The sequence below is a fragment of the Talpa europaea genome (genome assembly GCF_964194135.1).
Source record: "Talpa europaea genome assembly, chromosome: 8".
Classification (NCBI taxonomy): domain Eukaryota; kingdom Metazoa; phylum Chordata; class Mammalia; order Eulipotyphla; family Talpidae; genus Talpa; species Talpa europaea.
Window position 1 is genome coordinate 73,509,811 of NC_140075.1, and position 62,122 is coordinate 73,571,932.

At 39.4% G+C, this 62,122-nt stretch overlaps 2 protein-coding genes across 2 annotated transcripts; one reads left to right on the forward strand and one right to left on the reverse strand.

Moving 5' to 3' along the window:
* Positions 1-11,583: 11,583 nt before the first annotated feature.
* Positions 11,584-12,552, forward strand: LOC311175383 (uncharacterized protein; the record flags this gene model as incomplete). Its single annotated transcript, XM_084240262.1, has 1 exon — positions 11,584-12,552. The coding sequence occupies one exon, from the start codon at positions 11,584-11,586 to the stop codon at positions 12,550-12,552; it is 969 nt and encodes a 322-aa protein (XP_084096388.1).
* Positions 12,553-40,202: 27,650 nt separating this feature from the next.
* Positions 40,203-41,326, reverse strand: LOC311176050 (heterogeneous nuclear ribonucleoprotein A/B-like). The gene is given in 3 exon segments (XM_084241360.1): positions 40,203-40,648; positions 40,651-41,095; positions 41,099-41,326. Coding segments are annotated over 3 exon segments (780 nt in total). The 5' UTR covers positions 41,297-41,326; the 3' UTR covers positions 40,203-40,511.
* Positions 41,327-62,122: the final 20,796 nt, after the last annotated feature.

Sequence of the window (62,122 nt, forward strand, 5' to 3'; positions counted from 1 at the left end):
TGAAAAGTATTAATGAACTATATTTATTTGCCATTTAAATTGTTTCCTAACCATATGATATATACATTTTAATATTACATCTATTTTCCAGGGTTTTTTTAAATTTAAATTTTATTTTTATATTCCCCATACAATTACAACCCCCTTGTTTTGACCCCAAGCCCTCCTTTCCCTGTCCCCCACTCCCCACAGAGTGTCTCTGGTTCATAGTTGTTTGTTGATTTTGATATTTTCTTTCTTATAGTTATTCTTTTTCCTGGTCCCTTATTTAAGTTTTCTAGATTCCTGCTATGAGTGAGACCATCCGGTATTTTTCTTTTTCTTTCTGGCTTATTTCGCTGAGCATGATCCCTTCCAGCGCCATCCATGTTGCAGCAAATTGCATGTGTTTATCTTTTTTGAATGCTGAGTAATATTCCATGGTGTATATGTACCACATCTTCTTGATCCAGTCATCTATTTTTGGTATTTTCAGATTTTAAAAAAAATATGTTTTTTAATTTATTCTGTAGAAGAACTGGGGTGTAGGCCAGAGGTGCTGGGGGGTGGGGTGAGAGGCTCCACCAGAGACAGAGTGGATTTACTGAACAGAACAGGCAGACTTACTGAAACACACTGCTAAGGGAAGCAGTGGGCAAGACAGTAGAGGTCTGCCAAGCAATGTGGGTTAGCTCTCTGGCCCTTGGTGGTGATTGTGCTGAGACTTAACCCCTAGACCACCAACGAGACTCAAATTTTTTCAGTTTTGGAACATGGTCTGTATGTTATTTTTGCTGAGCCTCCAGGATGGTGCCATGAACAATAAGTCACTCATAAGTACTTTGGTTATTTGCTTACTATTTCAATTAGCACAGAAAAGTAATTTACTCTTGGTCTGGAAGTTTTCCTCCCAAGCTTACAGAGCTCTTTTAGAGCACCCTCAGGATTGGGGGGTGTGATGTAGGTGCAATGAAACCTCACAAATGGCAGTTCCTTCTCTGCAGAATGCTTCTCATCTTGTGGGCATTCAGCAACCATTGTTGAACTCTCTGTGTTAGGGAGGAAAGCATGAATCCTTTTTTTTTTTTTTTTTTAAGATTTATTTATTTATTTATACAAGCACTGGGTACAGTCAGGAGTGTGGGAGGGTGAGAGAATTCATCAGAGCCAGAGGGAAAAGCAGAGCAGGCAGACTGATGAAATACACTGCTGAGGGGAGCAGTGGGCGGCAGGAGAGGTCTGCGTGCCATGTGGGACCCTCGCCCGGCAGCTAGGATTCAAACCAGCGCTGCAGAGGCTGCGGGCAGCTTCGCAGCCCTGGGCTCAACCACTGCGCCACCAGGGGAGGCCCGAAAGCATGAATCCTTTGAGGTAAATTAATGTCTACATTTTACATATGAGACTGAAGAAACCCAGAGAGAAAAGCAACTTGCCCAAGTGCAAAGCTAGCCATCCTGATCTGGGATCTGGCTTTGTGTGCCTGTGGAGAGCTCCACTTGGGGAGGGCTTAGGATGTGTGAGCACATCCATTTCCACATTTGGCCATTCTAAGGTCTCCAGCCCCAGAGAATGAGTGCCACAGAGTCTTTTTTCATCTTGAACTTCTAGGAAGCATGTTATCCCTTTGAGCATCTGGAGTCTCATGGAGCACTTCCAAAAGATTTATTTACCATTTTCTTGATCTTATTTATTAGTTGCCTGAATACTTGGGGAGAGAGGTTGGTAGAAGGATATAAAATAAACATTTGAGAGCCTGCTAAGTACCGGGTTTTGAGCAAACCACTTTCATCTGTATTATTGCATTCTAATTGTTTTTTCTTTTCTTTTGATCCTTTTAACCAGTAATGAAATATAATAGAGGAAAATGAACAAAACAGAAACCAATGGCTTATCCCAAAGAGAAAAGTCAAGTAGCAATCATCACTGTTAAAAAGTAGAACATTATTGGCGCTCCAGGGCTCCTACTTGTATTGTTCATCCTGCTCCCCATTTTCATCCCCTCCCAAGGTGAGTACTGTAGACGCCTTTTTTTTCTTTTAAAGATTTATTTATTTATGCATACATGAACTGGGGTACAGGCCAGAGGTGGAAGGAGGTGAGAGGATTCACTAGAGACAGAGTGGGGAACAGAACAGGTGATTGACTGAAATACACTGCTGAGGGGAGCAGTGGGCGAGACAGGAGAAGCTGGCTGTGTCATGTACATCACCTCCCTGGCCAGCGATTGAGCTTGTGCTGCAGTAGCTGTGGACAGCTTTATAGTGCTGTGTCTTAACCCCTTGGGCCACCAGGGAGGCCCATGTCTTAACTCGTATGGCCAATACTTTCTTGCATTTATTTCTGATACATCAACTGAGCATGTGTCCATAAGCACTATAGTCTGTGCTGGCTTGGGCTACAGTGTTTACTGTGTTGTCTCTGTTTACTGTTGACTCAACATTACATTTGGAAAACATTCATCTGTGTTGTTTCCAAAAGCTGAGCATTGTTCATGCCTTCATGTATAATATTACCTTTTATAAATATATGCAATTAATTTAGGCATCCTACTTTTAATGCATATTTGGGTTGTTATCAATATTTAACTATTACCTATGAAGCTGCTATGAGGTTGGTGTACATACTTCTTGGGGCACATGTGCATGCATTTCTATCAGGGGTGGAATTGTTGGGTTAGAAAGTATGTGTATATTCAACTTTCATAGGTAATGCCAATTATTGCTTCTTCTAACTTTTCTTATCTTGGAAATCAGAAATTCTGAATATGGCCTAATCCTGGATTTTAATAGGAATTCTCCAGAAGTCTGAATTCATGCCCTAAGTTTCAAGTGTTGTCTTTTTTTAAATATTTATTTATGTATACAAGAGCTGGGTACAGGCCAGAGATGTGGGAGGGTGAGAGGATTCACCAGAGACAGAGCAGGGAACAGAACAGGCAGACTGACCGAAATACACTGCTGAGGGGAGCAGCGGGTGAGACAGGAGAGGTCTGCTTCTCCAAAAAATATGGAACTCTTCAAGAATTTGTGTGTCATCCTTGTACAGGGGCCATGCTAATCTTATCTGTATCATTCCAATTTTAGCATATGTGCTGCCGAAGCCAGCACTGTTTTTTTTTTTTTTTCAAGAGAAAGAAAAAGTTTATTTTTTTAAATTTTTTTTATAGAGGCATGTTTTATTCATTTGTTTATTTTTTGTTTATACATGCACTGGGTACAGTCAGAAGTGTGGGAGGGTGAGAGAATTCACCAGAGCCAGAGCAGGGAGCAGAGCAGGCAGAAGGACCGAAGTACACTGCTGAGGGGAGCAGCGGGCGGCAGGAGAGGTCTGCGCGCCATGTGGGACCCTCCTCAGGTGGCCGGGGAGCAGCCGGGGATCAAACCTGCGCCGCAGAGGCCGCGGGCAGCTTCGCAACCCAGCACTCAACGGCTGCGCCGCCGGGGAGGCCCAAGAAAAAGTTTATTAAGGAGAAAAGGAACAGAAATAAAGGCCATGGAAAATACCCCCTGGAAGGTATCCTTAACTGGTATGTAATGCAGACATGAACTTTACAACCATATGTGGGGTGTGTGGGTAAAGGGCACCTTAAGTCTCGGGGTCCAGCTTTATCACTTGAACAGCAGAAAGAACCAGGGTGCTAAAGATACAGTGGGTTAAATTGGCAAAAGTAGGCAGTCACGTCGACGAGGCTCTTTGCGATCAGCGTTTTCACCACTCAGGAGGTGAGGCCTCTCGGCCTTGGTTTGGGATCCGGGTAGGAAGCAGCCCTGGAGCTGGGTGGGCCAGGCAGACACACGTGGCGCGTGGGCGCCCACACTGTTGGGGGACCAGGAGGTTAGGGGCACCGGGGTGGGAGCAGTGGAGGGCGCTCTGCTTGTTGCCTGGCAACAGAACGTGTCCTACCGGCCAGTAAGCGGGTGGGTGCGGCTGGGCTGCCCAGCCCCGGGAAGGCGGGTTGGATACACTGCCTGGGGCAGCAGCACCAACCTCCCCGCGCCGCCACCACCGGACTGAAAGTAGAGTTGTCCCCACCGCCAGGTGAGAGCAGGATTTCAACAGGGGCGCTAGTGAGTCTGGGAGACTCTGGGAAGGAGAGGCCCTAAGCACAATGGGCTGGTGCTGCAGAAGGGACTGGAATTGGAGAAGGGGCTGGGCTACTGTGGAGGTGGAGCTGGAGGCCATGGGTTGAGGAGAAACTGGAGTGAAATGCCTGGTGGAAGGAAAATATAGGCAGATTGTGTCGACTAGGTGTGGCGAAATTTGATAAAGGAGTTAGGAAGGCAAGACTGGGAGAAGTTATCTGAGGGCAGCGCGGAGGATGAAAGGTCACAGGGGAGGAAATTCAGTTTCTAACGCCTTGATCATTTCTGCTATTCCTTAAGAGGCGCTGGTTGTTTGGGGCAAAACTTAAACACCACTGAGGTCTCCCCCACTGATGTCAGTGTGTCTGACTTCGGGACTGGAGAGCTGTTTCCTGAGTTTAGCTCTAGTGTAGACTGAACTCTGGCGCGCTGTAGGGCACTGTAGGCTTAATTGAAGGCACAGATCCACAGTGAAACTGTGGTAGGAGCTCGAAGGAGTTCGGTAGCTCATTTTTTTTTATTTTTGACATGCAAATAAAAGTTTATAACTTCATAGAGTCATAATTTATATTCAATGAACTGCACAGAATGTACAGTGTGTATAATGTATGTGCAGGCCACAATTTGATGAGTTTTGACAGATATATACACCTTTGGCATTATTTCTGCAATCAAGATAACAACCTTTACATTCTTCTGCCCCTTTTGCTGCACACCCCTACTCTCACACCCCTCCTCCCACTCCAAACCAACTGTTGCTCTGCTGTGTCATAGTATTGAATAAATTGCATCTTCTAGAATTTTATATAAATGGAAGCAATCAATATATACTCTTTTGTGTCTGGCCAGGAACTTTGCCTTGATTACTGTAGCTCTATCGTAACTTTTGAAATTGGGTAGTGTAAATCCTTCAACTCCATTTGTCTTTCTACAGTCGTGTTAGCTACTTTAAGTCATTCTGCTTTATATATACATCTTAGAATCAACAGATCTCCTATAGAAAGCCTTCTGGAATTTTGACTGGGGTTGCATCAAATCTATTGATGTGTTGGAGAGAATTGTCATTTTAACAATGTAGAGCCATCCAGTTTATGAACATGGTGTATGTCTCCATTTATGTTGGTCTTTAACTTCTCTCAGCAAAGTTCTGTAATTTCCAATGTACAGATTTTGGGTAAATTTTGCTAGATTAATTCCTAAATACTTTTATTTTTTGGCATTAGTGTATTAGTGTAAGAGGAATAAAAAATTACTTTCCCATTGTTTTATGCTAATTTATACAATAGAAATACAACTGACTTTATGATAACCTTATATTTACATACAACCTTGATACTCAGTAGCACTAGTAATTCCCTTGTATATTCCTTGAGATTTTAACTTATGAAATGTCATCTTCATCTGCAAATGGGGGCAGTTTTACCTTTTTTACTTTCAATTTTTACCCCTTTTATTTCACTTCCTCACCACATTGCAATGGTTAGGATCTCCGGTACAATGCTGAATAAACATGGTAAGACTTTAGTCATTTTTTTCTAGTTTTCAATTTCAATGGGAAAGCATCATTATAATGTTATCTGCATTTTTTTTTGTAAATTCTCTTAATCAAATTGATGGTGGTCCCTGTGATTCATAGTTTGCCCAAAGTTATTTAATTATTTTTGTCTTACATGGGTATTGGATTTTTTCAAATATTTCCCACTATCCATTGAAAAGATCATTTTTTTCCCTCATATTCTGTTAATATTGTCAAGTATATTGATTTTCAAATGTTAAATAACTTTTTCAAATCTGGGATAAACTTTATTTGGTCGAGATGTACTATCTTTTGAAAATATATTTTTGAGTTGATATACTAATACTTTATTAAAGATTTTTACATTTATGTTCATGAAGGATATCAGTATGTACGTAATTTTAAAAAAAGCCTTTGTTAGATTGTTGGGGGGAAAGGATGTCCTGAACAAACTTCAGAAACAGGTTTTATGGACCCCACCCCCACCCCAGACCAAAGAGATTCAAGACACCAAGGACTACAAATCCCTAATGACATCACCACCAAAGGGGGGATTGCTGGAAACTGAGGGTGGAGTTAAGCAACCAGGTTAGGTATATATCCAGGTTAAGTATATATATGCGGGCCTTGGGGGTGCTTGATTTTTCACAGAACTGGTAGAAAACATTCACCAATATACATCTCTCCATTTTTCTCCCTAAGTTATTCCTTTCTTCATTTCCCCCTTTTTGTAAATAAACCCTTTATTAAACTTTTTGTTAGTGCCTGCAGTTGAGTTTCAATATAAGTCCATGCTGGTGAGGACCCAGAGTCAGTCCGACCCGTTTCACATTGGGGTTGCCCTGTAAGGAGGTCTGTTGTTAGTGTTATACAGGTCTCAGAAAACAGTGGTTCCTTTTTCTCTCCCCTGTTTTCTGAAAACATTTGTGTGAGATTGGTATTATTTCTTTCTTGACTATTTCAAAGCACCATCTAGGCCTGGAAGATTGTGGTAAGGTTTCTGATAGCAAATAAATTTATTTGAAGTAGTATTATTCAGATTTTCTGGTTCTTGTGTTAATTTTGTAAAGGTGTGATTTTCAGAGAGTTGCCCATTTCATCAGTTGAATTTGTTGGCACCAAGTTGTTTATCATGTTTTCTTATTATTCTTTAATATCTTTAGGATCTATAGTGAAAATCCCTCTTTTATTTCTGATATTGGTGTCTCTTGTCTTCACTCTTGTTCTTGAATAGCCTAGCCAGGATTTAAATTTTTTTATTGATATTTTTGAAAGAACTAGCTATTGGCTTTATGAGTTTTCTCAATTATTTTTGTTTTCTATTTGATGGATTTTTAGCTGCCTTAAAGATTCTTATTTAATATTTTCACATCTGGGTCATTTCCAGACTCTCTTTTAATTATATTTTTCCTTGAGAATAAGTTGTTTTTTTCCTGAATCATTTTATGCTAAGTATTTCTTTTTGTTATCGCCTAGACATTGTTAATGTTTTATTGTATAGACTCTGTGTTCTATATTATTGAAGAATGTTGATGTTTTTGATGGAGAGGGCAATTAAACAGATTGGATCTACTTTGTAAGCTTTATCTGTGGTTAGAGTTTGAGTAGAGGTTAAATTCAGCTAAATTTCAGTTCAGCTCCCTAAACCTTTCCTGTGTTGCTTTGAGTTTGGCCCCCATATGTATGTATGGGTCAGAGGACAGCCTAGTCTTGTATGAGTTTAGACATGATCTGGGGCATTGCCTTCTTCGCCTCTTTTTTCCTCTGGGATTTCTCTCTCCTCGGTGATGGATGTTACCTGGACTCTTCCCCGTGACTTTGTACCCAGAATGTTGAAGGGCTTTCTATCAGAGCTTTTGCCACTTACTCTGGGTCATTCTGCAGTATGGTCAATATGGCCAGCATTTAGGCAAAAACCATAGTAACATTGGAAACTCACCTCCAGGGAAATGTTTCCACAAATTTTGACTGTTCTCTACAATCTGCTTGTTTTTGTTTACTCCTGAGAATATGCAGGCAGTTGATTTTTATATTTTGTCCAGAGATTATAAGTTGTAAGTAGGGGAATGGTCTGTAAGATGTAGATGTGGAACACATCTACATTGAAATTGAGAGCAGGCAACATTTAACACATCAAAAGCATGATGACAATAACAATAATAAATATGCTCCTACTGCTATTTAAGCATTTAGATGAAGAATCCAAGAAGGAAAAGTAGAAGTAGATCACGCCTATTGAAAATACACAGGGGGATGCTTTGTTGTTCCATTACTTGCTGTGTATTTACTTATGTCTGTATTTTACATATAAACTTATGTATATATGTTTATTCACCAAGGACATGAACATACTTTGAGTACTGGTTATAAAGAATTGAATAATTTTTTTACAGTCATCGAAATGTCTGTGGAGTTCTGAATAGTTTAGAAAAAAATCTTTTCTGTGCTTGAAAAAAGCTATTCTCTATGTTCTATAGAGTTTTGACCAGCACAATATGTTAGATATTATTTTATTGCTATTAATAGGATTAAAGGTAGTAAAGCAAGTATAACAGAAACTGTGGGAAAATAGTTAGAAATTACTATTATCTTATTCCTTTAGCAAAATTGTTAAAATGTATATTTCCTATTTTACGCTTTTTCATAAATTATAATCAGTGCACAAACAGATCTTGTTTCTACCACCTGTACTGGTAAAAAATAAAGAAAATATTATTTTCAGAATATTTTTGTCATCCTATTGCTGAAGATTTTACCGAATGAGATAGATTCCCTTTGGACTTTAAAACTTCTCATGAAACTTGAGTGCTGTGAATTGGAAGCTAATATTAGTGTGAAATTTAGGAAGTGAACTGAGATGGTCTTTGGTCATAGACCCCAAAAAAGCTAAGTCTTGTCCTTATGGGTCACCCCTCCCACTGAAGTGCTTGTGAGCAAAACAGAAGAAATTGGGGCCAGGTAATCCATACGATGGAGCTTCGCTCCAGTGTAATACTGTAACACTGACAGCGTGAGGCCTGTCGTATGAAGGGCTCCATTCCCTGTGTGAGTGGCTTCATGGAGCTTGAAACCAAGTCATCAAGTAGTTTGTTTCCTTTCCACTTTAAAGTCTAGAGCAGAATTTTGGATCTTCTGTGCCAACAAGAGGAGAGACACGCTTGTAAGAATAGAAAGCGACCTGCCTCAGAATCTAGAGAAGTATAAACTTAATCAAAGTATAAACTTAATCAACCTGGATTGTGAGCAGCAGGCTTGGCACCTTATGTGGATCAATACTTTCTCCTTTCAGTACAGTAACATTTTTCCTTGAGTAACTCCAAATTGGAGCTAGTATCTTTCTTTTTGTAAATTGTTGCCAATAAAAGGGAACATGTCACTTTGCCATGATACCAGATGTTGAAAAACCATTTTATATATTTTGTAGTATGAAGGGATGGGGGGTGGTGGGAGATGACGGCTCCAAGCTCTGATGGACTGGCCCATTTAGTATTGGAATAACACCTACCTTGAAAACACAATGAAGTTCTCATCAAATTTAGAGTTCTGTTTCCTCGTGGTTTATTTTTTATATATAAAGAGCAACTTTCCTATGGAGAACTCAAGGGAATGTACTGAGAAATGTTCAACAATGAACACTTGTTAAACTCCAATAGCAAAGAAAGGGCCTGGGAGAAGTTGAGAAGAGAATGCCAAGCAGGAACTAAGGAACAAAAGGGAAGTGCAGTGGAAGAGTAAAGTCAGGTTCTCATCAGGTATTAATGAGCTTCTGGCCTGTGCTTTGTTCCAGATACCACCTTTCACTCTTTTGTAGGAAGAAATGTAGATGGTGTCAGTGTGAACGTATTACCACCTGTGTAAATAAGAACAGCCAGAACACTATGAGTAGGATTACACAGTGTTTTTAAAATAAAGAAACTTCCTTAAGAGTTCTAGAAATCATTTGTAAATGATTCTAAATGCTCATATACTGTGGCCATGAAGAGAATCAGCAGATTATTATTTTCACTTTTTAGTATGAAATCTTGTATATATTATTGATGGTCCAAGGTCTAGTCATTGGTGGAACTGGGTAGAGAATGAAAGGCTGTTGCTGATTCCCAGTTAACTCTGTCATAAATAAAGACTGGTTTTTGTTGCACAAGTGTGTCCTCCTTGTTGATTATTATTATTATTGCTGTTGTGGTTACTGTTACTACTTCCCTTTTTGAAACTGAGTTATCTATCCTGTTTATGTTTCAAAGAAATAGTTACTTTTTGAAATTCAAAATATCATTTTTACTATGATTTTGACTATGATGACATTAAACTAATACAGTATTTTGGGAAAGCCTAATATAAGTAAAATATTTGGCCTTTGCACTGAGAGACATTAACAGTCTATTTAACGGAGTCTTTCTTTTGTTTCTTTCAGTAAAAATAATTATTTTTCATGTAGCTTCATTACATTCTTATGCTTATTCCAAGCTAATTCTAAATAAAATAAAATTGGAATTTTACTATGTTTTGAGTGGATAGTTTTGGTATAAGGGAAGTTTTGGTATAAGGTTTTCTCGGTAATCAGATTTGCAAATAGTGATGATATTCCAAAGGTGTTTCTGCTTTATTATTTTCAAAGAAACTTGACCTTGGGTTTTTGAAAAATGAGCAAGATTTTTTTCTTAATTCATTGGTTTATTTTTATTTTCACCTTACCTTTATTTCTTGAAACTCTCTTCTCCTTGGCTTCTGTGGACTTGGTTCTCCTCATTTTCCTAACTCTGACTGCTCTTGTTTCTCCTGTCTCCCACAGGTGAGGGTGCCAAAGAATCTGCCATTGCCAGACTCTATTTTTCCTGTCAGCCTTTAGGTTCAAGCTAGAAGACTCTTAGTTGCCCTCCCTTTGTTCTTTTCCTCCTACTCAATATCAACACCCCCCAGACACTAGATCCAATCAAGCTACTTTTCTGCTATCAAGTGATTTCCAGTAGCCCATAGAAAAACTGCAAACACTTGGCATTCTGGCCACAGCCTACTTTGCAGCGGATCTCCCTTCTCCTATCATACACTCTGTTTTAGCTCAGGTGCCACGTTGAAGGAAGTGGGCTGGGTGAGGGATGGAGGATCAGCTGGAGAAGAAAGCCAGAATAGCTAACCTACCACACGTGTAGGGATTTGGTCCTTGTTTTCTGAGAGCTGCCACCTTTTTTCCCCCGAGAAATGGCAAATGTGAAAATCCAGATCTTAATGTGATAATCTCTCAATTTAAAATGGTTGGCTATGAATTAGTATGTTTTTAAAACTTCCAGGAATTGGAAAACATATCTGTGGGGCCTCCCCGGTGGCGCAGCGGTTGAGCGCTGGGTTGCGAAGCTGCCCGCGGCCTCTGCGGCGCCGGTTCGATCCCCGGCTGCTCCCCGGCCACTGGAGGAGGGTCCCACATGGCGCGCAGACCTCTCCTGCCGCCCGCTGCTCCCCTCAGCAGTGTACTTCAGTCCTTCTGCCTGCTCTGCTCCCCGCTCTGGCTCTGGTGAATTCTCTCACCCTCCCGCACTTCTGACTGTACCCAGTGCATGTATAAACAAAAAACAAACAAACAAACAAACAAATAAATAAATAAATAAATAAACATGCCTCTTAAAAAAAAAAAAAAACATATCTGTGAACTGGTTCTAGACCACAGCTGACCACCTGTATGTTCTCTTAACAAGGCCACTTAGATCTTCTATGTCTGTGCTTACTATGGTGTCTCTTGCCTGGAAGTAGGACACTACATTAAAATGTAAAGAAATGCTAAAATAAGCCCAGTAGGGGTTTCAGAAACTCCCATTCAAGAAAAGTTTTAGGTGGTTCCTGTGCCAAGACCAATAGTTAGGTGGATTTAAAATAATAATAAACTAAGATTACCCACTTATGCTTCAGGGAGCACGATGAACTGGCATTTTATTTATCAAAGGAAGTTTTGCTTTATATATTACATTACATGTTATATACTCATCTGTTGTTATCTTACAGAACAAATTAGTTAAGATGTCCACAGTTCGGAAGCACTTTGGACTAAAAGGAACAGAAGAATCGTACATCTTTAAAGAGCTTGAGAAGATTCGCCGGGAAAATAAAAAGGATTTTCTCCAATTCAAGCAGAAGTTGCTCTCCAGGCCCACTGTGGATGAAAGCCCAGTCTTTGGCCTCGAGGCCAGGCCGGGGGAGATGGAGGGCCTTTCTCCTGTTGGGCCCCAGAAGCCATCAAGGTCCCCTGGGGGTCGAGGCCCTGAGGCTTCTGCGGCGGCCCTCTTGCAGCTGGCGCGGGAAGGCACTGCGCACCTCCGGGGGGCGAGCGGGGCGGCCGCTTCGGGGAAGCCTCGCCACTTTCGCCCCCAGGACTTCTACTTGCGGAGCTCCGCGTTCCTGCGGCATCGGCCCCACAAGAAGCCGCCGGTCATCGCCTCCAACGCCGGCACCACCAAATCCGTGGTCCTGATGCCGCCGCCTGCGCCTCGGGGGAGGCCCGGGGTCCGCTGGCGCTCCCCGCGCCCGCGCCCCGCGGCCGTCCGGCCCCCCCTCCACCGGGCCCGGGAGAAGGAGGCTGCGCCCGCCGAGCCCAGGAAGGTCAAAGAGAAGAGCAGCTCCTACCCCAGCGAGGAGCGGGACTGGAGGGGGGCCAGCCCGCGGAGGAGCCCCGGGAGGGCGCGCACGAGTTTCGCGCGCCAGGCCCCGGCGGCCGGCGAGGCCCGGGAAGGTGCAGCCTCAGGTCCCAGAACAGGCCCGAGGAGCGTCGCGCCCGGCGACTCGCTGGAGCCTGGCGCGCGAATGGCCTCCTCGCGGCTCACGCTGCCGCCGCTGGGGCTGGTGATCACCATGTCCCTGGAGGAGATCATCGCCCTGCTGCAGTCTGAGGCTCAGCTGGCGTCGGACCAGACCATGAAGGAGCTCATCCAGCGCGTGCTCGGCCAGAGCTACGACATGAAGATGGAGGTAGGTGTCCTGGAAGGAGAGTAAGGTTTCCCCTGGGTAAATGCCACTTAGGTGTACCATCGTAAGTTACTGCAGTTCCTTGAATTTGAAGTTTTGAATTTCCCTCTGAGGGCAGTGCATCCTCCTTTCGAAGTGGAAGAAATTGAGAGGTTATTTCAAAAACTGCTTCAAAGAACAGGAGTTGCAGACTGGAATAATACCTCACTGGTGCCTTTCCTTTCTAAGTCCTTTTTATTAAAAAAAATAAAGATTTATTTATGTATGCATACAAGAGCTGGGGTGTAGGCCAGAGGTGAGGGTGAGGGGATTCACTAGAGACGGGGGGGGGGGGGGGGGGGGGGCAGAAGGGGTGGAGCCACTGAAATACACTGCTGAAGGGAGCAGCGGGCATGACAGGAGAGGTCTGCTGCGCCAGGTGGGTTAGCTCCCTGGCCGGGGATGGCACTGGAGCTGTGGATTGCTTCATAGTGCTGCGATAACCCCTTGTGGCACCTGGGAGACTCTCCTTTCTAATTCTTTGTGATTAATCAATATTGAAGTAATAGGTGTTTTAAATGGAAAAACTCAGTCTTCTGTTACATCTTAGCATTATTAACAATGAATTTTTATTCCAAGAAGATTACTGTGTTACTTTTAAGAAGTTGAATTTATGAGACTTGTGATACTTTCAATGAAAACCATTCTCTTTTAAAAAAAATTATATTTTTAAAAATTTATTTTCTAGGCCTTCCCAGTGACACAGAATACATGATCCTTGTGTACCAAACACTATGGGATAGGCACACTCCATGTGCATTTTTGTCCCACCAAGCACCCATCAGGTGGCTATGGTGAAGAGCCCCATTTGACTAGGTGCCTCCTAGCTTTAGTGAGGTTAAATGATTGGCTCAGTGTCCACGACTAACACGTGCTAGGCTGAGATTCTACTCCAGCCTGTCACTCCCCAGATACTGGACCTGAACCAAGCCAGAGCTGACAGTTTGTTGATTGTGGCATGCCCCTGGGAGTAAAACTAGAGAGAGTCTTAGTGAGGATATTGTGCCCATTATATAAACTTCACTCTGGCAGGGATATTCAAAGCAAAAATAATAACAAGAGAATCTCAGTGAGAGAGAGAGAGTGAGAGAATTTTTTTCTTTTTTTTTCGTGAATGACAATAAGGAAGAAGATTCTGTTACTGTTCTTGGCTGTGGCAGCAAGCTTCTTGTTAGTACACAGAATACTGCTGCCACATTATGTCTTTAAAATAGTTTTAGCCCCAGTATACACTCTTGGCTGTGATTTAAGGAATGTGATCATAAAGCCCATTAGGGAAACAAAAGCATGTAAAGACAAGAGTCCCCAATGTTGTCTTTGACCTAGTGTTTGTCAGCAGAGGAGGGCAAATGTTTTCACTTAAGACCCACACCTACTCATAGTTGCTGAGCAAGATCAGTTGGGGGTTTTCAGTTAGGTTTTCTGTGGGTCCAGTAGAAAAAAGATGCCCATTTGACAGACTTAACAGACAAAGTAAAGGCCTCAGTGCTTGTCCCTTTTACGTAGTGCAGGTATTTGACATGAAGAGAAGCCAGTATTAGAAACTGGCACAGAGTTCCTGTACAGTTGGGGAAGGTTACACTTTCAGAACAAAGGCACATAGGAAAAGGTCTATTTTGAAGTGTTCAGATAGAATTAGAATTTAAGAAGGGAGAAAATCAAATGATGAATGAACATTGGATGAGTGAATTCTGTTCTTTATGGTATTCTATTTCTTGTGGTTATCCTTTTTTGGGTGCTTCAGTTACCTGAATTTTGTGTAGAATTGCATGGCATGTCAGAGTCAGGAGCCAGAAGTACTAGCTCTGAGTTACAAGATACCTCCATTCATCTCTATCAGATACCTATGTTCATCTCTACCTTCCAGTATACTTTTTTATTTTAAAAAAGATTTATTTATGCATAGAAGAACTGGGGTACAGGCCAGAGGTGTGGGGGATGAGAGGATTCACCAGAGACAGAGTGGGGAGCAGAGCAGGCAGATTGACTGAAATACACTGCTGAGGGGAGCAGTGGGTGAGTCAGGAGAGGTCTGCTGTGCCATGTGGGTCAGCTTCCTGGCTGGGGATCGAACTCATGCTGCAGTGGCTGCAGATAGCTTCACAGTGCTGTACTTAACCCCTTGTGCCACCAGAGAGGCCCCCATTACACTTTTTAATGCAGCCTAGCTTTTGTTCTTGTTTCTTCATTTTTGTCTCTCCCAACTCTAACAATTCCTAAGCTAAGGGCATTTGTTTTAAACATTTGGAGTTTATATAGACAATGCTTTCTCTGGGATAAATAAGGACTATTGTTCTTCTCCTTAGCCATCTTATCTTGGAGCCACACAGAATTCCCTAGAGGGAAAAACCAAAGGATAAGACAGTCTTGGCAGGGTGTGTTTTCTCTTTGTTTGGAGTCTGGTCATTCTGGATTCAGCCTTCAGAGTTCCACAAATAGTTGGATGGGCCAAAAGGTGCACAGAATACCTGAAGATTAAAACTAGCTGTCAAATATAAGTTAAGCAATCAACCTTGGCATTGTTGACATTTTGGGTTGGATAATTATTCATTATGGGTGGCTGGTCTATGAATTGTACAATGTTTAAAAATATACCTGGTCTCTACTCACTAGATGACAGTAGTATGATCCTCTTTCTCCCCAGTCCCATAACAATCAAAATGTCTCTAAATGTTGCCAAATGAACCTCTTAGAAGAGGGGGAGAAATACCACCTACACCTCCTTCTCCTAGTCTCTGGGCTCCAATGGTTGTCTGTGCTTACCTTAGGAGCTGAGGAAGCCATTCATTTCTCCTCCCATGTAACATCTAGGCTTGCTCACAGAGTATGTAGTAAGACAGGAGTAATCGTAGTCTTCTGAGTGGGCTTTTTGTGCCTGCCTTGGGGAGTTGGCAGAGATGAAAAACTGGACTTGGTGTGAACTCTTAAGCTCCAAAAATAAACATAGGCTCAAGGTAAAAGTTTGGGAAACAATCCTAGAAGCAAAGAGGATCCCAAAAAAGCAGGGATAACCATACTTAGATAAAATAAACTACCAGCTAAAAAAGGTAAGAAGAGACAGAGACAGATACTATAGAGTGGTTAAAGGATTAACATATCAGGAAGACATAAAACTTATCAATATATACATGTCAAACAAAAGAACATCAAAATATATCAGGCAACTCTTCTCAAACCTGAAACCAGACATTGTTAGCAACACAATAGTAGTCAAAGACCTCAACACCCCACTTTCACCAATTGGCAAATTGCCAGACAGAAAATAAACAAAATAACAATAGCATTAAATGAGGAATTAGACCACATGGACTTAGTAGACATTTATAGAAAAGATGAGTACATAGTCTTCTCAAGTGCACGTGGAACAGTGTCCAGAATAAACCACATGTTTGGTCACAAAGCATGACACTAAGTTCATGAGGATAGAAGTCATATCAAGTATCTTCTCAGATCATAATTCTATCAAACTAGAAATCAACCATACACACAATGCAGGAAAAAACCTTTAACATATGGATACTGAATAACACACAGCTGAATGGCCATTGGGTTAACAAGTCCATCAAAGAAATTGAAAAATTGGAGATGAACAAAAATGAAGACACAGCCTATCAGAACCTAGGGGATACAGCAAAGCAGTACAAAGAGAGACAAATATAGCAACACAGACCCATTCAAACAACAAAAAAGAAAACTCAAATAACCTTAGAGGAAGAGGGAATGCTTTCAAACATATTCTGTGAGGCCAATATAACTTGGGTACCCAAGCCAGACAAAGACATCATTAAAAAAATTACAGAATAATAACCCTGATGCAAAAATCCTGAACAAAATCTTAGCAAACCAAATTCAACAAACACATCAGAAGGATCCTACATCATGATCAAGTGGGATTGATTTCAAGGACACAAGATGGCTCAACATTCACCAACTGGTATCATTCACAAAGAAAGATAAAATCAGATGATCAGCTAAATAGATGCAAAGAATGTGTTTGATAAGATTCAGCATCCATTTATGATGAAACTCTCAAAGAAATGGGGATGGATGGAATATACCTCAACATAATAAAGGCCATATATGACAAATCCACAACTAGCATCATACTCAATGATGAAAAACTGAAAGCATTTCCTCTAAGATATGGTAAAGATAGGGTTGTTCACTTTCACCACTACTATTCAATATAGTGTTGGAAGTCCAAGTTAGAGCAATTAGGCAAGATAAAGATATAAAAGGAATCTAAATTGTGAAAGAAGTAAAACTATTAATACTCGAAGATGACATGATAACTATGCAGAAAACCCTAAAGGCTGCAGTAAAAAAAGGAATTGAACTAATAAAGTTAGCAGGCTATAAAATAAAATTTCAAAAATAAGTTGTGTTCCTATATGCAAGTAACAAGCAAGATGAGAAAGAAATAAAGAGTACAATCTCATTTATGATTATAATATTAAAGAATTAGACACCTATGAGTAAACTTAACAAAGGAGGTGAAGTACCTATGCAGTGAAAACTATAAGTCATTATTAAAAGAAATAAAAAACACAAAATCATAAAAAGAGATTACTGTCTCAAGGATTGGAAGAATTAGCGTTGTTAAAATGTCCATCTTACCCAAAGCAATATACAGACTCAATGCAATACCTTATCAAAGATCCAGTGGCATTCTTCAAAGAAATAGCACAAGCATTACTGAAATTCACATGAAATTACAAAAGACTGCAAAGAGTCAAAGCAATCCTAACCAAAAAAGCCACGATATCACATTTTTAGACCTCAAAATATACTATAAAGCTCTAATAATCAAAATATGGTACTGAAACAAAAGGCACCCAGGCCAACAGAATAGTATTGAGAGCCCAGAAATAAACCAACACATGTGGAGAATTAATCTATGATAAAGAAGTGGAGCGTAAAGCAGATAAAGAGAGTAAAGCAGATAAAGAGAGTAAACTGTATAAAGGAAAGTGTCTTCAGCAATGGTTTTGGGGGAAATGGACACCCAAATGCAAAAGAATAAAACTAGATAACCATCTCACACTTTGCATAAAAATTAACTCAAAATGGACTAAATACTGGGATGTAACACCATGAAATACACTAAAAAAAAAAAAACCCAACAACAAACAAAACATGCCATGACATAGGCTTCAGTGATGTCTTTGTGGATATGTCTCCCATGGCAGAGAAACAAGAGTCAACATAAACAAATTAATTTATATCATACCAGAAAGCTTCTGCACAACTATGGGAGAACATATTTGCATGTCATATACCTGACAAAGGGTTGATATCTAAGGCATATAAAGAACTCATAAAACTCAAGGAAAAGAAAACAAATAATCATAAAGTAGGCAGAAGAATTAAATACACACTTCTCCAAAGAAGACATAGATAGCCAACAGGCACATGGATTATTCCTCATTATCACTTATCCTAGGGAAATGCAAAATGAAGCCACAGTGAGATACTGCCCCATGTCTATGATAATGGTCCAGGTCAAAAAGACCAAAAACAACAAGTGTTGGTGAAGATATGGAGAAAAAGAAACCTGTTGGTGGAAATACAGACTGGTTCAACCCCTATGGAAAACAGTATGTAAACTTCTCAAAATATTAAAATTAGTTCTACCATATGACCCATCAATTCTACTTCTAGGTATCTACTAAAAGAATGAAATACACTAATCTGAAGGGGTATGTGTACTTTTATGAACATTATAGCACTATCTAAAATCTCCAAGTTATGGGAACAACCCACATGCTAAGTGATGGATGAGTGGATTAAGAAAATGTGGCATATATAACAAAATGGACTATTACTGGGCTATAAAAAAAGTTGAACTCTTGTCGTTTGTGACAGCATTGATGGAAATGGAGGGGATAATGATACGTGAAGGATGTCAGAAGGAGAAAGACAAATACCAGGTAATTTCTTTTATATGTGGAATATAGAGAAATAAAACAATGGGTCAGACAAAACTGAACCAATAAAAGCTGTAGAAAAATCTGACTGTAGAAACCCTACTAAAATCTCATTGACAGAGGAGGAAGGAATTGGGTGGGGGGAGCAAATTGGGGACTATGAACAATGGATTATGGTTGAGAACTAACTGCCTTGTGTGTGGTATTACTTATTTTTTCAGTGAAGTGCTATTATTTTATATCCCTATTAATTTTTTTTTTTACAGGATTTCTCCCCTCAGGTGTGGCCATTATAGCTCTCCCAGTGGTGGGTATTATATTGTGACACGTATCTGAGGTGATGTCTATGCCTCTGAATCACAAACGATATTGTAAACCAATGATACCTCAATAAAAAAGAGAAAAACGATAATTTTACTTATGCAGAAAAACAACGGATGACAATAGATTTCTCTTCAGAAGTTAGAGAGTCCAAAAGAAATGGATATGTGGTCTCACTCATAGCAAGAATCTAGAAAACTTAAATAAGGGACCAGGAAAATGAATAACTATAAGAAAGTGAAAATCAAAATCAACAAACAACTATGAACCAGAGACACTCTATGGGGGGGTGGGGGGGAGGGAGGGGAGGGATTGGGGTCAAAATAAGGGGGTTGCAATTGTATGGGGAACATAAAAATAAAATTTATTAATAAAAAATTTAAAAAATAAAAAATAAATTAAAAAAAAGAAATGGATATGACGTTTTTTCAAGTGTTGTAGGAAAAGAACTATTCACCCGAAATTTTATATCCAGTGAAATTTTTCTGCAGAAATGAAAGGCTAATCAAGACGCTCAGATAAAGGAAGGCTAAGAGAGTTTGCCTCTAGCAGTCCTACCCTAAACAAATGGCTGTAGGAAGTTCTCTAAACCAAAAGGAAGCAATTAAAAAAAGAGGACACTTGGAACACCAGGAATGAAGAAAAAACACAGTAGACAAAAACTATGCTAGCTACAATAAACTTCATTTCTTCTTCAAGGGTAAATGGATAAATCACTCATCAATGAACAGAAATGGAGTACTGATAACCTGAACAACTTGTGTGGGTATTCAGAAAATGCTGAGGAGAGAGTCAATTGCTAGAAGTTAAATACTATCTAATTCCATTATACAACATTCTTAAAATGACAAAATTATGAGTATGGATAATAGGTTTGTAACTGCCTGAGTTAAGGATGGGCTTGGAATAGGTGAAGGTGGGAGGAAATTGCGTATGTCTTTAAGAAGGCAACATAAACAAATCCTTGAACTAATTGAAACATTTTGTATCTTGATTGAATCAGTGTCAGTACTATAGTTGAGATATAATACGCACAATATTATCACTGGGGAAAGCTGGGGAAAGGGTACAATGTCTTATTGTGTTATTTGTTATTAGTGAGTATGAATCTTCAATTATCTCAAAATAAAAACTAATTAAAAATGTTATCAGATTCTTTTTTTTTTACAATCTTTGCTTTCTTTCTTTCTTTTTTTTTTAAGATTTATTTATTTATACAAGCACTGGGTACAGTCAGAAACGTGGGAGAGCATGAGAATTCACCAGAGTCAGAGAGGAGCAGAGCAGGCAGACTGACGAAATAAACTGCTGAGGGGAGCAGCGGGCGGCAGGAGAGGTCTGCGCGCCATGTGGGACCCTCGCCTGGTGGCCGGGATCGAACCGGTGCTGCAGAGGCTGCGGGCAGCTGCACAACCCAGCGCTCAACCGCTGCGCCACCAGGGGAGGCCCGTTATCAGATTCTTTATAAAAGTGTGTGCTTCTTTTTACAAATTATAAGAAATCTAAGGAAACAATGTATTCTCTTCTAAACTTTAACTCCCTAGCACGAAGGAATGTTTACTGTTGTTTATCTTGCAACACTTTTTATTTCTTCAGTACAAATGTATAAATATACATATACATATTTATGTGGTCTTTTCTTTACAAAAATAGAAGCATATGGTATATGTTATTCTGCAATATACCTTTTAACACATACTAATGGACATACATCAGTATGTATAACTTCTAATTTATTCTTTTAAATAATTGCACTTTATTATTCCATAGTATTTAAGCATTTCTTTGGTTCATTGCTTTTCATATTTCATCTTTACCAATCCTAGGAATAAATTTTGTTCATTAAAGGTGTAAGTTAGGAAACCTACAAGGATCTGGGCAGAGAAATGAAATTTATATTGTTTGAATAACATCGGTACAATTGGAAGGGACTAGTTTGGACAAATCTTTACCATTCAAAATGCCAGACACATTTATTGCACATTTCGCCAACACATTCCCTTTCTTTGTGTGATGCTTGATTGTTCTCATATACGTAGCAGCTTTTAAGCCGGTACAAATGATGTCGTGATTAAGACATTTTTTGATCTACAAGTTTTTTTTATTTATCGTGAAGTTTTAAAATCAGTTCTCATTTGGATGAATGCTTTCAATAAGTGCAAAATGCTTATGTATTTAATTTTCATTCATTTTTAAATGATGGTAAAGAAGATATTTATAGTAGATCTTGAAGGAAAATTACTGTTCCTTTAGTTGGTTAGATTGCAATAATGGTTTTGAACCAAGCTAGAAGATATATCTTCGAAAGAAATGTCTTCTTTATTGGATGATGACAAATGCAGTTTATTTTCCACGAGGATTCTCTCCCCTACCCCCCAGATCAAACTACTGAGTTATTTGACAAATGAAATGCAAATTCAGAATTCAAATGTATTTTTTTTCTGATTCTTAGTGTCCCCCCACAGTGATTCTTTTCCCTTTCTGCCTATTTGTGTGATAAATTCCCTTAATTTTGGCCACAAAGGACAGATGTTTGAACCTTAAAAGTAATCTATTTTTACATATACCAGGATTTAAGTATATGTGAGGTAAAGTGAATAGTTTTAAAATGTTGACAGAATAATTGATTTTTATGGTTATTTCAGGTTTAACTTATAATAGTATTAATTTGGATATTTGTGATAAAAGCTTTTCTCCTCCTGGATTGTTATTTTGATACACAACTCAGTTTAAACTTTGATTTCCTAATGTAGACCTTTAAATGCTTTCACATTTTAAGGACTGGTTCTAGGACTTAGAATCTCCTATGGAAGGTGAGGTGGGTGTTAGCTAATATACTACGTATTTAAAACCCAGCACTAATTGTACCTTAGCATTGTAGAGTGTTAGTCCGATTCAACGACAATTTTTGTGATATCTTGAAGTCATGACTCATTTATTTTGTGTACAAAGAAGAAAATGTTTAAACATTTTTAAGTTTAAAGTTTTTTAAAATGTAAAGTTGCTAGCAGGGCTTAGAATAATATAGCAGATTGAACCAATCAAATATACCACTAAGGCTCTACATTGCTTGATTGTACAAGGGAAGCTATTGATTTATTATTTTTTTAGTTACTGCAAAATACGCTATTTGTGATTTGAGTCAGTCATTCTGATGCTACAAACCTCCTGAAGCTTGGCAGCTGTATTCCTTACAATGTTTGTTTTAAAGCATCTTAGGTAAACATGTGAGTTCTAAGGATGGGTAGATAAACAGTTTTGGCAGTAAAATCAAAATCTTGAGAACTAGCTAAGCATGGTCATGTTTAAGCATCTCTCATCCCTAATGAAATCTGTCTAATAGGCTGTGCAGCACACCCTCTAGTTGTGTTGACTATACAGTTCATTTGGGGGGAATATTCTCTTACAAGTGCCTGTTCTTTTAGTCCACTACAAAGTACTCTGAATCTTGGTCTCACCATGGTGGAGAGGGGTGACTTGATAAAATCAGTCATGCTTATTAGCTTTATGAGTTTTTATGAACATAACAGGAAAAAAAGGTCAAATTTTTAATCCGTCACATTAAAACTAAAAATAATAGTCTCATTTAATAATTTTTCTTTGACATAGCTTGCTCTGTATTTTTATAAATTGGAAAAAAACCTTTCAGAGTCTTGGTGGTAACTTTCTCCACAGTGTTTTCTCACCCTCATTTCTCATTAAAATAATGGAGTTGGAAGGTAATCTAATTAACTTTGTATTATAAATAATAAAACTGAGGCCCAATGAGAGAAAGTGACTTTTGCAAGGTGTAATGCTAATTAACATAGTTGAGACAACAACCCCTTTAGTTCTTTTGATAGCCAAATCAGCATTGTTTTTATTCTTATTACATTTCACCTCCCCGCCCCCCCCAATTCCCTTCCTCCTTTTCTTCAGTGTCTTAAGACCTATACAGAATTCTTTCTTTTTTTTTTTATAGAGGCATGTTTTATTTATTTATTTATTTGTTTGTTTGTTTGTTTGTTTATACGTGCACTGGGTACAGTCAGAAGCACGGGAGGGTGAGAGAATTCACCAGAGCCAGAGCGGGGAGCAGAGCAGGCAGAAGGACTGAAGTACACTGCTGAGGGGAGCAGCGGGCGGCAGGAGAGGTCTGTGCGCCATGTGGGACCCTCCTCTGGTGGCCGGGGAGCAGCCGGGGATCGAACAGGTGCCGCAGAGGCTGCGGGCAGCTTCGCAACCCAGTGCTCAACCGCTGGGCCACCGGGGAGGCCCTACAGAATTATTTCTTATAATGACTTCTCCCCTCTCAGATCTTGGATGATTTTGCATTAGCAGAAGGACCATCACATTGTCCTGGATGGCCTCCCGTAACATCTTCCAGTGACTTCTGAGCCCAGCAGAACTAGACTTGGGGAAGGTCAGCAAGTAGCAAGGAGTTGCTCTGGAGCACCGTGGTGGTAATAGAGAGGGTGGGGTGGCACTTGAACTGGGTATCTAAGGTGATATATTATGCCACAATGTGAAAGTATACAGTTGGGGCAAATTTTAGGTCATGATGACAATAGTTACTAAGCAGTTACTTTCAGTCAGCTATGATTGATTCTGCCTACTAAAGTTGCTTGTTAATAGGAATAAAAGATAAAATCTCCATTATCTGCAATCACCACGTCAAATAAAGTCAAAGTAACAGACTGACCCACTTTTATTTCATTTTATTAACTTTGTTTTGAAAATTTTGAGCTATTCTCAAAGCAAAGAAATACCTGCAAGTACTTTTTTTTTAGCCCAGTGGGTATGGATTATGAGTCCAAAAGAGCTACTTTTGACATACTTGAAATCTTATTATCTGTAGTGGGTTGGAGTCTTGTTGAGAATCCTTGACTTGAGAGAATGGAGTGTATAAGTGGCCTTACCAGGAATTCCCAAAAGCTAGGAGGAAAAGCTGATGATTTGATATGATCTAAGTATCTGCAGGATGCCACGATCATGTGGTTAACTGTTGATTGGCATACTCGCCATCAGATTTGACAAGTCTTGATAATAAGTCAAATTCCCTGCACCCTTCACCCTTCCCTGTCTTTTAAATTGAGAGCCTACCTCCTCTTCAGATCTCACAGATAATATGGTAAATAAAATTCCTGTCCTTTGCTTGGCTTGCTAAAAATTTATTAGGCACACAGGAAAAGATTATAATAAAGCCAGACCTCATCATTTCAGCCAGATTTCCCCTCAAGAACATCTCCAGTCTCAAGCTCTTCATCTCTTAATCAGTGGAAATAGGGTTCTGAAGGAATGAAAGATTGAGACAGCTGAGACACTTTTCATTGTTCTGATTTCATTATGCTGTTGAGACTTGCCTAGATGTACAGTCTTTGACAATCAATTACTACTCTGGGAAGTGATTATTAAAAAGTTCACTGAATTATGGCTTTTTATGCATGACTCTGTTCTATTGCTCTTTAGGGTTAAGTGAAAAAGCTTATTAAATATCCATTTACAATGGAATCTTTGAAAATGCTAAATGGAATGCATAATTCATATAGGCTGTCACTACTACAATGCCAAATCAGTTTAGCCAAATATCAAGTAACAAGGAAATGGGAGTAAGAGGCAGTCCTAATAGAACTAGTTCTGGGCAGCCGATGGGTGCAGTTAATCAGAAAATCGAAATAGAAGTGACTTAGACAAGATGGGGGTTTATTTCTCTCTTGCATAAAGGCTATGCAAAAGGTAATATAGGGCTGACATGGTATTCTGTAGAGTCAGGGATCCAGTACCCTGCCATCTTATTGCTTTACTGACAGGGACCCTCATCCCGAATGCCATCTCGTGCTCCCAGTGTGCCTGTTTCAATCGTCACATCTGCATCCCAGCCTGCATGAAAGACATTAAACAAGGGTGTTTCTGAAGTTGGCCCCTACTTCTGCTTATATTTCACTCGCCAGAAATTAGCCACAGGACTACAGTCAAGTCATTATTTGGGCAGCTATGTGCCAAGGTTCACATTCTGTTACTATGGAAGAAGGTAGAAGAGATAATGGGGCTGTCATGGTCTCTATGGATGCTGCACCTTCTGTGGAAACTTTTATGGCTCATTTATTTCTTTTTTCAATAAAGGTTTATTGACCCCCTGCAGAGTTTAGTATTGTATTAGGTGCTAAGAGTTAAAAAGATTTTCTGTGTGACACAGTTTTTTAGTTTTAAGGAGCTAGGTAATAGAACAAGGGAATTAGCAGACAATGGAAAATATTGAAGAAAGTCCTAGGATTGCAGTCTGAAGACATGCTGGGATCCTTGAGTTGTAATTTATTTGTTCCTTAAAATGATTGGTGCCTCAGTTTCCTCCATGTCGTGGAGTTAATAACACTCGCCTTACATGGCAAAATGATTCTAAATAAAACAATATTAAATGTAATGTGGGGCCTCCCCTGGTTGAGTGCTGCTCTGTGAAGCTGTCCACAGTATCTGCAGCGCCGGTTCCCGGACGGCCAGGGAGGGTCCCACATGGCACTGCAGACCTCTCCTGTCTCGCCTGCTGCTCCCCTCAGCAGTGTATTTCGTCAGTCTGCCTGTTCTGTTCCCCACTCTGTCTCTGGTGAATCCTCTCACCCTCCTGCGCATCTGGCCTGTACCCCGGTTCTTGTATAAATAAATAAATAAATCTTAAAAAAGTCTCAGTACATACATCCACACTTGAACCACCTGCAGTCCCACCAATATAGGCCTGTTCCCCTACACCCTCAACACCATTGTGCTTTCCAATCTTTGCTATTTTGAAAGACCATTGTCTTTCCAATGCTTTTCAGTTGTGGAAACCTTTCTTAAATGATATATTCAATGAAAGTTCAATATTCCAAACACATAATGTCAGGATAGCAGTGTCTTAACAGGCAGTGAGGGTCCTGGAACCTACCTGCTCAGCCCGGCCTCCCACCAGCACGCTCTTTGGCCCCTACGACATTCATCAATCCATTCAGTTTTATTGGGTTCCTGGTATGTATGGCGCTGTAACCGACACTGGGAAACAGCATGGAGCAAATGAAGTCTCTGCTTTCTTGGGACTGGCATTCTAAAGTGAGGGGGCAGAAAGTAAACAAATAACTAATACAAATAAGTAATACCTGATGGCAGTAAGTGACACAAGGAAAAAAACAACACAGGATAAGAGAACTAGAAAATGATGGGGTAGAGGGATAGTTAAGCCAGATGGTCAGAAAGGGAATGTAAGAAACCTTGGCATTTGAGGAGAGTTCTGAAAGAAGTAATGGACCAAGTCATGTAATGCATGCATGTGGGAAGATCATTTCAGGCAGAGGGAAGAAACATCACAAACCTCCAAGGCAAGGATGTTCCTGGAGTGTCTGAGGAACTGAATGGGTCAGTGGAGGGGGAGGAATATGGTCAGGTGAAGTCAGAAATGTAGTCAAGTATGACTGATTCTGCCAACAAAAGTTGCTTGTTAATAGGAATAAAAGATAAATCAGATCAGTCATGCATGTTCTTGTCAGACCCAGCACATCCTTCTTATTGAATATACCTTGCCCATTTTATTATCCTGAATAAAACTCATAATTATCATCAACCTATCCACATAATTTCACAGATTAATATAATGCCCTATTTGTAACAGAAAGGAAAATTGGGAATAATTCATAATTAAATTATTATTTTAAAGATCTATTTATGCATAGAAGGAAATAATCCTAAATAAAACAATATTTAATGTAAACAATATTAGACCAGAGTTGTGTGTGGAGGGGAGTGGGGTGAGAAGAGTCACTGGAGACAGAGTGGGGAGCAGAACAGGCAGATCTACTGAAATACACTGCTGAGGGGAGCAGCGGGGAGGCAGGAGAGGTCTGCTGGACCATATGTGAGTTACATCTCTGGATGGGGATCAAACTCAGGCCATAGCGGTGATAGTACCGAGACTTAACCCCTATGCCACCAGGGAGGCCCTTAAATTATAGTTGTAAACAATTATACCAGAAGATATAATGAAGTTAGTAGCTGCTTTTGTCTACTGATAATGAAAGTACTTTGGTTGGGAATATAAATAGCCATCATGTATAAGACAGACCTGAAACTGATAAAGCAGTGCAGGTGGCACTAGAATATAGTTAGGGTAATTAATAGCAAACTGCCCTTTTGTGTATCTGGTAAGAGAAAGTGGAAAATAACCCAGGATGTATGCAAAAACTTTTTAAGTGGAGAAATGAGTTCTCTTTATGAGTGTAGGGTCAAACGTTCCTGTTGTGACATTGTCAAAGTGAAAAAGAAAATATCCCAAGTCAAAATCTAGTCTTCATTTTCTGAGATGTAAAGATCAGGCTGAATTAATGCTGGTTTTGGACTTGTTTGGTTTGAAATGTCTCACATTCTCCCAAGTGGAGGTGTCCAATAGGCAGCTCATTATAATTCTAGGCTTTGGGGAAGAGTTAGATGAGGACTGGAAAGATTGGAAATCAACAGTGATCAGATGGTATTTGAATTAATAAACTGGAAGAGATGACCAATTGAAAGAGTAGCGCTTAAAGAAGAGCTCTAAGGACTAAGGCTGGGGGCACGCCATTGTTCATAGGCAGAAAGAAGAGGTAGTATTGACAGAAGAAACTGGAAAAGAGAGCCAGGTGTGGAAGGAAAACTAAGAGAGGTATGTGATGTTTTGGAAGGCAAGCGAAAGTGTCTGGAAGGACACAGTAACTATTTCAAGTCTTGCTATCAAGCAAAATGAGGACTGTAAGGTTTAACGCTAGCATTTAACTACACGCACATCTATCTGATAGATTTTATTGTAATTGTGATAGGTTTTTCCTTTTTTTCTTGGGAAATCCCTGGCTCTTCCTTTCTGTTTTGTTTGTTTGTTTGTTTGTTTGTTTTACCTGTGTGTCTCTTTTACCACTCCGCTGGACACTCCCACCTCTGACACTGCTGATCACAAAATGTGTGGGTTTTTTCCTCCCCACAACAGGTGTTCTCTGAGACAGCAGGTAGGTATCTTACAGTTTAACTCAATCCTGACACTATCTACCCGGAGACGGCATCAGATCCCACAGCTTAAGCACTCAGTCCCACAAGATGCCAGACATAAGCAGTAGGTGCCTGGGTTTCCTACAACTTCTGTCCAACTTAGCTACAAATCTGAGGTTCCTGGGTTTGATTAATTTGCTGGCATGACTCATAGAATTCAAGGAAATGCTTAGTTTTTATCACCTTACTAAAGGAAATGACAAAGGATGCAGACCAACAGGCAGATGAAAAGATACATAGGGTAAGATCTGGGCGGGTCCACAGTATAGGAGATTCTGTCCCAGGGAGTCAGGGCCACATGCCCCTCCCGGTATGGTTGTTTTTGCCACCCTGTAAGCTCCTCGAACCCCTTACTGCTGGAATTTTTATGGAGGCTTCATGACTAGTCCTGATAGATCATTAGCTCCATTTTCAACCTTTCTCTTTTCTCAAGAGAATGGTGGGCGGGGCTGAAAATTCCAAGTTCCTAATCATGGTTTGGTCTTTCCTGTGGTGAGTCCTCACCCAGGGACCCATCCAGAGTCACTGCATTGAAACAAAAGATGTTCTTATCGCCCAGGAAATTACAAGGGTTTTAGGAGCTCTGTGCCAGGAACAGGCTCAGAGACTAATTACTCTCTGTTATCTCGCAGATGTCTTTTCTATTTACATTTTCAAATTGTTTATTATTATATTGGTTTTAATATGTTGATCATGTATCTCATAACCCTCTCTGAACTCCTGTATTTGTTCCAGAGGTTTGCCTGCAGAATTTGTTTTTTAAATAAAAGTAGTGACAGCGAGCACCCCTATTTTATTATTGACTTTAAAACAAAGGTTTGGTTCTTAGTTTCATCACTAAACATAACTATGATGTTTACTATAGCTTTGTGATGGATATTCTTTATTAGGCTGATATTCTTTCTCCACTTGTTAAGAATTTAGCAATTTTGAATTGAATTTTGTTGATCCCTTTTTCTGCTTCTGGTGAGATAGTCACACTTTCCTTCTTAATCATTTATTGTGAGGTAATCATCCATCTAAACTATCCTTGCATTCTGGAGAAACCTTTTTGGTTATGTTACAATATGTATTCGTAGGCTGATAGTTTTATGAGGGTTTTTGCATTTGTATTCACAGGTGAGATGGGTGTATTTTTTCCCCTTTGTATTGACTGCCCTTGTCCATTTTTGCTATCATATTGTATTAGCTGCATAAGTTAAATACTTTATATCTTTTTCCACTCTCTAAAAACAGTTTGCATAAAAGAGGGATTATTTATTCCTTGAAAGTTTGGTAATTTTCACCTGTAATGTCATCTAGGCTGGTGTCTTGAATAAAGAAAGATTTATTTTCATTATTTCAGTTTCTTTAGTGACTATTAATTTAATCAGGTTGTCAATTCCCTCCTTCCCCCAGGTCAATTTCATAACAAACTTTTCTAGATAACAATTCTTTTTATCCAAGTTTTTAATCCAACTTTTATCTAACTTTTTACCCAGGTTTCCCTGCATTTATTGGCATGAAGTTATTCATCAGTTATGTCTTCTGTTCTGTGACTTGGCCTTTTGATTTTTATAGCTGTGGAATCTGTCTCAGCATGCAGTGGGTCTGAATCTCAGTTTCCAAACACAGATGTGCAAGAAATATGTTTATTTGTCTGGGATTCAATTTGGTCTTTATTTGGAGTTCCAATTCCATTAGACTTGCAAAAATTTGGTTTTAGGCAATTTGAGAGCCCCCTCTCCATGCCTGGGATATTTACAGGCTTCCTTAAGGTCAGGTACCACACTGACCTCTATAGAGACATCCACATTTACTTTCATCTGGTGACCCACTTAAGTCTTGTTGGGAAAAGCAGTCTTGTGCATGCAGTCTTTTGACCCCCCACTTGACTACTTAAGAATGGGCTTTGGACCTGGAACCCTGCTCTACCACCAGGATAGAGTCCCTATAGCTTGTGCTGAACTGGTTGCCTTGTGTGGGAATATCTTTCCCTGTTACAGACTCAATGTGTGCTCCTTTGTTCTGCTTGTGTGCAACCCTCACTACTGTATCTGTCCCCTGCAGGGAAGGAAAGGAGACCTGTGCTATGGGGCACACAATGGAGTGTGTTTAGGCCAGTGATTCTGCCTTGACTTTCAGGAGGGACATGCTGGCCATGGGGGAACTGATGCCCACTGCAAAAGTTGATCTTTCTGTTTCTTTTCTCTATGTGAGTATGCCATTGTTCTTTCCACTCCTTGAAAAACATTGTGCTTTGTTGGTGACTCTGATACAAAGATGTGGTGGGCAGAAGTATTTGGAGCTCTAGTCTTAGTGATCAGCATCACAGACAATTGGCTGGACAGGTCTTTCTTCCATAATCAGTGCTCACAGGACCCTGCTTGCATTGTCCTTTGTTCCCACCTCCAAGGCTCCTTCAATTTCTCCCCCCTCCCTGTTGCCACTCTTGGGCACACAGAAGTCATCTTGCTGTTATGAAGCATGCTGGTAGATGGTAAATTTTGCAAGATAATGATCCCTCTGCCTGGACACTCCCACCTGGTGATTTCTGCTCTGGGATCATGCTACTTGTTGGATTCTCTATAGGTAGTAGTTAGTCCCTGATTTTTTTTTTTAAAGATTTATTTATTTATTTATATAAGCACTGGGTACAGTCAGAAGCGTGCGGGAGGGTGAGAGAATTCACCAGAGCCAGAGCGGGGAGCAGAGCAGGCAGAAGGACCGAAGTACACTGCTGAGGGGAGCAGCGGGCGGCAGGAGAGGTCTGCGGCCATGCGGGACAAGCCTCCGGTGGCCGGGGAGCAGCCGGGGATGGAACCGGCGCCACAGAGGCCGCGGGCAGCTTCGCAACCCAGCGCTCAAACCACTGCGCCACCGGGGAGGCCCCAGTCCCTGATGTTTTCTGCTCTTTATTTTACATCTGTCCCTTGTTTCATCTGGGCTTAGCCTGGGGTCTGGGTACAAGTCCCCACTCCAGGGACCCAGCCCCATCTATGTTTTCATCAGTACCCTACTAACTTCTTTTAGCACAGAAATTCAATTCTTTTCTAACTATGGATGGATGTAACAGTATTTAAACAAACTTACCCTGTTTCTCCGAAATCAATTGTGAATGTCCTACCTCTGTTTTTCTTTTCCAGAGATTCCCAGGTTTTTGAAACCTGAATGCCAGAAAAAGACTTTTGTTTTATCACTTTGTGCTCTGTGATAGCACCTTTCACACAAGGCATGGGCTCAGAATGGCCAAACTGAGTCAAAAGTCAATACTGAGGATGTGGGTTGGAGGTATCTGTTAGTGGATCCTTCAAAGTTATGTCTTCAGACTCTTCATTTGACAGATAGGAGAGCATCTTGGAGGAGTAACTGATTTGCCAAAGCCATACATAGTTAGTGACTTGTCACAAAGATGAATTTCCCAGTGCTCTAACTACTACTCGTGTGTTCTTTGATGTTATATTTAGGTTCTACAATTCAATGTATATTTTACCTACATTTTTTAACAGACCCATTTTACCCTATTTATGCCTCCCGCCTTCAACCTTCTCTTCTGATACTGTAACAGGGTGGTCCCCAGGAAAGGGGGAGGTTCCCTGCCCCACCCAAGGGAGGGTGGAGCTGAGCAGGAAGAGGAGAAGCTGCAGAAGAGACTGAGGAAGGAAGCAGGATGGAGCCAGGAGACCTGGAGGAGGCGCATGGAGCCTAGAGACATGTGAAGAAACTGCGCTTGTCTTTTGGTGGTGGACTGGGTGACACAGATGTGGGTGAGACCCATGGGGAGGTGACAATGGCAGCTTTTATCTTGATGTTGATTTTGCTCTTTTCCTTCCAGGCTTGTCTGGTTGTTTCTGGCCCTTTTCTGTGGGTCCCCACTGAGAGATGCTTTAGACTTGTGGCAGGCTTTGGAGCCTTGCTCTGGGCCAGTCCCATTTGGATGGACTTTTACCCACGAGGGGACGGGTAACTTTGGGTGCTTCATTTAGAAACTAGACTCTGCCTTACCTGTATTGTTTCCTAGTTTTATTAAAGTTCCTTCCCCTTAAAGTCTCCTACGTTTTCTATTGATGCGGCGGATGGCAGAACCCATTTAGAATAGGCAGGTTTGTGGGGTTTGGGCTGCCCCTCTCCCTGTCCTATAACAGATTTGGCGTCCAATAATAATACCAGCTAATTTGGTCTTGTATCTACAAGTTTATTTTTATTTTATTTAGTTCATTCTTTTGCTTTGTGTTTTTATATACCACATATGAGTGGAATCATATGGTGTTTGCCTTTCTCCATCGAACTTATTTTACTAAGCATAATACTCTTACCTAGATTTGAAAATACATTGTAACAGCTGCTATGAAATCATTTCAGATGCAGAATTTTCTTAGTAATTATGGATTTAGTCCTTTATGGACAAAGGTGCCCTTTTAAATGTTTACTCTTTCAGAAGAAGCATTTTCTATCATCTGTCATACTGTATTCCCTTTGTAAAACTGGACACAACTTGTTCCTTCTTGTGCCCCTATTACCTGGCACAGGCATCATGCCTTTCTGAAGGTGTTGAGTCCATCCTTTCCTTGAGGACAAAGGGCACCATTTTGGATGCTGATTCCTTGTACTGGGCTATGATAAATTGATGCCCAAGGTCTTATTGGGTGAAGGAAATGTTTGCCCCATACCCTATATTCAGTTGTACTTAAGGTTCTTTTGTGTTTTCTCTTTATAATTTTGTTTCCTCCTTCCCATTAGGCTGACAGAAGTCTGTATTTTGCTGTCAGTATTTCAGAATGTTCTAAGTAGCCCTCTCCTGTACCTCTCTTTCTTATATCTTATTTCTATTCTGTGGTAGGCTTAGAAACTAGGTAAATAAGCCTGGTAATATTGTTTGTAAAGTGATAGTAAATAGCCCCTGAGGAGGGCCTCAGGAACCTTCCTATAGGGAAGTGTGTGTGCCTGCTCTGAGGGGCCTTTGCTGACATCTCTTTTGCCTGCTTTAAGGTCTTTCCTACTTACATCCTGCTTCCTGTCTCCCCTAGATCCTGCACCATGAATAGGTAAAGAATAACTGCTTTTGCAAAACTGATTCAGAGATACTGCAAAAAATATTTTTCATTTGAATAAGCCATATTCTTAGCGTAGGGCGATTAACTAGATGCGTTGCAAATCAGAATAAAAAAATAACCATGGAACCACAGAATACCTTCGAGCAATTTGATCACTTAAGATGCAAACTATATTGCTGACCTGGGGGGCTTTTTGAACCACAGATGTCAGTTTAAACAAAACTCAAACCTAATTAAACTTTTGTTGGATAGGGTGCGAGTTTAAGAACTGGTTGGACAGCTTTTAAAACTTCTGATGGCACTTCTTCACCAGAAAACAAATAGAAGTACTCACACAGAGCACATATATTCTTTAAGGCTAACTATGAATTCTTGGTTGTATCGCTTTTTGGAAAATAAGGGACAAGTTCCTTCACACAGATTAATGTTTACAATGCTTAAATATTTTCTTCACTTAGTTGTTACATTGTAAAACGGAGGTGAAACATTTTCTAGTCTCCTATACTCCCCACCTTCCCCCCACCCTTTCTGTCCTTTTCTCTCTCTCACCCCTCTTAACACTACTTGGAAGATGCTCTTAGTTTCCTGTCACTATGCATTTGAATGTTTAAGTAAACATAGTCAACCTTTTCAATATTCACTTGGCCCTTAGAAGAAACTAAATTTATATACATATATATTTTTTATTCATGATTCACTTTTGGGTCATTTACGAATATGATGAATTTTCCTTTCATAAATATTTATCAAGTACCAAATATTAGGGATATGTAATTTCCTCTGTGTGTGTGTGTGTATGTGTGCATGTGTTTAAATATATAAAATTGAAAGGAATAGTTCTGCATGTGAATTGTTTAGTCTGTCTCAGTACAGAGGGCAAGGTTGGAATCAAGTTAAGGTGGATGCAGAAACTAGAGGGAGATGAGGCTGTTAGGGCAGGCAATGGTCAGCTTGTGGCCATGGGTAGGAGCGTGGTTCTGACAGTACTGGTTTTAGGGAGAGGAGTGAAGTGATAAAATGAATGTTTTAGGAAGATCATCATCATGGACTGGTGGGAAGCAAGAGTTAGACAGAAGCCTTAATTCAAAAAAAAAAACAAAAACAGATTGAATTAAGGCAGAGCAGTATGGCTGGAGAACAGAGCCCAAGTGACAGGCATAGTGAAGAGATATTCAGGTGACAGGCTCAAAATTGGGTCACGGAGAAGCCGGTAGGCCACGATGTTGAACTAGATGAAGTGGCTCTTAGAGGTAAAAAAAAATGATGTCAGAAATTTCTTAATAGTTTGATATAATCCATTGTAGCAAGTTGAGGAGTGAAGATGAGGACCTGACTAGAGTATAATTTTCAGTAAGATTATCTGTGATAGAAAGACATGGAATTGGACTGTAACTAGAAAAGGTTATAGGGGCCTCCCCGGTGGCACAGCAGTTGAGCGCTGTGTTGCGAAGCTGCCCACAGCCTCTGCAGTGCCGGTTCGATCCCCGGCTGCTCCCCGGCCACCGGAGGAGGGTCCCACTTGGCACACAGACCTCTCCTGCCGCCTGCTGCTCCCCTCAGCAGTGTACCTCGGTCCTTCTGCCTGTTCTGCTCCCCACTCTGGCTCTGGTGAATTCTCTCACCCTCCCGCGCTTCTGACTGTACCCAGTGCTTGTTTAAATAAATAAATAAATAAATAAATAAATAAATAAATAAATAAATAAATCTTTAAAAAAAAAAAGAAAAGGTTGTATAAGGATTTTCTTCAAAAGTATGGTCAAGTGAGGACGGACGATGGAGGGAGAGAAAGAGATTGAAGATACAAGAAGAAATGGATTTATGTTGTCATTTATTTCATTGCTTTATTTTTTTTTAATTTAAATTTTTTTTGGTCAAAGGAATATGTAAACATAGTTTTTTAAAAATCATATAATACTACTGGGCTTAGAGCAACAGTTTCATATCAAACATTTCCATTCCTGCTATCCCTCTCCTCCCAGACAGCCACTTTAAGAACCTTTATCTATTTCATCTTATACAGATCTTTAAGTTTGTTAACCACATTTTAATGTTGTTAATCTCTTACTTTTCTTCATATTACATAACAGCCCTTGTTTTCATTTCATGAAATATGACCCTCAAATGCTTTTCCTATCATTCACCCCCATTGATGGCACACACACACATTCCTATCTTTTCCAATATAGTTAATTAAATTTTTTTTTGGTATTTGCAATATTATATTTAGTTCTCAAAGGTAGCACTTTCGTTCTTTTTTTTTTTTTTAAAGATTTATTTATTTATGCATACAAGAGCTGGGGTGCAGGCCAGAGATGCAGGGGGTGAGAGGATTTATCAGAGACAGAGTGGGGAACAGAACAGGCAGATCAACCGAAGTACACTGCTGAGGGGAGCAGTGGGGCAAGTCAGGAGAGATCTGTTGTGCCAGGTGGGTTGCTCCCTGGCCGGCTGGGGATTGAACTTGTGCTGCAGAAGCTGTGGATTGCTTCATAGTGCAGTGCTTTAACCCCTTGCGCCACCAGGGAGGCCCAGCACTTTTGTTCTTGAGTCGCTTCTTTTTTTTCCTAAAGTTGATAATTGCAGAAGTTTCTACAACCCTTACTAAGTTTTTTACTGGCAGATCACTGATTTATCCTAAAACTCTAGTACAAACATAAGTGTCCTTTTAATATGTTCAGGCACATTGGACTGTCTTACATTTTCTTTTCTGGAGACATTGCTTTGGGAGCTCTTTGATTTCCTGTTCCATCAGGATTAGTAGCTCCCTGGCCACTATGCTGTGGCCCTGTCATCTGCCTTCAGCAGCTGTTGCCTGGCTCCCATGTCTTCCTTTTTCTTGATTTACTAACTAACAGGAAAATATAGATGGGAAGTACATCTTTTAAAGATTTTACCTCTGAAAACTTTTTCATTTTACTTTGACTTAATAGTTTGCCCATGTATTGCTAAGTTGGAAATCATTTGGACAAAGAATCTCGTAAGCATTTTTCAATCTTCTAAGATCTGTGGTTGCAGGTGAGAAATCCAGTGATGTTTTCATTTCTGTTTTTTTTCTTTTTCTCAGTGACAGTGTTTCCTCTCTTCCAAAACTTTCTCCCCATGTTTTCTGACTTTCACCATGACAACACTTAATATGCTTCCTTTTCCATTCATTTGTGGTGGGCCTTCAGTATCACTGTTATTCTAATAATTCACATCCTTCAGTTCTGGGAAATTTCCTTTTACTATTCCTTTAAAAATATTTTCTTTTTCTCTCCCTCCTCTTCTCTCTCTCTCTCTCTCTCTCTCTCTCTCTCTCTCTCTCTCTCTGTCCTTTATTGCTGCAGCATTGGTTTATAACACTATGTATGTTTTAGGAATACGGGTCCACATTCCTTCAAAATGCATGTTACCACCCATACCCACCACGAAAAAAGTAATAATACTCCACCACAGTCCACTGATAATTCTCTTTCCTGAACTCCTATTGTTGGGAAACTGAAACTCTGAGTCATTCTCTTATTTGAATATATTTCTCTTCTATTTCCCTCCACATTGTTCTCAGCTTTATCTCCTTTCTTTCTATTCAAGTATTCATTCCTCCTAGCATGTTTTATTTTCAACATTTATTTTCAGCTCTGGTGTGGGAGACACAGCGTAGAGGCAGATCTAAGGAGGCTGCATTAGCTCCACTTGCTAATGGAGATTGGAGGTTGGTGCCTCCAATTTCTAAATCTTTCTGAGGTTCTATATTTTTATATGTAATTTCTAAATCCATACTAAGTATCTGTTCTGCTTCTGAGATGTCATTTTGTAAAATGTGGTTACATATCCTAGAGAGGCTTTGGTGAAACAATAAGGAAATATTTATGAGGCATTCTTGTGTCAGCTTACCAGTGTCTATTGTTATTTCTTGATTTATTTATATATTAGCAATTTATATGCATTTACATAAATCATAAGAAATAACTATGTTGGGGCCTCCCTGGTGGCGCAAGAGGTTAAGCACCACACTACGAAGCCATCTGCAGCCACTGCAGCACAAGTTCGATCCATGGCTGTACAGGGAGCAACCCACATGGCGTGGCAGACTTCCCCTGACTCGCCTGCTGCTCCCCTCAGCAGTGTATTTCAGTCCATCTACCTTTTCTGCTTCCCACTCTGTCTCTAGTGAATCCACTCACCCCTAGCATCTCTGGCCTGTACCCCAGCTCTTGTATGCATAAATAAATAAATCTTTAAAAAAAAAGAAATAACTATGTTATAGAATCCATTTTGGGGCTCTTACTGTCTTTCAAATTATGTTCAAAGTAAACTTCCTTTTATAAATTTGTTCCCAATTAGAAGATTGTTTATTTAAAGGAATGTCTTCTTTTTTTTTTTTGAAGTGATTTTATTTTTTATTTATTTTATTTATTTTTTTATATTTAAAAATTTTTTTTTACCATCTTTATTTTATTTTATTTTTTAAATTTTTTTAAATAATAAATTTTATTTTTATATTCCCCATACAATTGCAACCCCCCCATTCTGACCCCAATCCCTCCCCTCCCGCCCCTCACCCCCCAAAAAGTGTCTCTGGTTCATAGTTTTTTGTTGATTTTGATTTTCGCTTTCTTATAGTTATTCATTTTTCTGGTCCCTTATTTAGGTTTTCTAGATTCCTGCTATGAGTGAGACCATCCGGTATTTTTCTTTTTCTTTTTGGCTTATTTCGCTGAGCATGATCCCTTCCAGCGCCATCCATGTTGCTGCAAATTGCATGTGTTTATCTTTTTTGAATGCTGAGTAATATTCCATGGTATATATGTACCACATCTTCTTGATCCAGTCATCTATTTTTGGGCATTTGGGCTGTTTCCAAAGCTTAGCTATTGTAAACAGTGCTGCTATAAACATAGGGGTGCAGGTGTTCTTTGGAATTGATGTTTCTGTGTCCTTTGGGTAAATACCTAGGAGTGGAATTGCTGGATCATATGGAAGCTCTATGTTTAGTAGGTCCAGAAATCTCCACACAGCTCTCCATAGTGGTTGGACCAGTTTGCACTCCCACCAACAATGCAGAAGAGTTCCTTTTTCTCCACACCCTCGCCAACACTTGTTGTTGCTAGTTTTTTTAATATGTGCCATTCTCACTGGTGTAAGATGGTATCTCATGGTAGTTTTGATTTGCATTTCCCTGATTACAAGTGATGTTGAACATTTTTTCATATGCCTGTTGGCCATTTGCATTTCCTCTTCAGAGAAGTTTCTTTTTAGCTCTTCTGCCCATTTTTTGACTGGATTATTTTCTTTGTTGTTGCTGAGTCTCATCAGCTCTTTGCAGATTTTTGTGATCAGTCCTTTATCATTAGTGTTGGGTGCAAAAATGTTCTCCCAGTTGGTGGGGTTTCTCTTTGTTTTTGTTATTGTCTCTTTTGCTGTACAGAAGCTCTTTAATTTGATGTAGTCCCAGCTGTTGATCTTTGCCTTCACTATCACTGCTTTGGGTGATGTGTCTGTAAAGATGTCTTTGATGTGCAAATCATGTAGTGTTTTGCCTATATTTCCTTCTATATATTTTATGGTTTCAGGTCTTATGTCTAGTTCTTTAATCCATTTTGAGTTGATTTTTGTGTATGGTGTGAGGTAGTGGTCAAGCTTCATTCTTTTGCATGTAGCGACCCAGTTTTCCTAGCACCATTTATTGAGCAAACTTTCTTTGCTCCAATGCATAGTCTTTGCTCCTTTGTCAAAGATTAGTTGACCATAAATCTGTGGGTTTATTTCTGGATTTTCTATTCGATTCCATTGGTCTGTGTGTCTGTTCTTGTTCCAATACCATGCAGTTTTGATGATTATGGCTTTGTAGTAGAGTTTGAAGTCTGGGAGTGTGATGCCTCCATTCCCTTCTTTTTTTTTCAGGAGAGCTTTGGCTATTCGGGGTTTTTTGTGATTCCATATGAATTTCATCAATAATTGTTCTATTTCTTTGAAGAATGCCATTGAAATTTTGATTGGAATAGCATTGAATCTGTATATTGCTTTTGGAAGGATGGCCATTTTAATAATGTTTATTCTTCCCATCCATGAGCAGGGGATGTCTTTCCATTTCTTTGTGTCTTCTTCTATTTCTTTTAACAGTGTTTTATAGTTTTCTTTGTATAGGTCCTTTACCTCTTTTGTTAGATTTATTCCCAAATATTTGATTTTTTTTGTTTCAATAATAAAAGGGATGGTTTTTTTGATTTCTTCTTCTTCAGATTTATTGTTTGTGTATAGGAAGGCTACTGACTTTTGTGTGTTGATTCTGTATCTTGCCACTTTACTGAACTGATTGATGAGTTGAATTAGCTTTTCTGTGGAGTTTTTGGGGTTCTCTATGTATATTATCATATCATCTGCCAATAGTGATAGTTTGACTTCTTCTTTTCCTATTTGGATTCCTTGGATGTCTTTCTCTTGTCTTATTGCTCTGGCTAGGACTTCCAGTATTATATTGAAGAGCAGTGGTAAGAGTGGACATCCTTGTCTTGTTCCAGATCTTAATGGAATTGCTTTCAGCTTTTCACCATTGAGAATGATACTGGCTGTTGGCTTGTCATAGATGGCCTTTATGATGTTGAGGTATGTTCCTTGTATCCCAAGAATTTCAAGGGCTTTTATCATGAATGCGTGTTGCACTTTGTCAAAAGCTTTCTCAGCATCTATTGATATTATCATATGGTTTTTATATTTCTTTTTTTTTTTGATGTGTTGGATAACGTTGATTGATTTTCGGATGTTGAACCATCCTTGTGTCCCTGGAATGAATCCTACTTGGTCGTGGTGAATTATCTTATGGATACATTGTTGGATTCTGATAGCTAAAATTTTATTGAGGATTTTTGCATCAGTGTTCATTAGGGAGATTGGCCTGTAGTTTTCCTTTTTTGTGTTGTCCTTGTTTGATTTTGGTATGAGTGTAATGTTGGCTTCATAGAACGTGTTTGGTATTGTCCCTTCCTTCTCAATTTTTTGGAAGAGTTTGTGAAGGATAGGCACTAATTCGTCTCTGAATGTTTGGTAGAATTCATTTGTAAATCCATCAGATCCTGGGCTTTTGTTTTTGGGGAGGTTTTTGATTACCATTTCAATTTTGCTGCTTGTAATTGGTCTGTTTAGGTGTTCTATTTCTTCTTTATCTAGCTTTGGGTGATTGTAGAGTTGTAGGAATTTGTCCATCTCCTCTAGATTGTTGAACTTGTTTCCATATAACTGTTCATAGTAGTTACTGATTATTCCTTTGATTTCTGCTGTGTCCGTTGTGATTTCTCCTCTTTCATTTGTGATCCTGTTTATTTGTGCTTTCTCCATTTTTTCCTTTGTGAGCCTGGCTAGAGGTTTGTCTATTATATTGATTTTTTCAAAGAACCAGCTCTTGGTTTCATTGATCTTTTGGATTGTTTTTTTAGTTTCAATTTCATTTATTTCTGCTTTGGTTTTTATTATTTCTTTTCTTCTACTGGTTTTGGGGTTTTTTTGTTGTTCTTTTTCTAGATCTTTGAGCTTCGAGATTAGGTTGTTTCTTTGAGTTCTTTCTTGTTTCTTTCTTTTTTTTTTTTTGCCAAGTTAAATTTGGTACATAATTGTTTGTGTTCACTTGATATCCAAACAAAGCGTGTGCGGTCAGTTGGGCACTCCTGCAGAAGCCTCAGTATGGCTTGTAGTTATTCTGGTGGCCACCGCGTCGCTGGCTCTTCCCGTAATTTGTACTACCCTGACTGTAGTCGTAGCCGGGGCCATAGCCGTAATAGCCATAGGGCGAGTAGTCGTAGCCGCCATAGCCGGGCCGTAGCCCTGCTGGTAGCCATAGCCCTGGTTCCAGTAGTTGCCGTAGCCCTGATTCCAACTCTGACTCTGACCTCCACTTCCACCACCTCCACCACTACCACGGTTTCCTCGGTTGCGGTTCCCGCAACCCCCAGAACCATACTGCTGCTGCTGATAGACCTCTTTGGGCTGGGCCACCTTGATTTCACACTTGCTTCCACTGATGGTATGGAACTTTTTCTCCAGAACTTTTCTCACAGGTTCCTCTTCTTTGAAGGTGATGAAGACAAAACCCCGTCTCTTATTTGACTTAGGATCCATTGGAAGTTCAATGGCCTCGATCTCCCCAAACTCGCCAAAATATTCTCTAATCTTCTCCTCAGTGGCTTCAAGATTCAGACCCCCCACAAAAATTTTCTTTACCGGATCCTTCTTCATAGCCATGGCCTTTTTAGGGTCAATGACTCAGCCATCCAATCTGTGCTCCTTCTGGTCCAGTACTTTTTCCACACTGGCTGCGTCTTTGAAAAGGATAAACCCAAACCCTCTTGACCGGCCAGTGTTGGGATCCATTTTTATTGTACAGTCAACGACCTCTCCAAATTTGGTAAAATAATCCTTTAGGTCCTTTTTGCTGGTATCCCAGCTCAGGCCACCAACGAACATTTTTCCCGCGTCGTCCTCGTTCTTGCTGGCATTTATCTGGTCGCCCTCGATGTGAGCTTCTATTGCTATATATTTTCCTCTTATTACTGCTTTTGCTGCATCCCATACATTTAGGATATTGGTGTCCTCCTTGTCATTCAATTCAAAGAATTTTTTAATTTCCTCTTTGATCTCCTCATTAGTCCAGTGGTCTTCCAGTAGTGTGGTTTTTAGTCTCCATGAGGTAGGAAAGTTCCTTGCCGTCTTTTTATGGTTTATTTCTAGTTTGATGCCTTCATGGTCAGAAAAGATGGTTGATATGATTTCAATCTTGGTGTATCTGTTGATGTTTGTCTTGTGCCCCAGTATGTGATCGATCCTGGAGAATGATCCGTGTGCGCTTGAGAAAAATGTGTACTCCATTTTTTTGGGGTTTAGTGTTCTATAGATGTCTGTTAAGCCCAAATGCTCTAGGTCCTTATTTAGAGCTTTAGTTTCTTTACTTATTTTTGTCTTGTTGATCTATCCATTGTTGATAGTGGTGTGTTGAAGTCTCCCACTACATATGTGTTTTCTCTGATGTCTGTTTTCAGAGAGGACAACAGTTGTCTGATATATTTTGGTGCTCCTTCGTTTGGTGAGTATATGTTAATGAGTGTTATTTCTTCTTGAAGTATTGTCCCCTTGATCATAATGTAGTGACCATTGGGGTCTCTTTATTTTTTTGAGTTTGAAGTCTGTTTTATCTGATATAAGTATAGCTGTTCCTGCTTTCTTTTTTGGTCCATTTGCTTGTAGGATTGTTTTCCATCCTTTAACTTTGAGCCTATTTGTAGCTAAATGTGTTTCCAGGAGACAGCAAAAGGTTGGATTTTGTTTCTTAATCCAGGCTGCAACTCTGTGTCTTTTTATTGAAGAGTTTAGTCCATTTACATTTAGAGTTAATATTGATATGTTAGCATTTGTATTTACCATTGTGTTTGTCTTTCCTTTGATTTTATTTATTCTTTTAATAACTTTTTTTTTTTTGGCCTTCTTTCGTTGTTATTCGTCCCTCTGAGGTTCTGGCTTTAGGATTCCTTGTACTATTTTTTGGAGTGGGGGTTTAGTCGTAATGAAATTCCAGAGTTTCTCTTTGTCTGGGAAGGTCCTTATTCTTTCTTCATAGATGAAGGAGAGCTTTGAGGGATAGAGTATTCTTGGTTGGCATCTGTTTTCTTGGAGTCTGTTGACTATGTCCCTCCACTCTCTCCTTGCCCGTAGTGTTTCTTCAGAGAAGTCTGATGTCAGCCTGATTGGTTTTCCTTTGAATGTTATCTGTTTCTTCCCTCTTGCCAGCTTCATTATTTTTTCCTTGTCCTGGATTCTTGGGAGCTTTACTATTATGTGTCTTGCTGTATTTTTTCTTTCGTCGTGGAAGTTTGGTGTTCTTCTTGCTTCTTGTATATCAATTTTCAGCTCCTTCTTCACATTTGGGAAGTTCTCTTCAATTATCTCCTGGAATATTTTCTCTGTTCCTACATCTCTCTCCTCTCCTTCTGGAATTCCTATAACTCTTATATTTCCTTTCCTCATGGAGTCAGATAGTTCCCGAAGTCTTTCTTCGTTCTTTTTCCTTCGTACTTCTCTTTCCTTTTCTGTTTTGGTTCTTTTTATTTCTGTGTCTTCAAGAGTACTTATTCATTCTTCCATTTCATCTATTCTGCTTTCATTGCTTTTCCCAGAGTTCTTTAGTTCCTCCATTAATTCTTTGATCTCCTGCGTTTCTTTTGCTTCCCTCTTTAGGGACTCAATTTCCTTTTTCTGATCATTGTTTTCCTTTATGAGTTCTGTCATTTTTTTAATCACGGCAATTTTAAATTCTCTTTCTGGAAGGCTCAGAAGTTCTTCCAAGTTACTGTCGTTGCAATCTGGGGGGTGGTTTTCTTTTTGTGGTGTGCTTTTTTCCTGAGGAGTTGCTAGGTTTCGTGTGGTTCTTCTACTCCCTACTGTCTGTTTTCTAATTTGTCGTATGCATTGGGACACTGTGTTGCTCGGACTGGCCGGCATCTTGGGTGAACTCTCCGCTCCCCTCTGGCTCCTCCAGGAGCCATCTCTGGCTTCTGAGGGAGCTTTCTGCTGGTTTCAGGCAGTCTTTACTGAAGGAATGCCCCTGTTCTGAAATGGCAACGCGGGACTCAGTCCCTGAGCATCTGGTCTCAGGCACACTCTTCTGCGTGCCCAGTCTTCCCCGGACGTGGGTGCCTGTTCCCTCTGTGGGCTCAGACTGCTGGTCGGAAGGGGCTGGCATGGGCTAACTTCCCAGCTGGCCACTGTCTCCTCCGGGAGCCTTCTGCCCTTTTCAAGCAGTCTTAAGAAATTTCCCTGTTCTATGGGGTGTTAGTGACTTTTTTTTTCTGGTCGCTAGGTGGCGCCAGAGATCTCGCCTATTGTCCTTGGGGGGCTGTTTTTCGCCCCCCCCACCCCGTGGGACAGGGAACAGTGCGAGAATGGTAGGGTAAACCTCAACGGCTTTGGGGTGCTGTGTCTGCCTTGTGCCCCACCGTCGTGGAGAACCCACTCCCCGAACTTTGTGCCCTGGGTCTCAGTTCAAAGCCCTCAGGTCCACGGCGCGGGCTGTAGCCCAGTTCACTGGCGCGGGAATGGCGCCTTTTGCACCCCGCTCCCGTGCCTGGGCGCCTGGTTCCTGCTTACTCAGTGAGGGACTTTCCCCTCAGTGAGTGTCTCTGCGCGTCTCCCCGCAAGCCAAGCCTAGGTCGCAGGCGCGGGGACCTGGGCAGCCGTGATCCCGATCCATGTTTGCTTTTCAAGTGCGCCAAGCGTGCTGCTTTTCCCCACAAGCTTACCGGCCGGCCCGGGGCTGTGTGCAGGTCTCCTCCAGAGTGTCTTTGTTCTCCAATGGCGCCCGGAGCCGTTCGCTCACCGCGGTGGCGAATCCTGCAGGGATCTCCACAGCTCCCGTTCACAGGGTGTGGTGGCTGCAATAGTTCCTTTCCACTCCCAGTCCCGCTTGCTGCGTAATTTGTTCTTGTTGGTTGTTTTAGTTTGTTGTTTTCCTCCTCTCTGCTGGTCAGAGAGTGCCGACTTTGTGGGCGGGGGAGGGAAGCAGGGTTCTGCACTTTCCTCCCTTCTGGTCCTCTTTTATGGCCACTTTCTTCTTCAGGTAGTTTGCTGGAGTCACCCGTTTATCTTCCGTGTCCCAGTTCTCACTGGGACCTGCCACTTTTCTTCCCTATTAACTTTTTTTAATGGGAGATCTTACTCGCAGCGTCTCCTCGCCGCCATGTTGCTCCGCCCCCTTCAGGAATGTCTTCTTATGGTGGAAGCTTGTGTAAGAGAATTGTTTCTATACATGCTTTTTAGAAGTCCTCTTTTTTATTGAGACAATACAATATAATGTTAAGAAAACAGAAATTGGAGGCCTCCCTGGTGGTACAAGGGGTTAAGTCTCAGTGCTATGAAGCAATCCACAGCCACTGCATCAGAGTTTCATCCCCACCAGGGAGCTGACCCACATGGCGCAGCAGACCTCTCCTGTCTCACTTGGTGCTCCCCTCAGCAGTGTATTTCAATAGATCTGCCTCTTCTACTCCCCACTCTCTCTAGTGACTCCTCTCACCCTCCCACACCTCTGGCCTACACCCCAGTTCTTGTATGCATAAATAAATAAATCTTAAAAAAAAGAAAGAAAACAGAATTTGGAACCAACACAAATGTGAGAGTAAAATATTTCAGAGATAAATAATTGTTCTCCCACCTTATTCTCATTAATTTAAGTGAAAATATGTAGTTGGTGTCTGGGCAAAAGTTAATTAGCCTTAATAACAATGCTCCCAGAAATATGGGCAAGTCAGATACTGGAGTTATCAGAAAATTTTGTTTTCTTATCCACAGGGAATAATGATTTTATAGTTGACTGTAATCTATTCCTATTAATCTGGAGATTATACTTTTCCATTTATCAGCTTGTCCCTTAAATAATTTCTAAATCCATACTAAATACTTGGTTTCATTATCCCGTGGATGGGTTTAGGAATGTGTGAGTTATTTTAACTGCTGCAAGATGTGTATTGTAGTCACTGTCACTACCACCTCCCCCCATTCCTCAGTGAAACAACTTGCTTGTCTTGTGTGGTGGGTCTAGAAGATTTTGACATAAAGACAGGAAAAGCAAGAATCACAGCTAAATATCACCTTGGATGATACCATAAAGATAAACAATTATGGGGCCTCCCTGGTGGCGCAGCACTGGGTTGCAAAGCTGCCCGCAGCCTCTACAGCGCCAGTTCGATCCCCAGCCACTGGTTGAGGGTCCCACATGGCGCGCAGACCTCTCCTGTCACCTGCTGCTCCCCTCAGCAGTGTATTTCGTCAGTCTGCCTGTTCTGTTCCCTGCTCCGGCTCTGGTGAATTCTCTCACCCTCCCGCGCTTCTGACTGTACCCAGTGCTTGTATAAATAAATAAATAAATCTTTAAAAAAGATAAACAATTATGATAAAACATAAATTGACAAATACATTTATCTAAATAAATAAATTGAATGATACTCAGAACAAAGATTTAAAAGGGAAAAAAGTGTAAGTACAAAACAAATATTTTTTGTATTAATTCTTCTAGACTCATTTTAACATTCTGCATCTTAAACTATTTCCAGCAGTTTAAAAAGAAAATCTGGCATTTTAATTTCTCCAGTGTTCCTTTCCTCTTCTGCGATTAATATGAGTCATCATATCTTGAGTTTATAGAGTATGAATAGTCTTCATGTCAATTTGAAGTAACTTTCTTTTTTCTTGAACCTTTTCCTGTCTTTATGATGAAGGCATATGATGTCCTTATTCTAGATTTTTATTTTTCTAACAGATTCTTTCAGGCTTACTCAGTGAATGACTCAGCATTGTGAATAGGGCCTCAAATACTTTGAACTAGGACCAAAGATAGTGAAATTAGATAATGGGTTCTTAGGAAATGTGAAGACAAATGCTGGTCTGATACTGGACAACAGTATTGATATACTTCAAGAATTAAAAATTATTTAAGTAATTGATTGTCATTAAGTAGATTTTTTTCCCACAGATATCAATCTTGTAAAATATTATTATTTTTTTATGTATAAAAGAAACCCTTTGTCTTTATTTTTTTATCTTTTATTTTTTACAATATATGCATTTTCTTTTTTTAAATAATAAATTTTATTTTTATATTCCCCATACAATTGCAAACCCCCCGTAAAATATTATTTTGATGAATAAAAATCTTACCAAATTAAAGTGAAGAGTAGAGTGATTGCTTAATTCTTAATAAAATCGATCCCATTTATCTTGTTTTCAGACAACATAGTGTGTAATAAAGTGAGAAAATTAATGTAATCCATGTAACTCTACATAAGGAGATATCTTGATTTATTTTCTGATATATACCAACACTTAATTGTATTCCAGGGTTACAAATTCAATCCTTTGGTCCTCTTTAGGGAATGAATTTGTCCCACATAGTGGTGGTTTCTTAGTGGTTACCAGTCATTTACCTCAGGGGTCACCAAACTTGCAATATCAAGGGCTAGATAGAAAATTGTTTAATCTTTGTGGACAAGGAGGCAAAATCAAGAATTATAGGCACATCTAGGAGAAGACAAATTTTACAGATATTTATTGATGAAATTTGGAATGTCCTTAATGGCTACTTACATTTGAATTTCATGTAAATTCCACTGTTCATGAAACATTATTCTTTAAAATTTTAAAACATCATTTAAATATGTAAAGATCCAATATTATCATGAGCTAAACAAAAAAACTGGTCATTAACCAAGATCTGGTATTTGGACCACTCAGTGCATTACTCTTTAATTTGGCCTGTTCATATTCTTCAGGTAAATAGTTAGAAATGGGGTTATTGAGTCATGTGATACTTCTATTTAATTTTTTGAGTTATCTCCGTACTGTTTTCCACAGTGACTGCACTAATTTACATTCCTACCAGTAGTCCCTGAGGGTTTTTTTTTTCTTCCCTGCACATCCTCCCCAACACTTACTTTTTCTTGGTGAAATGCTTATTTAGATCCTCTGCCCACTTTTAATTGGGTTGTATGTGTTCTTTGTTGTTGAGTTGTATGAACTGTTTATATGTCTTGGATATTTAATCCTTTGCCTGATATACAGCTTTTAAATATCTTCTATTAGGTAGACTGCCTTTTCATTTTAATGATGGTTTCTTTGCAGCACAGAAGCCTTTTCATTTGATGCAGTCCCATTTGTTTATATTCTCTTTAGTTTCTCGTGCTGTGCTGACTTTTGATTTACATTATTTTGTGAAAGACTGCCAGCAATTTTATGTGATCATATTGTTTTTTGCTTTTGAACAAAAGAGGGAACATGAGGACACTGGCCATTGTTACTTGAAAGTGGGTGCGAGATGCTGAGACCAGGTGGGGCCATCTTGCATTTGTCTAGTCTTGGCTTTCTGTTTTTAGAAAACTCCTGGACCAGTAAAAGGGCTGGAAAATGAACAGATTTGGGAAACTAATGAAAATTTTGAAAATCTGTGTCTCTACTCTAAAATTTAGATCTTAGTCTCACAAAACTATATTCCCTCAATGACATAGTCAATGTTTATTTTTCTTTGAAATATAAGTTATATGATTAATTATCAGGACTAACAAGTTGACTCAAATGTTAATCTAAATTATTAATTCTCATTTCTATTATCAAACTAAAACTTTTTTTTAAATATATTTTGCCAATTACTTCAGACAAGATTTTTTTTAAAGATTTCTTTATGTATACAAGAACTGGGGTACAGACCAGAGGTGCAGGGGGTGAGAGAATTCACCAGAGACAGAGTGGGGAACAGAACAGGCAGATTGACTGAAATACACTGCTGAGGAGAGCAGTGGGTGAGTCAGGAGAGGTCTGCTGCGCCATGTGGGTAGTGCTGCAGTGGCTGTGGATAGCTTTATAGGTTGAGCCTTAACCTCTTGTGCCACCAGGAAGGCCCATCTTCAGACAAGATGTTCATGGCCAAAGCAAGTTACATAGATGACTCCAGGGTGAAGCAGTAGAAAGTACACTTTGCCTCTTGATGTGATAATTTAAAGGTTATATAGCAAAAGGTGTGGATAGAGTGAGAAGCGAAGAATTGAGACCATTAATATGATCTACCACACTAGTAATCCTCTGCACTTTTAAAACCTCCTCATAACACTATATCTTAAGGAAAGAGGTGGTAAGGATTCATTTTGGCCATTGTGTCATGAGGAAGCCCAGAAATCCCATTTTGTGAACCTGTGACTCCTCTGATGCCTCTCCCACTGATTCTGTGAGTTATGCTAGCTTTTCAGTGGTTCCTCCATGAAAGGGTTTGTTTCTGATACTGAGAACCTTAATTGAAATACTTGAAAACACAAAGTTCCTGCCTTACATCCGGAGATTAACTTCCTTGCTCCAGTAACTACCAAAATGGAAAGAGGGAAATTAAGGATATAGAGAATGTGGTGTAAGTTCTTACAGCTTCATATAAACTAATAAAAAGAAAGCAGTGATTTTCCTCTTTAATTAGAATCTGGCTGTCAGCAGAGTGGTGCAAATTTATACCCCACTTCTCTTATGCCATGTGTTATTGTTATTTACACACACACACACACAGATATATATGTTTGTCTAGGTTGTGAACACCTAAGTGATCAGAACTGAGTTTTACTCATTTTTCTATTTTTAGTAGCATGGATCAAAAGAATGCCAAATCTCTTTTCTAGTACCATAAACAACCTGGAGACAAAATTTTTTATCTTTTGCTTTTTTTATCCCTCACATCACCCCGCATAGTTTCTTGGACTAAGAAAGTCTATAAATATTTGTCAAATGTTGTAAATAAAAATATGCTTACTGAGGACAGAATTTTTTTATTGACATATTTATTTATGTTATTAAGTGGTGAACTTAGAAGGATTCAAGAATATTTTTTTTCTTAGCTCTTGAAATTTTTTTTAAAATAAATCTTATTTTTATACCCCCCATACAATTGCAACCCCCTTATTTTGACCCCAATCCCTCCCCTCCCCGCCCCCCGCCCCCCACCCCCCATAGAGTGTCTCTGGTTCATAGTTTTTTTGTTGATTTTGATTTTCACTTTCTTATAGTTATTCATTTTCCTGGTCCCTTATTTAAGTTTTCTAGATTCCTGCTATGAGTGAGACCATCCAGTATTTTTCTTTTTCTTTCTGGCTTATTTCGCTGAGCATGATCCCCTCCAGCGCCATCCATGTTGCTGCAAATTGCATGTGTTTATCTTTTTTGAATGCTGAGTAATATTCCATGGTGTATATGTACCACATCTTCTGGATTCAAGAATATTTTTATGGATCCCTCTAAAAGTTTATTATTTCCACTCTCAGAGCTATGTGAGAAAAGTTTGGAAGAGCTGGGATACAGTATGGAAAAGAAATTACTGAAGGCTCTTTGTTAATGCTCTTTTATGGATGTAGTTAGTCATTCTTTACCTTCATTAAAGCAGGTATATACATTGCCTAAAATATAAATATAGATTAGGTGGTATTAGTTATAGACTTGTATTACTGAGTGGACTTATAGAATGTCCTTCATTGACTTTGCTTAATAATGGGACAAGTAGTCCTCCCGATGACACAAGGGGTTAAGTCTCAGCACTATAAAGCTATCAGCAGCCACTGCAGCATGAGTTTGATCCCTAGTCAAGGAGCTAACCCATATGGTGCAGCAGACCTCTCCTGACTTGCCGCCTGTTCCCCTCAGCAGTGTATTCCAGTAGATCTGCCTGTTCTGCTCCCCACTGTGTCTCTGGTGAATCCTCTCACCACCCCCCTGTAACTCTGGCCTGTACCCCAGCTCTTGTATGCAAAAATAAATAAAATAAATCCTTTAAAAAATATATGAGACAAGGAATCATATTCTTGGAGTGGGTTTATCACGTGTTCTTCCTTTAGTAAGCTCTTGAATTCTCTGTGATTCTGTGTTTTTCACAAGTGTAGCAGTGGTGTGAAGGATGTGTCTTTTAAATGTACTGACAAGTATAATGAAATGTTGGCTTGATAATATTTCCTGATGTATGAGGTTATTACATGAGACAAAGAAGTATTCCCGAATATATATTGTTAATGCACATAACTTTTTGTTTTGCTTAAAGATTTAGGAGACAGTACTTCATTTCTTAATGGAATATCTTAAACAATGTTTATCTTTTAGTATGGTGAAGACAACCTACACAATAATCGATAACAAGAACGAAAACACATAATTATGTAAATAAATGTTATATCATTTGAGATCTTAGGTTCTATAGAAATGCTATGAAATAGCAGAAGCTCTGAAGTTTTACCCCTAGAGCCTTTTTAAAGTTATTTTTTGGGTAACAAATCACCCCCCCCAACCTAGCAGCTTAAACAAAGAAAATTTATTATTAAACAGTCTCTGTGGGTCACGAATCCAAGAACAGCTTTGCTGTGTGATTCTGCCTTGAGGTTTCTCCTGGGGTTGTGGTCAAGGACCCATTGGGGGCTGCCATTATCTTGAAACTTGGATGGGACTGGAGGGTGTCCTTGCTGGATGCCACAGTCACCAGATGGGCAATTCTGCGCCGCCTGCTGACTGGAAACCTCACTTCCTTCCCATGTGGAGCTCTCCATAGAATGGTTTGTGTCTCTCCAATGTGACAGCTGGCTTGCCTCACAGCGAGTGCCAGAGAGTGAAATGGAAGCTGCAGTATCTTTGATGACACAACCAAACTCTCATTTCTGCTATATCTTATTCATTGCACAGGCTCCCCTACTCCCTGAGGAGGGAACCATCAGATTTCCGCGAATGGCACCACGAACGTTCTTTGCTGAGTATTTGGATAGTTTTGCTGTGTATTAATTTGAGTTTTATTTTAGTTATTTACTGTTTAAATTTTTTTATATTTTATTTTATATATTTTTTACATCATTTTTCATTTTTGAACAATGTATGATTTTATCTTGGTTATATTCCCCATACAATTCCCACCCTCCGTATTTTGACCCTAATCCCTCCTACCCTCCTCCCCACCCTCGTAGTGTGTCTCTGGCTTATAGTTGCTTGTTGATTTTGATTTTTACTTCATTATAATTAGTCTTTCTCCTGGCCCCTTATTTAGGTTTTCTAAATTCCTGCTATGAGTGAGACCATCCGGTATTTTCCTTTTTCTTTCTGCCTTATTTCGCTGAGCATGATCCATTCCAGCTCCATCCATGTTGCTGCAAAATGTATGAGTTTATCTTTTTTGATTGCTGAATAGTATTCCATTGTGTATATGTACCACATCTTCTTGATTCAGTCATCTATTTTGGGGCATTTGGGTTGTTTCCATAGCTTAGCTATGGTAAATAGTGCTGTGATAAACATAGGGGTGCAGGTGCCCTTTTGAATTAATGATTCTGTGTCCTTTGGGTAAATACCCAGGAGTGGAATATTTTAGTTATTTTTTTTTTGCATGAGTTTAAATAGAAAACATTTAAGATGAGTTGAACGTATCTGGTTTAGGCACATCAATGAGAGTTTTTCAGTTTTAAAGTCATTAGAGAAACTGAGACAAATATGTTTTTATCCTTCTTCAGTTTGTGTTTTGAAAGTCTTAGTTTTAAAGATTTCCATTGACTAAATAAACAAAAGTGGTATAAGAACTTTCAGTATTGACACAGGCACATAATTATTTTCAGGTGGCTTTATGTTAAGATGTGAAAAAAGAACTACTGATTTTTCTTCTCTCTTCTCCTACTTCCTATCCCAAGAACCCAACTCTTCCCCAAATTTATTTCTCAGTGACACAATTGAAACTGGAGCATTTTCTGATGTTTATACTTTTTCCTGATCTCTATGAAAATGAAATTCATATTGAATTTGGAACATGTGTTTGACTGCATGTATCAGTTTGCATTAAAAAAAAGCATTTCTAGTATGTCATTTTTGTCTAACTAAATAGTAAGCTTCTTTAAAAAAAAAAAGCATCTTTCTCTATATATCTCTTGAATTCCTAGCCAGGAAGCACTGTAGCTGGTCGCATCATAACTCACTGAAGACTTTGTGCTAAATTCAAAGGACCGTCCTATCTGACACAGCAGATACTATAACCTAGGAGCAGACATGGTGACTTGAAAAATGAGTGTAAACTTCTGAAAGGAAAAACCTGGATCTTGTAGTTACCTTCCCTGGTATGAATATCTAAGGAGTGAAAAACAGTGTATTGCCCTACCATAGACTTTGTGATATTCTGGAAATATTTTTCTCAGTGTATCTGTTTTCTACAATCTGAATCAAACATACTTTCCATGAATGTTTCAGGCATTTCTTTCTTTCTTTTTTTTTTTTTTTAAAGATTTATTTATTTATTTATACAAGCACTGGGTACAGTCAGAAGTACGGGAGGGTGAGAGAATTCACCAGAGCCAGAGCGGGGAGCAGAGCAGGCAGACTGACAAAATACACTGCTGAGGGGAGCAGCGGGCGGAGGGATAGGTCTGTGCGCCATGTGGGACCCTCCTCCGGTGGCCAGGAGCAGCCAGGGATCGAACTGGTGCTTTGAATGTGGTACCCTCCTCTGGTGGCCGGGGAGCAGCCGGGGATCGAACCAACACTGCAGAGGCTGTGGGCAGCTTCGCTACCCAGCACTCAACTGCTGGGCCACTGGGGAGGCCTGTCAGGCATTTATTTCTAAAAGCCCCATATAGTTTTAAGCCATAGGGCACCTACCAGAAGAGTGATATAAAAAGTGGAAATTACTTGAAACAGTGATTCTGGAACTATTTTGTTTTTTAGCCTGTTTAAATAACAGGGCATATTTTGTTAGGACTCTGTGGAAAAGATATATTATATATTTAGTAATAGATAGTATCTGTAATAATTTTGATGTTTAAATTTAGATGGGAGCCAACTGAGTTCTGTTGTTTTAATCAGGTTTTTCTAAAGTGACAATTTACTGAATACATTCTTCAGTCCAGCCATCCAGAACAATCATAGAAAATGTTTAATTTTTTTAAAACTCAAATGTGGTTAAAAATGAATGCAAAGCAGCCCTGACACATTCTTGTGCCTGTAAGCAGGATTCTACAGGCCAATGCCTGCAGGGTTTTGCCTGCAGGGAAAATTAAAGAAAGTCAATGCAAATCAGGGCAGTTTTTCAAGAAGGTAACCTGTGTGGACAAGTATTTGTTTAGGGCCATAAAAATGTCTTTTCTTTCCTTCTTTCTGAAACTTGAACTTCATAGTAATAGTTATTTAAAGGCAGTGCACCTTGAATAGGGGCTGACGAAGCCATGAAAGGGTATATGTTAGAAACATTCTTTGGGCCAGTATCTGCCACCATCATTTGGGGCACAGCCTGGATGCCTGAGGAAGAGTGGGGGGTGGGGTGGGGAGGAGCTGATGTTCCATCAAGATCTTTCCTGCTGTGACATTTTTAGATTCTAACTAAGATGCCCCGGGTTGGAACTGCTGTGAGACACATGAGAAATGTATCCAGGATTGTGAAATTGGACTGCTCACGGCTTTATAAATTTTCAAGTATTTAAAATATTTGTTTAACATTATGCTAGAACCTGCAAACGATGTGGAAATTTACTACTTGTTTATAATTTTTTGACTCAGGGAGATAGAATCAATACCTGTTAGGCAAAATGCTTACATTGAATTTCTTCTAAGAATTTTCTCTTTTCTCTCCCTTAGTCCCAGATCCAAGATTTATGATTCAAGACAATTTTTATTTCTCAGTAGTTTTTTTAAATAACATTTCCTAACACTATTTTGTACTTTATATATTTCGTGATTTTTTTTTTTCTTTTCTCATTTTTTGGATTTAGATTTTGTGAATTGACTTTCTGCCTACCCAACCTATTTCTAATAGATTTACAATGGACTTTTGGGGGCTGTAGGCCTATCATCACATCCTCTTGAAATAATAGTAATTTGGTTAAATCATTTATCGTATGTTTTATTTCTATTTCATAGCTAGAATTTCCAGGATAAAGTCAAATTATGATGGTAACAATGGTCATCCTATTTTGCTTTTTATTTTAATGTGAGTAATACTATTTATTATTAATGAGATATTTTGTTTGAATATATTCTCATTTATGCCTCATAGTAAACCTGAGGTGTGTACTATTATTGTTCCCATTTTATAAAATTGAGGCATTTTTTTTCTTTGGTCTCTTGGGTTTCACCATTGCATGAGCAGATTGGTATTCAGCCAAAGTTTAATGGTTCTATGCAGATTTCTGGGTCATTCTATATGTAGCTACCACCGCTCAGTACCAGGCCTTGCAAATTCTGCTCTCTTTATCGTTTCCATGCTGATGCCTGTCTCTTCAACTAAGTGAGGCACCGAGGGCCTGCATGTTTCCCCCTCCTTATGCTGTGGGCTAGAAACTGTGTGAGGCAGAAATCTGAGGTGATTTATCCCTTAACCATTTTTCTTTCCATTAGTTCAGTCAATATAGTCTCCCATTGCCAATTGTGTAGTTATAAAATATTTGTTCTTACATTTTGTACAGTTTTAATAGTTTTTTAATTTAAGAGGACTTAAGAATAAGTCACTGGCCTTGGTTGGATCTCTTTAATGAAACAAAGAAAAAGTAGAAAAGCAGAATTTTAAGGCAAAATAAATGCTCATATCTCACTGTTGGCATTACTGGAGGTGAATGGAAAAAGGGACCTTAAAGAGTCATGCAGTAAAATGCCCATTGTTAAGGATGATGAAACTGAGGTAAAGGGAAGCAAAACAATTTGCCAACTGATGTTTGATTTGTGACTTTATAGTTTGGGCAGAACCTGTGTCTCTAGTCCTATTTATTGTTCAATAGTCTGGTGTGCTATCTTTTTACCTCTTCAACTGCATAGAATATATCATAGTAATTAACATTTGTAATGATAAAAATGACACTAACAATTATACCCGTAAAAATGTTAAGTACATTCAGAATCCTTGCTTTTGATTAAATTAAATTTTAGTTTTGATTTTATCTTCCTTATGCAGTCATTTAATAGTAGTGTTTTACAGTATTTGATTTAAAATTATCCATCTTATTAAATCTGATTACACATCTATAGAAGTTAATAATTAGAAAAGCCATGAAATTGGAAAAATAGACAAGGTATTTTTATTGTATCTTTTGTTCTATATTTCTCATTTACTGCATCATATTGACTGGTTCATTTTCTCTTTTATGTGTTCCTTATTCACTGCATTATATTGACTAGCATTTTGCTGCACTGAATTCTATGCTTCAGTGATTTTTAAATTGGCATTATTCTAATTGTTTCCTTTTCTTCCTTCAAGGATATTGCTTTAATGGGAAAAATTGGCTCTCGGAAAACACCTCAAGAGCCAGCAGAGCAGGGATTACAGATAAGAGTTGAAGAAGCTCAAATGGTAAAGTCTTTCATAACAAAATTCCTTGCTTATATTATTTTATAGTCTACCTCCTTTTGCATGAATGTTTGTTTAGAGAGTTAAAAAAAAAACAAAAACCTCCTTCAATTTACTGTAGAGATGTGTTTCACTATTAATACTTCTAATCCAAAACCTCAATGAGAGCTGTGGCTACTTTGGCTCATCCTTGTTTTCTATGATAGATCTTGTGAGCTAAGGGGCCTATCTCTTTTCAGAAGGGAAAGGTTATAACAATTATTCTGATCTATAGACAGTCAGATCTAGAAGGTAGTTGGAGCAGTAAAAGTCATTAGCTCCTCAGGAACTTTTATTTATTTAGCTAGAAATGTGAAAAGCATTGACAAGGGAGAAAAATTCAGAGCATAAGTCATTTTAAGTCTAATGTATCAAGTTTAGAAAACTTATGGAAGTTCAAAAAAGCCATGTATCCTATAATATGAGAATTACCACATGTGATTGAACTACTAGAGTTTGAGGTGCTTCTTGGTTTAAGACTTTGTCTTTCCCCCTTTTGTACTCTCATCCCTTGTTATAGGACCCAACATGTGTGGCACTAATAGCCACTCAGTAAAGGTATTTGGATAAGTCAGTTTTGAAGCCTCAACTGGAAATTGTATTGAGGCAACCAGGAGCAGAGAAATTTAAAAGAAACGGAGTGATTATCAGTGCCAAAGCTATGGAGCATAAGATGAACAAGTCTGTCATAGGTGGAAAGTATGGATAGAAATAGATTACCCTAGTCTTGATCTCTTCTGTGATTTTATGAAAAGTGTTTTATTGCTTGGTTTTTATTTACAAATGAGAAAACTGAGGTTGTAAGAGTTAAGTTGCTTGACCGTGATCATGAATCTGTTAATTGGCTGATCCAGGATTTGAATTAAGTCCCATTGGGCATAAAGCTCTTACTCTTACCACAACCCATATCTTTATAAAAACACAAGCTCCAGATAAAAGTTTCACTTTACAAACTTAGTTTTTTTTTTTTTTCCTCAGACATCTCATCTTTCATTATAAAGAGATTGTAAAGTATTTGGTACTGTATGCCATCTTTACCTTTTACTTATTAACAATGAGTGCATCAAAGAACAAAGTGAAAAATTGCATTTTCCAGTCAGTCTATAGAATTTGACTTTTATATAAATCAGACAGGTTTATTATCTATTAATTTAAGATAGTGAAGTTTTACCTGCTAATGCTCCATACCCCCAAATAATCGTGGCTTAAAATTGGGCAACACCTAAATATGGCTATAAAGATACTTAAGACTTGCTGAGAGACAGATTAAGTCAGTGAGGCGTTTTTAAGTAACCCAAAACAGGTCAAGCAATGACATTTTGTAAGACTTTTTCATCTGAGCTTAGAATGGAGTGGTATGTCTGGGTCTCTTCTTGAGACCTCTGGGTCAACTCTTCTTTGAAGGCCTGATGTCAGGCTTCTAGAAGAGTACCTGACTAGCAGGAATCCTACTTAGAAAAAATGAAACTCAGGATAGGCAGAATGTTTCAATTGGCCTTGACTCTGTGTGAATGTGGAGTGGAATCAGGGTAAGATTTGAGTTTGTTTCCTTAGAATTGTAGCATGTAACTGTTTTTGCTGATAGCTATCATGTTCTAAGACAAGAGTGGAGGCAAATAATTTGCCTGGCTTCCCATATTGCTTAAGTCATTTTGAGTTTCTCTTTCTAAATCTTCAGAGGAAATGTACTACCTCAGCTTAATTTCAATCATGCATGTTTAGAATGCTTTTGTTGCCAAAAAACAAACATTGCATGATTTACAACTTTAGAAGGACCAATATAAAGAACTTGCTTATACATTTATGTTTTCCAAAAGGAAGCGCTGGATGAACTTCCTGAAGTTGTATCAAGTCTTTCACAGATTGAACAAGAGGATATATCAGAATGGGGAATCTCAGATGGAGAAAGCATGGTGTTTAAAACTCAGGAAACTTTGGAAGTGAAGCCAGTTGATCAATCAAGTAAACCTTTGGAAGATAAAGAACCTGAAAAAGGTTCAAAAGCAGCCAAAAGGCTATCTTTAAAGGTAAAACACTATTTATGTTGGATACAGAGTTTTGTAAGTTGAGGGTGTTCAGATGTAAAGAAATGGCCCAGGCAAGGGCCAAGGCAATGGGTAGAGGGTGGGAGAGTGGGGGGGGGGGGTGGTGCAGGTGAGTTACCCTGAAAAGAAACCCTGTGTGCAACTGCTAACAAACATAATTGCAAGTCTGGGGAGAGAAGACAGATTTTTAAAGAGGGAAGGACCTGAAGACTTTCAGAAATTGGCCAAGGATCTTCCCATTGTCATCTTGAGGAAGTCAGGAGCAGTTGCCTGGGGACCAAGACTGCACTCAGTTACAATATAGCTCACAAGTTACAATATAGCTTTGTAACTTGTCCCCTTTTAGGTTTATCCTAAATCTTTGTCTTTTCCTATTGCAAGAATGTTTCCCAGATTTTCTTTATGTATAATATTCGTAGCTTTCAATCATATTTGCATATCATCTCACTGTTACTTACTTTTGTTTTTTTTTTTGAAGTTTATTTTTTATTAATTTGTACATACGAGAACTGGGGTACAGACCAGAGATGTGGGTGGGTGAGAGGATTCACCAGAGACAGAGTGGGGAACAGAACAGGCAGATCTATTGAAATACACTGCTGCGGGGAGCAGCAGGTGAGCCAGGGGAGGTCTGCTGTGCCATGTGGGGTAGCTCCCTGGGTGGGACATTGAACTCATGCTGCAGCTGGAGATAGCTTGATAGCGCTGATACTTAACCCCAGCGCCACCAGGGAGGCCACTCACTATTATTTTCTTAGTATTTTTCTTTAATTTGGATTACTTTTTATTAAACAAGTTAATCTAAAAATAGCTACATTATCATTCGGATTAAGAAAGTACTTTTCACTGAACAATAGCATATTATATGATTATTGTTAGTTACCTTTCTTGGACTATTGTAGATGGAGGTCCATTTTTAGATAAACTATCTTCCTTGTTAAACGCGTTCCTTCTGGGTTTCCCTCTCCCACCAATGACTATGTTTCTACTATACTCATCCAGGTTAACTGGACATTATCCATTCTTCAACTTTTGCCCAAAACTCATAACTCCACAACTTTGCCTTTAGTTTTGACCTTCTACTTTCCTTGCCTCACAGATATAATCAGTTTACCAGGGCCTATATTTCTCCTAAACATTACTATTCATGCTTTTTTTTTCTTCTCTTTTCCAGTTGCCCATATTCTGCATCCTGGTCTCCTTATGTCTGTATTTGTTCAACTACCTTCTGGTTTTTATTCATTTCTCAAGCTCTAATTTCTTAGGTTCATCCTATGAACATATCAGTCTTCTGGGAGTTGTAGGTAATAATGAAGATACACAAATAATAATTGACCAGAGAAAATCTACCACAACTCTGAGGGACACAGGAATGGTCGTGTTGTTGCTGAACAACTCCATCAGAAGTCATTCACCAGAAGTCATACCCCGATTGCACTTGGGGTATGAAGTGAAGTCTCCCAAGTGTGCAGAAACCCACTCATTTCTAGCTGCTCCGAGCGAATCCTGTGTGTTAAACTGACACCTTCTAGGTGTGAAGACCTTAGAAACATCCTTAAAGACTGTGGTATAGATGAAAAAGTATTAGGCTGGTGGGCACAAGTAATGTTACATCTATTCTTCTGCCTGATCATTGGGATAATGGGAATAGAATGTTGGCCTGATTGTCAAATATTAGTAACAAAATGTGTCAAAGAATGGAACTGGGTTTTCTAGATAGTGGTTTATTCACTATGACCTATCAGGAATTTAAATGCCCCCTTATAAAGTTCCATAATGTTCATTCTTTTGGCTTTTTGGACTTCTACTAAATATTATTAAGAAATTATGCAAATTATTTATTTTTGAAAAAAAAATGTAATCCTTTCCTAAGGTTGTTAGAATTTGAGTGCTTACCATATGCTAGCAACTTTACTAATGCTTTGCATATGTTATCTTATTTTTTCCTAGTAGCAGGTCTATTATTACCCTCATTTTATACTTGAAAAGCTGAGTCATAGAGATGATAAGTAACATACTCAAGTACAACCATTTAATTAAGTTGTGGAGGCAGGGCCGGAGCTGATGTGTTCTAATCTGGAACCTTCACTCTTTAACACTTGGCAACACTGCCTTTTCATAACAACTACCGAGTGTCTGGTGACGTACAAGAACATAGACTCTGAACTGTAAAAATGACCGGCTATTGAGTGTCCCTCCTAAAACTAGGAGGAATGGTTTGATCGCAGAGACTTGGATTAAGAGAGCTCTAAACAGAAACCAGCAGTGTTTCCAGGGGAGGAAAAGATATTGTGGGATATTGTGAGGCAAGTGAGAAATGCCATAAAAATAACACTGGAAGTATTTCTGTGACTTATTCCACTGGGTCTTCATTAACTATCTTATGTTTATTTGTGTTAACATCTTAAGATCAGTTATTATCCATGAATTTACCCTGTTTGGACATCTGAGTCCATAATATTAATTTCTAACATCTATGACATAGGAATGAGGAACAATATACTCCAAAAAAGCCAAGATTGGGTGGACAAGATCACTTTTATTTTTTTGCTGGGTACAGTGTACTGTATTGATGCTACATGACAAACCCCTCCCCTTCTCCAGCCAGTCTGGGATGGAACTTTGACAGGTCAGGAGATTCTCAGTGTGGATGAGTCGGGGGAGGACTCCCCAGCAGTGGAGGCAGCCTCTCTTCCTCTTGTGCTGTCACTGGGGTTGCTGGTCCAGGGGGCTCTTACTCCTTGGAGGTCATGTGGACCATGAGATCCACGACCTTGTTGCTGTAGCCAAATTGATTGGAAATGAGCTTGACAAAGTAGTCATTGAAGGCAATGTCAGCCCCAGTGAGGAAGGTGGAGGAGTGGGTGTCACTTAAAATCATGGGAGACAGGGCCTCCCTGGTGGTGCAAAGGATTAAGATGTAATCTATGAATCTATCTGTAGCCACTGCAGTGTGAGTTCGATCCCTTGCCAGGGAGCTACCCACGTGGCGCAGCAGACCTCTCCTGTATCACCCACTGCTCCCCTCACCAGTGTGTTTCGGTCGGTCTGCCTGTTCTGTTCCCCACTCTGTCTTTGGTGAATCCTCTCACCCCCCACTCCTTTGGCCTGTACCCCAGTTCTTGTATGCATAAATAAATAAATCTTAAAAAAATAAATAAAATCATAGGAGACGACTCCACTCACAACATCGTGAAATAGAGAGGCTGAAATCAACCTTTCTCTTAAAAAATAACGATAAAATAGCAGGAGACAACCTGATCTTCAGTGTAGCACAGGATGCCGTCAAGGGGACTTTCTGATACTTGCTTTACCACTATCTTGATGTCATTGTATTTGGCAATATTGTTCAGTTGGCAGGTCAGATCCACAACCGACACATTGTGGGTGGGAACATGGAAGGCCATGCCAGTCAGCTTCCTGTTCAGCTCTGGGAGGACCTTGCCCACAGCCTTGGTGGTGCCAGTCGAAGCAGGGGTGATGTTCTGGGCAGCCCATTGGCTATTATGCCAAGCTTCCCAGAGAGGCTGTCCACAGTCAAGAAGATCTCTTTTACCATAACTAAAAAATAGGATGGGGGTGTGATGAAAGAGTAATGCAGGGCTCATATAAATGCTGGGAATTTTCATGCAACAAAACAGTAGATCAATTCTTACCTTATTGGCCCTCTCTACTCTTAGAAGCTTATTAGTATAGTAAGGTTTTTAAGACTCCAGTCTTGGTCATGACCAACCAAAATACAAAAGAATTAATGATGACTCTGAAGAAATGACTGACAGAAGAGGCTGTGAGAGGATTATTAAGCATTTTTGAAGGGAGGTAGGCCAAAAATTTAGCTATCACATATTCTGCAATTCTAAATGGAAGGAAGTTTAAGAGATGTGGGTTGCCCTAAATTCCCCCAAATTCTTTCAAAACAATTATGAGTGATCTATTTCATTCAGAGTTTAGAAAAAAGACAAGAGATGAAAGAAGAAGTACGTATCCACAGATAAACATGAAAGTGGCATGTGGCTACAACAATTATACCAAGAAGGCTAGGATCCAGAATGGGTTGAGGCCTGCGAATAAAGCTAGGGATACAAAAAGTATTTTTTTTTTTTCATGTTAGTTTTGGAGTGAAGAGAGAAAAAGGGAAGGATAACCCTGTCATTATGGATGAATAGTGTGATGACAACAGATGACAGAACTGCCTTATTTTATTTTTGGGATAACATTGAGGTTTTAAATAAACAAATATGACAAAAAGAAAAGCAAGCTGATAAACTTGTACTCTGCTTCTCTTACATCTGACAAGGAGCATGATCTCTTGTTTAAAAAGTAGAGTAAAAGAACTGATAAAAGAAACATGAA